The sequence below is a fragment of the Anastrepha obliqua genome, unplaced genomic scaffold (assembly GCF_027943255.1).
Source record: "Anastrepha obliqua isolate idAnaObli1 unplaced genomic scaffold, idAnaObli1_1.0 ptg000012l, whole genome shotgun sequence".
Classification (NCBI taxonomy): Eukaryota; Metazoa; Arthropoda; class Insecta; order Diptera; family Tephritidae; genus Anastrepha; species Anastrepha obliqua.
In genome coordinates this window covers 6,986,502-7,058,590 of record NW_026562179.1, presented here as the reverse complement: position 1 = coordinate 7,058,590, position 72,089 = coordinate 6,986,502, and the positions used below count along the sequence as shown (strand labels likewise).

General features: G+C 37.8%; 4 protein-coding genes and 1 long non-coding RNA gene across 5 annotated transcripts in view; all 5 read right to left on the bottom strand.

Moving 5' to 3' along the window:
* Positions 1–19,974: 19,974 nt before the first annotated feature.
* LOC129251364 (uncharacterized) lies at positions 19,975–20,438 on the bottom strand. The gene is made up of 2 exons (XM_054890763.1): positions 20,138–20,438; positions 19,975–20,078 (listed from the first exon to the last, which is right to left on the bottom strand). Exons 1-2 carry the CDS (start codon positions 20,436–20,438, stop codon positions 19,975–19,977), a joined length of 405 nt encoding a protein of 134 aa, XP_054746738.1.
* Positions 20,439–28,400: 7,962 nt separating this feature from the next.
* On the bottom strand, positions 28,401–30,236 carry LOC129251363 (uncharacterized). Its single transcript, XM_054890762.1, has one exon. It carries the CDS (start codon positions 30,234–30,236, stop codon positions 28,401–28,403), a length of 1,836 nt encoding a protein of 611 aa, XP_054746737.1.
* Positions 30,237–36,863: 6,627 nt separating this feature from the next.
* On the bottom strand, positions 36,864–38,699 carry LOC129251362 (uncharacterized). The gene has a single exon (XM_054890761.1). The coding sequence runs from the start codon at positions 38,697–38,699 to the stop codon at positions 36,864–36,866; it is 1,836 nt and encodes a 611-aa protein (XP_054746736.1).
* A 225-nt stretch (positions 38,700–38,924) lies between these two features.
* LOC129251361 (uncharacterized) lies at positions 38,925–39,527 on the bottom strand. The gene has a single exon (XM_054890760.1). It carries the CDS (start codon positions 39,525–39,527, stop codon positions 38,925–38,927), a length of 603 nt encoding a protein of 200 aa, XP_054746735.1.
* An 18,859-nt stretch (positions 39,528–58,386) lies between these two features.
* LOC129251299 (uncharacterized) overlaps positions 58,387–72,089 on the bottom strand; it is a 14,623-nt gene continuing 920 nt past the window's right edge. Inside the window, exons 2-3 of the long non-coding RNA XR_008582946.1 lie at positions 58,606–58,663; positions 58,387–58,537 (exon numbers count right to left, since the gene is read on the bottom strand). This is a non-coding gene — a long non-coding RNA (uncharacterized LOC129251299). The remainder of the gene's footprint in view (positions 58,538–58,605; positions 58,664–72,089) is intronic.

Below are 72,089 nucleotides of genomic sequence, written 5' to 3'. Positions count from 1 at the left end.
TTGGTTTAATGTCGAGGTGAGAAATGTGTTGTGTGTTGAGGTGAAAGATGTGTGGTGTGTCTAATTTTTGTGTGGGCAAAAGTCAGTGAGGTGTCTATAAACTCGGTGTGCTAAATGACCTTATTACAAATCTTTCAAATCTCAATTGTACTAAAAAAAGCTCACAGTAACATTTGCACCTTCTCATTGCATTAACATTCTCTGCTGAAAGATTGTCAATTGTTGGAGAGCCTAGAAGAGCGAGTCGACTTCTGGCTAGACTGGGACAACTGCACAGCAAATGCCTGCTCGATACTTCCTCATCGTCGTCCTCGCAGTATCTGCACAGGTCGTTTTGAGGAACCCCGAGCCGACGTGCGTGAGTGCCCAAAAAGCAGTGGCCGGTGACAAGAGATATTATATGCCTTAGTTCGTGTTTCGAAAGACTTATAAGGGTTTTTGTCTGTTTCAGATTGTAGGATGGCCAGATTTGTCTAGTCGTAACGCAAGTAGTTTCCACTCGCCACCTCCGATCAGCAATGCTGTGAGATTCTCGATCAATGAGCATTTTACATGTTGAGAGCGGAATGTGGATTGTGGGTAAGTTACTAACATTTGATTGCGCAGCTCCAGCTCTTGCGAGCTCATCAGCTTTGCAGTTACCTTCGAATCCACTGTGACCCGGTATCCAGATAACTTGGACAGAATTCTGAACACTTATTTCGTTAAGAGATAAGAGACAGGATCGAACCACATCTGAGTGGGTATAAGAGGAGCTGAGTGCTCGAACGGCCGCTTGACTGTCGGTGAAAAAGCGGATATCCTCAAGTGATATTCTATTTTTTAAGAGAGTTTTCGCAGCATACCAGATAGCGCATACTTCCGCTTGGAATACACTCCAGTAGTCGGGTAATCTAAATGATAGATTGATGTGAGGGGAATTGGAAAAGATTCCAAATCCCACTTTACCGTCTTGTTTTGAACCATCTGTATATATAATAAGAGGGCCATCGATTTCGGCAAGATTTTTCTTCCATTCTTCCCTAGTTGGGAGTGAACAGGAGAAAAGCAAGGGTGGTGATGGAAGACTTACATGATAGTCTATGTCGGAAGAGATAACAGTGTTCCTGTTCAGTACGGCCGAATGGCCAAGATACTTATTCCATTTCGATATAGCCATTCATGCGTGTCGCTGCTTTCGCTGCAATCGCTTTGCCAGCCAGATCGATAGGAAACAAGTGAAGCAACGTATTTAGAGCCTTAGTAGGTGTTGTACTTAAGCATCCTGTTATCAGGAGGCAGGCTGTTCTTTGGACTCGATCAATTGTGGCTACTCTACACCGTTTTTCGAGTGCTGTCCACCATACAACCACACCGTAGAAGAGTATCGGTTTGATGATTGAGGTATATATCCAATAAATGATCCGAGGTGAAAAACCCCAGGTTTTGCCTATAGCTTTCTTACAAGTATAAAGAGCTATGAAAGCTTTTTTACATCTGTTTTAGATGTTCAATTTCCAAACTCAACTTCCTATCTAGAATAACTCCTAGATATTTAGCTGAATCAGATAGGAGTAATGATTCCCCTTTTAAAGTTATTGTTTGCAGTGGAGGAGATTGTTGTTTCCTAATGAAGAGAACAAGATCTGTCTTTGCTGGATTCGCATTTAGTCCGCATTCGGTGCACCATTTTGACAGAATATTGATTGAGCGTTGCATGAGCTCAGTGAGGGTATTCAGATGTTTGCCTGACACGCAGAGAGCAATGTCATCTGCATAGGCTACAATCTTGCAGCCTGCTTTTTCGAGATTTCGAAGCAAACTGTTTATAGCGAGATTCCAGAGAAGGGGCGTACATTCTCATGCGGCTTAACCCAAGCTCTGAAGTGATTATTCTATTTTCGAGCATTTGTTCGATCATCTTTCGGATGGAGTAATTAATACCCAATTTGGCAATTTCAGACAAAATAGTGTTGGGTTCAATATTATTAAAAGCGTCTTCTAGGTCCATAAATGCGACAAGAGAGTACTCCTTATTGTGAAGGGAAGTTTCCACTGTTTGCAACAGTGAATGAAGTGCCATTTCAGTCGATTTCCCTTTAGTGTAGACATGTTGTGCCTCAGAGATCGACTTAGTATCAAGTTGAGTTTTGATTTGCTCATCTAAGACTTTTTCAAAAGCCTTTAAGCAAAAAGAAGTTAGGCTAATGGGCCTGAAGTCTTTTGGTTTGCAGTGTGAAGGCTTCCCCGTTTTCGGAATGAATACTACCTTCAATTTCTTCCAAATTGTCGGAAGGTAAGAGAGATTTAAACACTTGTTAAAGATCCTTGTTAACCAAGGCAGTAGAATTTCCAGTCCTTCTTGAAGTTCTGCTGGAATGATGTTGTCAGGACCTGGTGATTTAAATTTTTAAAACTTAATATTGGATGGCTCTACAGGTATTCTTGCTCTGCCGCGTGGCTTGTTGGGAATTTCGCTCTTTTTGATGAGCTGAAGATTCGCCCCGGGCCATACCTCGCCGAGTCGGTCGAGGGCCTTGCCGTACAGGCTGACAGAATGTTGATTTTAACACGCGATCAACTTGACCCTTGCTTGGAACCATCCCGCGGCAGAACAGAAAGAAGGGGCCCTGGGTTCTGCTTCAGAACGTCCAGCTATCCCAACTGAAGTTTTCTCTCCACAATCTTCCAGTTTGATGGAGAGATGAAACCGTCAGGGTGGCTCTTATCCACCATCGCCATGACCAGACTATCTCTGGCAACTTCGCAGAACTTGCGTAATTTGACCTCAGAGGAAGCTTTATGCTTCTTGGGGTCGTTGGAGCTAGGATGATCCTCTGAAGACGGCTACCGCTTAGCTGCACTCGGTTTCTCTTTGGACGCCTCATACTTCCGAAGGAATTCCCGGGCCCAATCGAGAGTTGACTTTTGTTGGTCGCACAGCTCCTCCTCAGGGGTTTTGCCGAGCTTTTCCATAAGGAAAGTGGTGCGTCTTCGATCTCTGTATCGACGGAGATGAGGAGGTATGGGTTTTCTGGAGACTTCTGTCCGACTTGTTTCCCAGTTTCTGGCAAAACAGATTTGGTGATCAATTGGTTCTCCACAGCCGAGTCGGTTTTGGGGGAAGTAGAAGCCAGAAGGGAATGCGGTGGTGTCTCCTTGACGGTATTGCTCTTAGTGAGCACTTCAGCCCCCGAAGGGGTGGTTTCTGACCCCGCCATGCGTTTGGTGGAGCCAAGAGGTCTTCCGCGTCAGGAAGGAATTTGTTGTTTCTGTTGTGTTGTTTGTTTGTTGTTTTATACATTATTTAGCGGTGCGGTCACTCAGCTGACGTGTCAGCAGTCGTGACCTGGGATTTAGATAGGAAAATAATGGGGTTCGCCACGCCAGAGCCCTATGCCGTGGAAAGTCAAATTGAAACTGGGGTGCGACAGGTGCCCCAGAGTGCGCATACTAGCGACTTAGCTCACCCTAAGCCATGCATCCCTCGGCGTGTGCTGTTCCACCTTGGATTGGTAGCCTTTGATATAAGGAAGTGGTCTTCTCCCCGTGAGTCCATGTTTATTCCATTCGTATTAGCAGAGACATGACCTACTACTACGAGTGGCTTCTCGCCATCCACCGAAGTGGATATGGGTCACTGCCAGCAATTATGGCAGTTACGGCACGCGTGCAGTAACACTGCACAGCATGTTGTTCCCCCTACCATAGTTGTTGGTTGACGAGAACTAGGCTGGGGTCGAGTAGGCTTTTACCAAGGCTATGACCTACTTAACCACAGAAGATAGTTGTGGCGTACCCTATCCACCGCCTGGGACGCGCCGCAATAGGTGCCCAACCAAAAATTGAATCATAATTATAAAAATATTTGAATAATTAATAATTAAAAGGCCTATCCTGGCTGTTTTGTTACTTAATTGAATAACATAGAGACCGTTTAGGCGTTATTACTTGTAATTTCCCACATATCGTAGGTAGGTAGGTGAAAGGGTTGAAGTACCACTCTGGCACTCCCCAAATAGCACTAAAGCGCCGTTTTGATACCGGTATGAGATCTCCAACAGCAGATATCTACAGCCAGCCAGTGCTGTTGATCTAATGGAGCAGATTGATGGGATTTCAGTTAGCGCACTGCTCCCGGCTGTCGAAGATAGGATCACCCAATGATCAACAGTCTCCTTCTCTGAAGGATCCCTCAGCTTCTGCAATGTGTGTGAAATTTTAAACCTGACTTTTCTGTGTATGTGCCGATTGTCCAATGACTGGTAAAGCTACGAGTTTGAAAATTGAATGGCGCGGTGTCTCCAAGACTTCCTACGTCCTGTGTGTGTTGTACTGGGAACATAATGTTTTCGAAATATCACATGAAGAAATGGAGCTCCTTCTTTTCTGCGCTTTCCTCGAAAATCATTTGCATGCCTGCAGGATCGCAAAGACTCCTGGCTGAAGAACACTAGCATCATCGGCATATGCTCCTACCCGAGCTCCACCCTTATTTAACGTTATCAGAGCTTCGTCAATAGCAACTAGTTAAAAGAAGAGGACCCTGCGCGTCCCCCTGTGCACAAAGTGACTTTACCCCTCCTACCACCGCATTAACTTTCCTGCAGCCAAGCGGGGACGAGATAGAGAGACAAGTAGGTATTTCCACCTATAGTCTATCTAACGCAGTGGCAATTGACTACTCCAACGTTATTAAAAGCACCCTCCTTATCTATGAAAGCCGCGTGAATTTTTTGCCCTCCAGAGATTCGTCCACAGTCCCTACAACCTCGTATAAGGCTATTTCCGTGGATTTCCCCTTCAGGTAAGCATGCTGCGCTGGAGATAATTTTGATTCGAGGTGCTCTTGGGTATGTTAATCAATAAATCTTCCAAACACCTTTAGGATAAATGAGTTAAGACTTATAGGCCTGAAGCCCTTGACGAAATCTTGACCCCTCCTCTCTTGTGGATCTTGGTCCCTTGAAAGGATTTTGCTTAGTCTGGAAAAATCCTTCACTGATTCATGGGTTCAGAGTACTCTTTCCAAGAGTTACGTTTTACATTTTTAATGTTTTTTTTTATTATATTTTTCAGCTTGTGAGCTGAATGAGAAATATAAAAGGTTTTACTGGCATTCCTAACGAGAATACTGGAGACCCATGATCTTAGACTGCCGAACCCAGGGTTCTTCGATTAAGGAGATATCAATGTCTTTTCCCTTAAGATGACACGGAGGCTATCGGTGGCTAAGCTAACGTGGCGACGGTTAATCTGAGCTACCTTTAACAATACTTTATTAAAGGATGCTCATCTAAACCGGCTCCATTGTGTAGGCTCCACGGGCTCCGAGGATTTTATGGAGCTCTTCGGCTCTGGAACCGCGTTCGTCGCAGACGAGTTGATTGACTTCTACCACTATTTCGTCGAGGTCACCATCCGGGGCCAAAACGGAATTTGTCTGTTTTTTCTCGAAATAAGCATCTGGACTGTGGAGATACTTTCTGTGGATCCTCCAACTTAATCACATAACCGTCGTCCATAGGAACCTCAGGGTTTTGAAGCTTGAAGCAGTGGAGGATCTTCGGATCTTCCAGATTTAGTTTCGGTAGCCAAATGTGGCTCAGAATCTTCTAGGGATCTCATAAAGCTTAAGTGAGATACTGTCCGAGGTATTGCGAACCTTAGCAACGCACTTCTTTGGAAAACAAAAAATTTTGCGCCTACGAGGGCTATTTGGAGGGGATCCCTGTTCACCTCTCTATAAGCAACCCTCAGAGTCGCAGGATTTTTTTCTTTTCTTGGCAACACGCTCACATCTTGTGATCAGTTGCGCTTAGCCGCTGGTTAATTCTGAGGACTTTTGTGTAACTGAAGCTTGTAATAGCTTTCCGTGCGGCCATGGTTTCGCAGTCCAAAACTACAGCCTTGTCCCCTGGATCGCGTTCTTCTTAGCCATAATGAATTTGGCCCTCAGGTAGCGCGCTTTGGCCAAAGGCCCAGAAGATTTTTTATTATTTTTCATCCTTACCAGAGGTCGGCGGAGAAGAAGATTGCGTGCGTTGAGTTGTCAGCTGGGTTTCAGCGGAGGAGTGCTATGACGTGCACTTGACGTCCGACAACTGTTGCTAGAGGCCAGCAGCTCATCTTCAGAGAGTGTGCCTAGCACAACCTGATCTGTTTGCGGCTGTGGAGTATGTTGTTACTATTACTTGCACCTTTTTCCTGTTTCTTCTCAACCGTTAACAAGCGGGACATTTTTTGTTGTTTGGATCTGTTTCTGTTTGATGGCCCTGAATGTGCCTCTCTTTTTATACATATATGTAGGATCAAACTTTTGGAAATCGACTGCTGAATTGCCGAATATGAATGAGATAGTTTCGAATTATTCTTAATTGGTTTTGACCAGAACAACTTTGGCTTACGACTGTATAGTTCCAGTTGGCACCTGAATAATATCCAGGCGTAAAAAATTGATAAATAGTCGTAAAAATCCTAGCATTTGCATTTACTGCCTGTGGTGGACGGTGAATGCATCCCTACCATCAGTATTTCTGAACTTCGGAATATATCCGGCGCCCCCAGACAATATGTGTCTGTTAGAGCTAGTATTGTTTAGTGTAGCGAAGTATTGTAGTATTGTTAGTGAGCGAAAGGTGTTTGTTTATTTGAGGTGTTTTCAGATTTGATGTCCTTTGACGATCTTCCTTCAACTGCGCTAGTTGTTGGTTTGCTGTTTCCATGACCCTAAAGTTAGCGTATATACACACAAACATGATAATATATAACGGGTTGGTAAGCACAACCTTTGTTGTGTTGTGTTGTTGTGTACTTCGGAGCTCCTTCTGCTAGATATTGTTACGAAAATGAGAATTTTTTCATGACAGAAATACACTTGGAGGTTTGCATTGTCTGCCGAAGAGCGCCCGCTATTGGAATAAGCCTTTTTAGTCTTTAATATGTACTAAATGCTTCCCTCCCAAATTTCGAGCCAGGATTCCACAGAATGGTACACAAGTCCCTTCGACAACGGCGAACGTAAAAATAATCTGCCATTTAAGATAAACACCATAAATTGGAGATGAGGCTCGGCCAAATACCCAAGTCTTAACTAATAGCAAAGAACATATAAAAGCAAGAAGGTCCAGTTGCCGACCCGTTTCGCTAACTATGTTTTCTTTATATATGTATATTATATATAATTAGCGCGTACAACCTTTTTGGGTGTTTGGTCGGGTCCTTCCTCCTATTTGTGGTGTGCGTCTTGATGTTGTTCCACAAATGGAGGGGCCTACAGTTTCAAGCCGACTCCGAACGGCAGATATTTTTATGAGGACCTTTTTCATGGCAGAAATACACTCGGAGGTTTGCCATTGCCTACCGAGGGGCGACCGCTAATAGAAAAATGTTTTTATTAATTTGCTTTCACCGAGATTCGAACCGACGTTCTCTCTGTGAATTCCGAATGGTAATCACGCACCAACCCATTCGGCTACGGCGGCCGCCACGCGTGCTATATTAGCAGCCAAAAATATCGATGTCAATACCATCAACTTCACCATTCAGCATGGAATACCCAGTGAAACGACAACATATAGGTCCATCGATACTGTGGAGAATCAAGACGAGGTTGTCAACTATCCAACTGAATTTTTGAATTCGCTTGATTTGTCAGGCATGCCGCCGCACGTTCTTACATTGAAAATTGGCGTACCCATCGTTCTTCTTCGAAACATAAATCCACCACGACTTTGCAACGGAAATAGACTCTCAGTCAAGAACATGATGAACAATGGTAACGAGACAACAATTTTGACTGGAAATTTGAAATGTGAAGACGTACTGTTGCCACGTATCACAATGATCCCGACATATACGCCATTCAAATTCAAACGTTAACTGTTCCCGCCGCGACTCGCTCTCGCAATGACTATTAACAAAGTACAAGGACAATCGTTACAAGTGTGTGGATTAAATTTGGAGAATCCATGCTTCTCATATGGACAGCTCTATGTGGCTTGCTCACGTGTCGGAAAACTTTCTAATTTATTCGTCTACGCACCAGATAGAAAAACAAGAAATATTGTATATCCCACAGCACTTCAATAAACAGCGAATTGAAACTAAACTTTGTAATGCCACAATTTTTTCGAAATAAATAAAATCAATAAAATGGTTTAAAATGAATTGAATATTTGTGTACTCATTTTTCTTTAAAGTTATTTTTCTTAAATTTATTTTAGTTATTGACGTAGCAACGCGCGCCGGGTACAGCTAGTTTATATTTAAATATAATATAATTTTTATTTGCTTATCATTTTGTTCTTATCATATACAAAGTGTATTAAAAACAAAGAAAGAATATATCACGAATAAACCACGGCAGGACACCACATATAGCCAAGACACGATCCTCCTATGAGGCGAATATTAGAAAAACATTAATATGTACTCACCCCTCGCGGTGAGCATATTAAACACATTAAGAAGCGATTGTGTCAAATTACACATGTACATTTGTTTGGGTGGCAGGACACATTGTCGGGTATCTCATAGAGCTATGAAAGTTATTCATAGCCAAATAATAAAAAAAACTGGAATGCGTAGTGCATATTTCGTTAACACAAAAAATATTTGTTTTTGTTTTTCTTCGCTGTGATCAGCACGGACCAGCCAATGCACCACTACCAATACATTCTTCAGATTCAAGATATCAAAAGCTAATTAGGCAACCGCGTACATACTACACATTTTCGGTTTTAAAAAACTAGCAAATTAAATTCAAAATCAAAACAAAGGGCTAAATCAAGAGCGGAAACGAGGTCTTTCCGCCTCTATGAGGATAGGGGATTGCAGACGAGGCCTCTCCGACCCCAGCTAGAGCACGAAGGCCGGCGCGAGCGTGGATCGGAACCCAGGTCTTTTCGACCACTACGCAAACGACGTTGGTGCGTCAACAATCAAGACGCAGTTCTAGACTGGCGACTAGGCCTTACCAGCTAGCATGACCACCCGCTTGGCTTGCTCGGAAAGCGGACACCAGGCCTTTCCGCCTGAACAAGCGGAGTGGAAGCAATGTCTTTCCGCCTCAATGAAAATAGGGTATTGGAGACGAGGCCTCTCCGACCCCCAGCTGCAGCATAAAAAGACGGGCGATTAGGCCTCGCCAGTTAACACGGCCATAATATAATTTGTACATGACTTATCACAAATTTAAATATATAAATTTTACTCTTTCTTTGTGTGCAATAAATATATCCACGTACTTAATATCAACATATCTCTTTGCAGCAACTTTTGAGACGACACCGGTGGCGTCAGGTGTCTCACAATAAACAAAGCCGAACGTTTGCTGACACTATCGTCCTACGATACTTATTGCTTGTCGCAAGGGGACCGGAATGTTTAGGACACACCCTAAATTCTAATAAATGTTTAGCCACCCTAATGTTAATTGTTCCGTTCCGACTGTTGCAAGCCACCGGTTCCAGTTGCTGCAACGTCAAGGCCGTTAACCTCGGCATTTTCCCGCCGAACAGTTAAAACGTTTACTGTGTTCGACGAGGTTACTTTCGTTTTAACTTTAAAATTTATTTTCACTGCAAAATGAGAAAACCAAGGATCAGGACGTGTCAGCCATTGGGAGGTAAGAGTAATTCTGTATTATTATATCATATGTCATATACACATACATATATTGTATGATATTATATAATATACATATCCATACACACATACATGTAAATATCAATAAAATATGATAGCAAGTAGGCACTTACGCTTTTTTCTTTCTATAAAAAATATCATCGGAGCGAACGTGGAGGAACCACATTTTAAACCTTCTACTGCGTCGCCATGTAGTGATTACCTACATGGACTTTCGAGCCGGATTTGTTTTACATTAACAAGAATTTTTAAACCAGCACCTACACCATCAACAAGCACCAACCAGCATCAAAGCGACTCAACTAAGGCAGCGAAATTGACTATATCGAACACCAGGTACGAGGACTTTATTGCCACACTGTTTTTTGGTGAACAAAAAAATAATACCTTAATAATAATAATAAAAAGTCCAACGGTTCCGTTTGTCCGCAAACAGACAATAAAAATATAAATGCGCGCGGCAGTAATTTCAAACTAAATAAACGCTTTGTTGGGAGTTTCTTCAATTTTCTTACTCCGTTTATTTTTATTTCTTTTCTATTTCCACGTTCCCGTTGTGAAGTTGAATACACAACTACACAAACAACGCTGCATTAATATAAAATTGATCCCAGCGCAATTTTGATACGGTATTCATACATATACACCTTTTTTTGTTTGGGTGGCGAAACTCATTGATATCAACGTGATGAATTATTAAAAAATAATAATAATAAATATACTATATTTAAATATATAAAACAAAATATTGGTATTTTAGTCTCGGTGGTGCCTTTGGGCTTGGTTCTCGAAATCTCGTTTTAAATTCGTCTCCATTTCGTGAAGGAGCAATTTCTTTAATACCGCGCATATTTTCTAATCGCATCCCATACGTACAATATGGATACATACCTATATTCGTATAGTTGACGCCGTGACGGGATTCGAGTCCAATTTCAATGCCACACCGTCAAGTGACCATTTACATATTTCACTAAAGATTCAACAGTAGGAGTTAAAAGCAATGTGGGAAAAAGCCAAATTGGCTTACGATAACTTGCTTTCAACTGAAACTCTTACTTACTCCAAAGGATCTTGCCGCTATAAAAAGAAAAACAAAATGTGTTACCACACATATTTGCGCGGCATGTCGACTATGGCTGATCTCTGCGAAATTTGGAAAAAGCAGACCAGGAAGGCGAACATTTAGCAGTGCGTGAACACAACACGTGTGATACAGACGTATTCAAAGGTGACTTCGTATCTTGGCCCATATTGCGCGATATTTTTACGGCCATTTACATTTTAAATAAGCGCCTTACCACGGGCGAAAAGCTATTCCACCTCAACCAGAAAACGCAGGGTGAAACCAGAGACATAGTGAGGAAGGGTCCGCTCACTAACGATGGCTTTATGACGGCATGGAGAAGTCTTTGCGACAGGTACGAAAATAAACGGATCCTAGTTAATACGCAGCTGAAGATCCTTTTCAACCTAGAGGCAATCGAAACTGAATGTGGCAGTTCGATTAAAAAGTTGCAGAGAGATATAAATAATTGCATCTCATCCCCACAAAATCACCAAATTGATATATCAAACTGTTATGCAATTATTACGTACTTATGCTCCACGAAATTGCCAGAAAGGACTTTATCGCTATGGGGACAAACGTTAGAAAATAAAGCTGAAATTTCAAAGTGGACGGTCATGGACAGATATCCTTCCAATAGATTTCAAACACTTGAAACCGTGTCAGGCTTAAAAGGGATTAAAGCCTATAAAGCGCCCGAAGCGCAAAGTTTACAACGGTCAGGTGAAACTACACCGAAAACTTTTAATTAAGTGTCGCCAAACATATGTATGTGCAAAATATGTGTAAATGCAAATTGCAAAGTTGTCCAAAGCTCCGCAAATTAACGGTGACCGATAGAATCGCGTGAGTTACATATACTTTCTCTTTTATTTTTGTTTTACATTAATAATATGTTACTGTTACAATATACTCTCACTCTCCCCAACTTCCACATTCCCAACCTCTTACACTTCCACACTTATTACTCCTCACTTAACTTAAGCATTATTACAGATTTGATATTTGAATAAAACAAACCTGTTCTAAACGAATCATTATACATACATATGTATATATAGGGTCATTCAATAGGTGCGCTTCAACTTTTTTCCGATAGGGAGGGCGAACGACGCAATATTTTTTATTTTTCGCTTGTCATTTGTAAACTCCATTAGTATACATTTCATCATGAAACGCTACACACTTGAGCAACGATTGCAAATCGTGCAAATTTTTTATCAAAATAATCGTTCTGTTGCTGCTACTTTAAGAGTATTACGGCCATTTTACGGTCCATTTAACAAGCCGTCCCGTTTTGGGGTTATGTGAAGTCATTGGTCTACAGTAACAAGCCGGCGACGATTTGTGAGCTCAGAGCCAATACTGAACGCGAAATTGCTGGAATTTCGGCCGATTTATGCAAAAGAGTGATCGAAAATTGGGTTCAACGATTGGACTTCGTAAAACGTGCACGCGATGGTCATGCAAAAGAAATCGAATTTCATACTTAAATGTATATGTTCAAACTCGATAATAAAAAAAAAAATTAGTTAAAAAAGTCAAACCGTTTGTGTTTTATTCAAAAAAGTTCAAAAGTTGAAGCGCTCTTACTGAAAAACCCTTTACATATAACTGGCGCAGTCAACGACGAACCGCAATAAATAAAAAAGTTATACTGAAAGATTTTCCGCTATAATAGCATAGATTGCAAAATAAAAAGAAAACATACCGATAACTAGTTAACACTAAAGTCAACTTTTAAAAGTGTATTTATTGAGAGAGTAAGCTATAAAAATACACGGCACATACAGATATATTCATATATATATATATATTGAAATACGTACTTTATTACTTTACTATATTACAAAACAGTTAAAAAAAATATTTTAAGAATTCCAAATATTCTATATTTAATAACCGTTCGAGAGAGTTCTTCATTGCACAGAAAAAGTTACACCTGGAATCATAACCACAATTAGAAGCAAAAATGCTTAAAGAGATTTAACGAAAAAAATTAAATGCAATAAGTACTTAACTGAAACCGGGAATATAGTTGTACCAATACAACAACAATATATAACGAATAAAACTACGTTTGAGAGACAGAAAAATAAATTGAGAGTTTATAAAATAAAGAAAAAGTGTAACAATTTCACAAGAATATATATCGAAAGGAAAATATACATGCAAAAAAACCGATATAGCATTGAAAATAAAGAAAATTAAGAACGGTAAATTTAAAGTGATCAAACTTTGAAAATAAATCAAACACAAACGATTTGGTTATCATAACTGTGTAATATAGATATAACTATTTTAAAAAAAATAAAAACATGGCTATGGCACTACAATTACACAGTCCTGCGAGGGTGAGTTTCTAGAATGGCTGTACTTGTTTCTTGTAGTTTTTTATGCGCTGAAAACGAATCTGACCTTCAAAATGCTCCATCACGTCAGGATTTTTGGTAAATCAAGCCTAAAAGGTCAAAAAATGGCCATTTTAGCCATTTTTGATAATTTTTTTTGGGATAGAAATTTTTTTTTTTTAATTTTCGACGAAAAGGTCGCATAGTACAACTCTTTAGCTTTAAAACCCATTTTTTAAAATTATTGTACGATTTTTTAAAAAAAAGTTATGACATTTTGAAATTAACAGTTTCAGTTACGTATACGTTGGGTATAACGTCTATTCAAAATTTGAACCAGATCGGACCATTGGTTCAGGAGCTACAGCCTTCCAAACACATTATATACGTAAACACACACCCGGGATACGTTTGTACCCCAATATTAAAAATCCTCATAATAATCAAAAAAAAACATTTTTTAATATATATTATTTTTTTATTTGAAAAATTAAAAATATTCATTTCACACATTATATTATTGACCTTTATTATAAAAATTATAAAAATGCATCTTATATCTAAGGAAAATCATGGCAAATAGAGCAATTTGTTGATGTAACCGAATGTTCAAGACACATTGGCTTCTTACATTTGGCGCACAGCTTTCTGGTTTTTCTACGGCGTTTTTCCTCTTGTGCGTAACATAAATAGCAAGATCCGGACACAGGTTTTGGCGTGCGCGCTGCGGCAGATGTTGTTGCTGCTGTTGACACCATTGATTCCAGCGGTCGGTTGAAATATGCTTCAATAGCAATTTTAGTCGAAAAATGTCGCGTCACTTGACGATTTACGGGTCTGGCTTCAATAATGGGCATACACAATGCTTCAGCCAAGCTGCGCAGGATCTGCTTACGCTTGTTATTTGTTCTCCAAGGCAACATAGGGTTATTCAAATCGTAGACAATGTAGGCTGCAAGAGCTGTAATGTCCAACATGTTGAAGAACATCGCTAGTGGCCATCGTTTTGTTTGTCTTTGTGCTGGATATTCCGCAAACATTTGGTCCATTCGATCAACACTACCTTTGGTACGATTATAATATTCAATTATTTCAAGTTTCCCACTGTCAGCTATTTCAGCATCATTATGCATGGTCGAAAGCAAAATTAGTGCTTTATTTTTTTGGGAACATAAGAGCACATTGTCACATTATTTTTGAAGCCAAATGTCGTTGAACCAATTGTCCTGTTTTTGTTCTGCTTCATTTCTTGAGAAATATATGATTTGTTTTTGCGCAAAGTTTCAACGATCGTGAGTTTCCAGGTGAGAAGCAGTTCTGCAACTGGCAAGGTCGTAAAAATATTGTCCATTGTAATGTTTCGGCCACTTCCTTGGTATTTGGCAGACAAATCCTTCACCACTCGTTCGCCTTGGTTCGTTTACCTACCAGTTTCTGCTTGGCCAGTATATATTTGTCCATGCAGTGGATATGCATTTGTGGCATCCCAAATCCACCACACCTTGACACCATATTTAGCAGGTTTTGACGGTATGTACTGAGTAAACCGTGTGCGTCCACGGTAAGGAAATAATTGTTCATCAATCGTCAAGCATGAGCTGGGCTTGTAACGTGCAGCAAGATTATTGTTCATCATCGTCCACAACTCATTGATCGGTGCTGCTTTATCAGTTAGTAAGCGTGTTGCACGAGTGTTTTTATCGTCAAATCTTAGGAACCGCAATATCAAAGAAACGGTTGACTCCCATTGTGGCGCGATATAAAGGATAGTTTTTGACGCTCCATAAATCTCGAACATGTTCTCCATTGCTATGGTTCGCACCAGTCATAATAAGTATGCCAAAAAATGCATACAGCTCTGTTATTGACACAGGCGTCCATGACTTAGGAGTTGTGTTTGGATGCGCATTGTTGTAAGCATTATAAGTTTCTTTTGCTAACTTATTTGTGTGGCGCAGCCATTTCAACGTTCATGAAACATTTGAATGTTTGCTCTATTGACAACATTTCAGTGCATCTAGCTGGTCCAGAACGTTCTCTTATAATATTTTGTCTGAGTACCTGACGACTTACATTTGGTTCTTTCATCCACTCAGTACCATCACGTGCAACAAATTTTTCGCCACTAGCAGGTAATTCATTATTTTCTTCTACTTCTTCTTCTTCATCGTCTTCTTCATCATCCTCACAGTCCGCATAATCAGGTAATACTTCTGCGGCACTTTGCGAAACTTCAGCATCGTCATCAGCAATTTCAATGTCATTGAATTGAATTTCTTCTTCATCTTCTGAGTCAAAGTCATAGGGAGCGTCATCGTCACAAATTTCATCAAATAAAGATTGTATATATGATTCTCGCTGTTCCTCAGTTAGCCTGCATAATAAAAAAAATTAGTATATGTTTACATTGTTGCTTATTTTACATTTTTTACCTTCTATATGCTGCACTTGATAAATATTCGTTTCTTCTTGAAGTCATTTCGTATCCAGTTATTTATAGTTTCAGTTATATTTATTTTCACTTATATTTTCACTTCTTACACTTTTGAGCACCAAAACAATAATGAAAATATCATTTATAACAACACCTCGTGTGAAAACAACCCTTGCAGCTGCATATAAAATACAAAAACCAGTTATACCAGTGTATTTGCTACCTACGTACCCATACCCATGTAGAATATTTCAATGAAATAAAAACCAAAATGTGTATTCGTTGTTACTCTACAAGTATATTATTATAAATTATATTATTTTGTTTTGCATTTATCAGGACAACAACAAAAACAAAAATCCACTGTTGCATGTCCTGACTTTATTTGCCCATATCGCTGGAACCAGTAGGAATATTCGAATGAAACAAAAGACAAAATACTTGTTATATGTTAAAATATACATTTCAAAAAAACAAAAATCATAGAAATCGGTTGAATAAGCATTAAAAAAACCGCCAAATAAGGTCCCGGGTACAAACGTATCCCGGGTGTGTGTTTACGTGGTATTTTCTGGGTGTGTGTTCTAGGGTTAAATAATATTGATATAAATCGGGCTTCTGTTATTATAAATGCTAAATCGACAAATATCAGAGAAGCATATAATATATTAGGAAAATATGGATTAATCATTAAAACTAAAACCTTGAAACAAAAAAGCTTCAACATAATAGTTATCAAGTTAATAGTAACCAACGTTTTGATAATAAGTAATATCCAAGTTCAACATTTCAACAAAATAGTTCAAATTTTGCTTTTCCATCTATTCAATCGAAATCACAAAGATTTAATCAACAAAACCCCCACTTTTCTAATAATCAAAATAGATATTCGAATTCCTATAGATTTCCAAGTCAAACCTTCAAAACGAAATCAATTTACTCCATATCATAATAATAATAATGATTCTTCTCCTATTGAAGTTACTGGTTGATCATCAAGATAATAATGAAGACTATAGTGAAAAGTTTGACATAAATTTTCTTTTAATAGGCTCCGGAAATCATTACCACTGATTGAGTTAACAATTCCAAATGAAAAGCTCGTAGCTCTCATAGATACAGGCTCCACTACTTTGCTACTCCATGTTAACAAATTACCACAATACAAAAGATTTCCACTCAAGGAAAATATTTATTTTAAATCCTTAAATAATAATACGTTCACATATAAGTAGATGATCTAGTTTTTCACGCTTTACTCAAAATCCGTGATTAAAAAGCACGATTTCCCTTATAAAATTTTTGCCACATAATCTGAGTTTATAAAATAATCCTAGAGAATACTTTTCGAGATACAACCCTATATTATGTGTGTTATCGATAATTGTTATTATGAATGTAAGGAGAAACATCAAAATAAAAATTAAATTAAATGGATGCTGGCAAAGAAAACAGGTCTGTAAACATAATTCTAATAAAATTTTTGTTAAATATTATTAGTTATGGATTCATTTTATAGAAAAAAACGATCACATTGGTATAGAGAGGCGGTCGAGTTTCTTTTGGATTTGTAGGAGGAGAAGCTGCTGCAACTACGAGGCTGCAAAAGAAATTCGCATGTATATGCAGACATGGCCGTCTAAATGGTGACAAAAGGCTTTGTGTTCTCGTCAAGAGAAATAAAGGTTAAACTACACAATTTAACAAATAAATATAGGTAATTTTGTTCAATAGCAATTGTTAGTATGTAATTTTAAAAATAATGTTCTTGTTTTACAAAGATGAGAAGAAAGTTTTTGGGCCTTCGGGCGGTACCCCATCTGCGTGGGAGTACTACGATAAAGTGCACCGTATCCTTGGCGGATACAAGTACTTTAACATAGAAGCCATTGTAGAAGTGAGTGTAAGTTAACACGGTGAAGCTTTATAATATTTATAATATAATATATGCCTATATTAATGGACTATGTTTAAGTTCGTGCGGTTTTTTTTCGAAATTTGAAACTTTATTGACGTAAAATGGTTACAAATTTAATATTCAAAGTATTGTCCATCGCTTACTACTACTTTTTCCCATCTTTCTGGCAATTCACGGATTCCCTTTGTGAAAAATTCGGTCGGTTTTGCCGCAATCCACGAATCGATCCATTTTTTGACTTCATCGTAATTACGGAAGTGCTGGTCAGCCAGGCCATGTTGCATCGATCGGAAGAGATAGTAATCGGATGGCGCAAGGTCTGGACTATACAGCGGGTGGGGTAGGACATCCCATTTGAGCGTTTCTAAGTATGTTTTGACCACTTGTGCAACATGTGGCCGAGCATTGTCATGTTGCAAAATAACTTTGTCGTGTCTATCGGCGTATTGCGGCCGTTTTTCTCGCAGTGCTCGGCTCAAACGCATCAATTGTCGTCGGTAGACATCCCCCGTAATCGTTTCATTCGGTTTCAGTAGCTCATAATACACAACACCCAGCTGGTCCCACCAGATACACAGCATAACCTTCAGGCCATGAATATTCTGCGCCGACGTCGATGTTGAAGCATGGCCAGGGTATCCATACGTTGCCCGACGTTTTGGATTGTCGTAATGGACCCACTTTTCATCGCCAGTCACAATTCGATGCAAAAAACCCTTTCTTTTGTGCCGTTGAAGCAGTTGTTCGCATGCCATAAAACGGCGTTCAACGTCTCTTGGCTTCAATTCATACGGCACCCAATGGCCTACCTTTCGGATCATTCCCATGGCTTTTAAACGTTTGGAAATGGTTGATTGATCAACTCCCAAAGTTTTTGCAACCTCTTCTTGCGTTTGAGCCGGATCTTGATCGAGCAATTCCTCCAATTCGGTATCCATGAACTTTGGCGGCGCACCCTCGCGTTCTTCGTCTTCCAAGCCAAAATCACCACTTTTAAAGCGTGCAAACCACTTCTGGCACGTTCGCTCAGCTAGAGCATGCTCACCATAAACTTCCACCAAGATACGATGACTTTCGGCTGCTTTTTTCTTCATATTAAAATAATGAAGAAGAATTCCCCGCAAAAACACATTATTTGGCACGAAACTCGACATTTTCAAGTATGGTAAAAATATTGTTGTTTACGCTTCAAATAAAAAACTTATACTGACGTTTGTGCCTTACGACAGTAGCTCTCCAATGAATGTTTGGAAATGTGGATCGATGGAATAATAATCAAGTTACGCCATCTGTTGTAAAACCACACGAACTTATCGATAGACCTATTAATTGTTTCTTTATGTATTATTTAATAATGTGGAGACCCTTCAAATTGAGGCAAAGGAAGAATGCAGCAGCTTTTCTCAAGTGCAAGCACCTTCGGTGGAATTTGCATTGGAATTGTCTTCACAACCTCCAAAAAAACGGAGAAAGGATAACGGAAATTTCCAATATGCATTTTTGGAAGAATTCCGTGCGGCCAACCAAACGATTGCCCGAGAAATCCAAGAACTGAAGGAAGATAGTAGAGAAGCCCTGCAAATTGAGAGCGAACGCAATGGTATTCTCGAAAAAATTTCAAGAGGCCTTCAAGCAAAATAGGTGGTGGAATTTTCTATCGCTACCCAAATGAATACAAATTTATGAAAACCACACAGAATAAAAAAACTAAAGATTAAAAAAAAAAATTTTTTAAATGTGATAAATGAATTATTTTCATTTTAAGTTTACAGAATACGAATTTCAAGTTTACAGAAGGAATTTTTAGTACTTCAAGTAGGTTTTATTAATTTAATAGTAAAAAAATGAATTTAAAAAGAAAATTAAAAAAATGTGATAAATGAAATATTTTTATTTTAAGTTTACAGAAGGAGTTGTTAGTACTTTAAGTAGGTTTTATTAATTTAATAGTAAAAAAATGAATTAAAAAAAAAGTGAAATAAATGAAATTTAAAAGAAAGATAAAAACGAAGCAATTGATTCTCGAATTTGTTCTGCGCTTGTGGTCTTGAGTATAGTACGTAGGTTCTGGTTGCTCTCGTTGATTTACGAATGCGAAATTTGTTTGGCTTTGGATCCATTTGTTGTTAATGGTATCATTACGTTCATTTACAAAATTGTGCAAAATACAGCAACATTTTATTATTGACGATGCATTTTTGATGTCATTATCAATGCCTTTACCAATTCTTCTAAACCTTGCTTTCAAGTGACCGAAAGCATTCTCTACTACTCTTCTAGACTTGGAAAGTTGGTAATTAAAAATCTTTTCTCTGTATCCGGCCGTTGAGTTGTAAGGGTAAGGCTTCATTGAAAACTGTAAAGCGAAACGTTGAATCTCCTAGCACAACGACTGGAACATTTGTACCAAAAATTGGTTTCGTATTCTCGCTGAGAAGAGGGCTTTGATGAATTTTCTTTAATAACGACTGCTCGAAAATTTGAGAATCATTGCAGTGGCCGGGTGCCCAAACATTTATATACATAATTAATTAAGGTCAGTATTTTCAACGAACTTATATACAATATAAACAGTTCACCTGTAGTCAACGAGGGCAAATAAAACCATTGAGTACCAACTCTTATAGTTATAATAGTCTACAGCATCGCTGGAAAGTCTTATTTCAATATGGCATCCATCTGAAGTTAATTAAACTTATATGAGGTCTTTGAGCATTAAGTAAAATATACACACTTACCGACAGCAGCCAAACATTGTGGAAATCCAATTTTCTCAAATCCCTCAACACACTCTTCAACTTTCTCTTGGGTAGGAAATCTGCTGGGTAAATACTTAGGAGCGAGCTTATCCCAAACCCATACGCTTCCTTTTGATACTCCGAGCAGTCTGCCGATTGTCCTGTGTTCAGCTGAAGAAGCAAGCGCATATAAAGCAATCGCGACACGTTTGTCTAAAGGGATGCATTTCCTATACGTTGTATCAGTTTTTGCAATGGACATGACTTCGTTACATAAAAAGGCAAAGGAATCCCGGCTCATCCTAAAGCACTCTTTAAAAAACTGGTCGGTGCTGCAAGGAATGTCTTGCTCCCAGAACTTGCCATGCCTCACCTAGAACACACAGACACGCGTTACTTATTATATTCACTAGTAAAAACAAAAACAAAGACAATTACTTACGTGTGTCCATAAATGCTTTGGCCTGTTCCTTCTTATTATACAATGCAATATCGAATTTCGCATGCGTATTGCTGCCATAATTTTTTGCAACCTCAGTAAACGTCGCGTACGGATTTCCTTCAACTGCTTATTATTAGCAGCCAATTGCGCAATTAAATTAGCTATTCCTTCTCCTTGTATTTTCTTCATATCGTTAATAATAATTAAAGAAGCCAAAGAAAAACCTCTCAAAGCAGTATTGACAGCTGATTGTCAATTTTGCAGGTAATATACCATATGTGAACGGGTAGATTAATTTGGTGGATTTATAAGTGATTAATGCATATGTGAGTGATGCAGTCAATAATACTACCGGTGCTATCCTACGGCTGCGAGTGCTGGACATTGACAAGCAAAGACGAAAGTAGCTTAAGAATTTTTCGAACGGAAAGTATTCCGAAGAGTGTTTGGCCCCATACGCTGCAACGATGGAACGTACCGAATACGCTACAACGATGAGTTGCTAAACTTATGCCAGGGAGAAGACGTCATGAAACACATTAAATCCCAAAGGCTTCGATGGTTAGGGCACACTGTGCGCATGGAAGACAGCCGCCCCCAAAAATCTTTTTTATCAACGAATTGTCTAATGACCCGAGCCCGAGGACGTCCAAGGTTAACCTGGCTTGACCAAGCCATAGCCGACCTGAAAAAGCTACGAGTTAGGAGCTGGAGATATGTTGCTATGAACCGTGCAGATTGGAAGAGGATTGTGGATGAAGCTAAAGCTTACCCTGAGCTGTAATCGCTACCTCCTGATGATGATGAATGCATATGTGAACGTTTTATAACACTACTACAATAATACGTGTATATGAGATAACTGCAGATGTCCCCTTAGAGTTTAAGGAGAAAGCGGCAATGTCTTGGAAGCTTGCAGATTTCTAAGGAAAATATTTCGACGCAATCATAGGTCAAAATATTCTCCCATCGATGAAAAGTATTATTGACATGCATAGGCAAACCATTACATTCAACGGCGTACCAATATACTTCTTAAAACCTAGTCCATATTCATATAATCAAATACACACTTTAGAAAAAACAAAATTTGACAAGCGTATTTTAAATCGTATATATATTGGATTAAACATACAAGAACAGAAATCAGTACAAAAAATTCTTCATTCATTCAGAGATTTAATTTCTATTGAAGGACAAACACTTACTAATACTGACATCATACAACATGAAATATAAACTATAATTAACAGGCCGGTGTATTCCAGGATGTATCGCTACCCCCAATTACACGAAAAAGAAATTTGTAAACCAATTGATGATATGCTTAAGCAAGGAATCATAGAGGAAAGTAATTCGCCATACAATATTCCGCTTTGGATAGTCCCGAAGAAAGTCGATAGCTCTGGAGAAAAATCTTGGAGAGTTGTAGTTGATTACAGAGCCTTAAATAGCATCACAGTAGACGATAAGTTCCCCATCCCAAATATAGAGGGTATATTAGACAAATTAGGCCGGGCTCTATATTTTAGTACTATCGATTTAGCGAAAGGGTTTGACCAAATTCTTGTAAGACAAGAAGACCGGCTGAAAACTGCTTTTTCCATACCTTAAGGACACTACGAATTCGTTCGCATGCCATTTGGCCTCAAAAATGCACCTGCCACGTTTCAAAGGCTTATTAATAGAATATTATGTGACCTAATTAATTAATAGAATATGTGTTTTGTATCTGGACGACACATTAATTTTCTCAACAAGTCTGCAAGAGCACGTTAATGACATAACCAAGTTTTGACGAAGCTTTAAGTGCAAATTTTTCTCTAAAGAGACTCTGTATTTAGGTAATATTTTGACTCTAGATGGTGTTAAACCTAATACAGAAAAAGTTGCACAAATTTTAAAATTAAAGTTGCCAAAGACAGTCAAGCAAATTAAGTCTTTTCTGAGCGTAACTGGGTATTATCGTAAATTTGTGAAGGATTACTCGAAAGTAGCATATTAGATATTAATAACCCAAATTATATAAATTCATTTGAAAAGCTGAAGAAAATTATTACTGACTCCCCGGTTCTTAAGTATCCTAATTTCAATAGGTAATTCCAGTTGGTCACAGATTCAATTGCTGAAGCTCTCTTGGTGCTGTTTTACAGCAAGATTGTTATCCAATTTGTTTTCAAAGCAGAACCCTGAACGACCACGAGAAGAATTTTTCGGCCACAGAAAAATAATTGCTTGCTATTGGGCTACTAGTTATTTTCGGCCATATTTATATGATACAAAATTTGCAATTCTCTCTGATCACCAACCATTGAGATGGCTTTTTGTCAAATCCCAGGGTAAGATGAGCCCTAGATTGCACCGCTGGCTAATTAAGCTCGGCGAATTTAATATCACATTGATTATAAAAAAGGAAAAGATAACCAAGTTGCAGACTTTCTCAGTAGAATCAATGTGAGTACAAACGAAATTAATATTAATATATAATTATGTCACCGATAATTTAGATACGACTCACCCACAAAACGAAGATATTCACAATCATATTCCTATTTTGGGTACCGTGGTGAACAGATTCAAAACGCAAATAATTTTAACAGATAACGAAACCAAAAACATTGATATAAAGCATTAAAATAAGAAAATATTTATTAACTCGCTGGAAAACAGTTTAAATACAATTTTAAAGCAACAATTTCATAGCAAACAAAGGGAGAGCTGGTATATATACAGATCTAGTCGATACTAAATATGCTGTTTTACAAAGCAAATTGATTGAGTTTTTCGGTGGGGATAACCGCGTTAAATTTGTGAGGTGTTCTTATCATGCCAAAGACGCCAAATCGGAAGAGGAGGCCTCAAAATATTATACATTCAGAATTATCATAAGAACGAAACTGGGCATACTGGTATAAATGAGAACTATATGGGTTTGGAACGGTTGATTTATGTTCCCAACTTAAAATACCTAATTCATAAATTTGGTAACAATTGTTCTATATGCAATAAGTGTAAATATGATCGGAAAACTGTTAAAGCGAAATTCAAATTAACTGAAACTCCCACTGACATAAATCAAATAGCACATGTGGACATAAATACAAACTCAAAGTGTAATTTCCTAACATTTATTGATAGGTTTTCGAAATTCGCTTCAGCCTATTACTCGTACTTGGAAGACAGGAACAATCAAACGATTTTTGAAAAAATTAGACAATATAAATCTCAGAAAGCAAATTTCAAAAAATTAATTTGCGACAACGAATTTAAAAACATTAATATAAAAGATTATTTAAAAAACAGACATATAGACTTACCTTTAGTTAAACCTACCAATAACACCGGAAACTTCGATATAGAACGGTTCCATAATACTATATGTGAAAAAATAAAAATACTTACATAGAAAATAAAAGTTTGAATATTAAAGATAAAGTAAAAGTTAACACAGCGGTACTGGCATGGTGTTCGAGTCGACAAACATATAATACATGTGTGTGATACATACATACATATATGTACGTTTGTACGGCGATGGCTGGCCGTCAGCATAGGTCAAGTCACTTTTGGTTATTGCCGCTGTGACTATCCCACACCTTGCTTAAGTACTTTTTCTGTATGCCGACGTTTCGCATTTTGCCGAAACGAATCGTGCGCATGATACAGCCGAAAGAGTCGTCACTAAAAAAGCACTTAAGCGCGGTTAGTTTTTAGGATAATTAGACAGTGTAAGTCACAGTGTAAGTGACAGTGTAAGTGTAAGTGAAGTGAAGTGTGAATAAAGTGAGAATAAAAATGAAAATTAAAAGTGTTTCATTTAACTTAAATAAAGCCATAGAATATTATAATAATACTTATCATTCAACTACGAAAGAAAAACCTTTAAATGTTCAAATTGGAAATTGCAATAAGGAAAGAATTTATAAAAATATGTTGGTTTTAAAACAAAATTATATTAGTAAACGGAATAAAATAAGAGAAGATGGTGTTGATGAAAGAAATGAAGGATATATCAAAAATTATAAAGCCTTGAGACACAAAGAGCAAACAAAATATAAAAAGAGTAGGTTAGAAAATATCCATACCTCGAATATAAAGAGAAAATTGAAATTTGAAAATATCATAGCATTATAGAAATAAGAAGCTTGAATTCGAGAATTATTGTTACAAGTAGGTAATAATAACAAAATAAGATATGTTGATTTGAATTGTAAAATTTGATACTGTAAAAATGTTTGTTAATCATAAATGAAATTACAAATATATATTTAAAGACTTCAGCAATATATTAGAATTTAAGATGTATCTTCAATAATTCTAGCGGTGGAGAAGTTACATATACTTTCTCTTTTCCTTTTTTTACTTTAATAATATGGTACTGTTACAATATACTCTCACTCTCCCCAACTTCCACATTCCCAACCTCTCACACTTCCACACTTTCCCACTACCACTCCTACTTCCAACAATTCCAAACTCTCTCATTATTACTCCTCAATTAACTTAAACATTGTTACAGATTTGATATTTGAATAAATCAGACCTGTTCTAAACGAATCATTACATATATACATAAACTCGTGCGTCAAGAGCAACAACTGTGGCTTGAATTACTTATCGTCAGGACATACGGTGTCAAGATGCACGAGCTCATACAATTGAAGCACGTGGCACTCAAGACACAACACGCTCCTTCGCATTCCGGCAGTTCAACCAAAAGCAGAAACCACAGATCCCGCTGATAACCTACCCTCAACATCCAAGGAGGCCCTAAAACGACACGATTCCAATAAGCCAAAGCATAGCAGAATACATAATGTTGCGGAATTGACTGATCCGGCTCGAAGGACCAAAATGTTGCGGCAAAAGTCTTATGACAAAAATGATGCGGGAATGTTGCGTGAAGAATCCTAAATATGTTGCGGGAATGTTGCGTGGAGAATACTGAATATGTTGCGGGAAGGATCCTAAATATGTTGCGGGAAGGTTGCGGGAAAAATCCTAAATATGTTGCGGGAATGTTGCATGAAGAATACTAAATATGTTGCGGGAATGTTGCGGGAAGAATCCTAAATATGTTGCGAGAATGTTGCTTGTAGAATCCTTGATTATTGCGGGAAAGTTGCTTGGAGAGTCCTTGATTATTGCGGGAAAGCGGCCAAAAATCCTATTCTCCAGAGCAAAATGAAATTCTGATGCTTCAGCTTTGAAGCTACAATTTTTACTGAATTTTATTACAAAACTATTCCCTTTATATACACAATTATTTCACAAAACCTACTTATGTCAACAGAAAATTATATTGAATAATATGAGTTGAAAAAACATAAAGTATTTTTAAACTAATCCTCAACATACCGCCGCCCTTGAACTATCTCAATAAGTTCAATATAGAAATTTACAAATTATAGCAAAGAAGTGAGAACAAGTGAAACAAGTCTCCTTTCGTTGGTAAAGGGCAGAGCTTTACTATGGGCCGAACTAATTCGCCATGCGGTGTTTTCAGCGTAACCACTCTCACGCGTCCATCGGCGCCAGGGTGGCATTTAATAACACGTGCTAGCGTCCACTTCGTCGGAGGGGTAGGCTCGTTGAAGACTGCAACTACACCACCTTCTTCGATGTTGCGTGAAGGGCGAAGCCACTTGGTACGACGTTGCAAGCTGACGAGATATTCGTCTCTCCAACGGCGCCAGAAATGCTGTCTCACGGCAGAGATCGCTTGCCACCGCTGACGCAGATTTCCACGGAGCCCTTGACCCTCAGGCTCCGGGATAGATTTAAGCGGTTCACCGACAATGAAGTGACCAGGCGTAAGTACCTCTACATCACCAGCGGCTGCAGAATTGTCACAGAGTGGGCGGGAGTTGACGCAGGCTTCTACTTCTGTCAGCAGCGTATTGAACTGTTCCTAGGACAGAAGAATTTCGCTCATAACACGTTTCAGATGATATTTGACTCTTTTTATGCCAATCTCCCAGTACCCCCCCATATGAGGAGCGGACGGAGGGTTGAAACGCCATTCGATGTTAGAGTCTACAAAAAACGAATGGAGTTTGATATCAGCCATACACCTTTCAAACGCAATTCGAAGCTCCTTCTCGGCCCCGACGAAATTCGTCCCATTGTCAGAAGAAATGACCTTGCAAAAACCTCTGCGGCTTACAAATCTTTTAAAGGCATTGAGGAAGCTCGATGTTGATAGATCTCCGACAAACTCTAAATGCATCGCCCCGGTGCACATGCAAATAAAAACGCAAATATAACCCTTGGTGGCCTTCGCTCCTCTCCCATGAGTGAACTTGTAAGAGTATGGTCCAGCAAAATCGACAGCAGCGTGGATGAAACAGCGTGCGTAGGTGGTTCGGATGGTTTGCATGATGCGAGGTCCAGCGTGTAACGTGAATTCGTGAATATCGTGAATGATCAATTTCGCAAGTGGGCAGTTTTTTGGCAGGATAATCGGATGTCTTACGTCAACAGCTATTTCAGCGTTCTTGATCCTACCTCCAACTTGCAAGACGTTTTTCTCATCGAGATATGGCTGCAATGTCAAAATACTACTCCGAAGCGGAATCGGCTTTCTTTTGCTACACAGAGAAATTTCATTAGAAAAATACAGGAATTGTGTATACCTGATCAAGCGCAGTACAGCTTCGGATATCTCTTGACAGCAGGGAGGACCGACCCGTTTAGCAGCGTTGATTCGTGTCTTAACTCGAGCGTTGACAAAAAAACTTAACACGTAAGCAATGATGCGGCGCAGCTTGGAATACGATGAATATCTCATCAATACAGGCCAGTGGTCATCTGATCTCGTAACATGGGTGACGACCTTGCTACGAACGCCCAACTGAGTTGTGTGTTGCGAAGGTGATAACTTCCAGAAATGGTCAGGACCTTTTAAGAATTCAGGACCAGACCACCATAGTTTTTGATGCAGTAGTTCAGGCGGTGTTACACCTCTAGAAGCGCAATCTGCTGGATTCAGTTCAGAGCGGATATGGTTCCAACATTCAGGCGGTAAAACTTCTTGTATGTCAGCAACGCGATTGGCAACGAAAGTTATCCACTTACAAGGATGCGCCTGAAGCCATGCCAATGTAATAGTTGAGTCAGTCCAAGCATAGATCGGATAGCGGAGATCATCCCAGCTATGTAACACGCTTCGCGCCAATTTAGCAGCAAGATGTGCAGCGCACAATTCTAAGCGCGGCAGGGTTGTTGTTTTAAGTGGTGCTACCTTAGTCTTCGACGAGATCAGCACGACAGTAATACTGCCGTCGTTGTGTAATGTGCGCGCGTACATTGCGGCAGCGTAAGCGCGCTCGGAAGCGTCAGCGAAAATATGTAGCTCAGTGAACGACTCACCTGCTCCTGTGCCAAACCAGCGACTTATCTTTAAACTTGATAGCAGTAGCAATTCCGAGCGATATTGTCGCCACTGTGCTGCGATGCAGTCTGGAATAACGTCATCCCAACCGACACTCATACGCCAGATCTCCTGAAGCCACATCTTTGATCTTATGGTCGCTGGAGCGAGCAGACCCAGTGGGTCGAAAAGCGTGCTAGCATCAGACAAGAAATTTCTCTTCGTTAAAATAGTGGGTGGTTGATTCAGATTAACTGAGAACGTGAAGTAGTCCTCCTCTGTATTCCATATAAGGCCCAAGGCATGGACATCTTTACTATCGACTAGGTAGTGTGATATATTTTCTGATGCATTCGAAACATTTTCAAAAAGCTCCGCACAATTAGACGCCCATTTTCGAAGTTCAAAACCCCCTTCTTTCAGTATTTCGGAGACGTTTCGTTGTAAACCTAGCAGCTCTTCTTTAGAAGACGCACCAGTGAGGAGATCATCATGTAAAAGTCCTTATGGATGACGGCAGCAGCCTTCTCACAAATGTGTGACGAATATTTTGCGGTTTGTTGCAGCGATTTAACGGCTAAGTTGGACGCAGCGGCAACGCCATAAGTAACGCGCAACATGCGATAATCCTTTATGGGTAACGTCGGGTCACGACGCCAGACAATGCGTTGTAGATCGAGGTTTTTCGTGGACATGCATATTTGGCGGTACATTTTCGCGATGTCCGCTGTTACTGCGTAGCGATGCGTTCTGAAACGTGTTAAAATAGAATATAAATCAGGTTGCAATTGGGGACCAACAAATAATACATCGTTCGACGAATTCCCGGTGGTGGTTTTGGCGGACGCATTGAACACGACTCTCAATTTAGTCGTGACACTTGACTCTTTTATAACGGGGTGATGCGGCATATAGAACGTTTGATCCGTTGGCGGTGGTGCAAGTTCCATGTGCTTCATGTCGATGAGTTCTTGCATGAACTCATTGTAGCGTTGGCGTAGGTCGTCATCTCGCGCAAGTCTTTTTTCGATGCTTAGTAGACTTCGAACAGCATAACTTCGTGATGCTCCCAAGGGTACGTCAGATCTCAGCGGCAGCTCTACTATAAATCGACCGTCAGGTGACCTTCTGTGCGTTTTTTCGAAAAACTCTTCACAATAGCGTTCTTCGTAAGTGAGGTGGGCCTTTTTCGGTGCTTCTTCTAACTCCCAAAGTCTAGTGAGCGCTCGATCTAAATGAACTTCACAATACAAAGACTGTAAGCCGAGCGAAGCGGATTCGGACCCATCGACATTTCCAAACAACGTCCAACCGAAAACCGTTCGTTGAGCCATGGGCGTACCGGGTGGACCCTTAAGAATCTCCGAGCAGAGGAGCTGTCCCATGACGTCCATTCCGACCAAGATATCGATACGCCCGGGTTTCATGAAGTGCTGATCGGCTAAAAATAGATCTTGTAGGTGCGGCCACGCCGAAACCTTCAAGGGCTGTGTTGGCAAATCGCTTGTGATTTTAGGCAGAATCAATGCGTCAACAGTAAAGCATATATCTGAAAAATGAGATAATAATGAAAGTAATACTTCACCTTTAGAGCGTATCCCTTGGGAGGAACCAATTCCAGAAATTAATATTGCGGACCCTCTTCGCGGTAATCCCAAGCGTTGTACACATGACTCGGTTACGAAGGAAGCATGCGAACCAGAATCAAACAACAAGCGAGCGGGTTGCCAATGACCAGAGCAATCGCGTACCTTGACTAAGGCGGTCGCCAACAGCACAGTTCTTTCTCTTGGACGAGGCTGGTTGGGATTGGCATTCAAATGTGAAGACGTACAGGCAGCAGCGGTGTCTGTGGAAGGACCGTTAGCGGATGAAACGGTTACGTTCGTTTGATGCATGACGTCTGCGGCGGGGGAGAAAGGCCTAAGAGAGGCGCTGTTGACGAAATGAGTAACGGTTGTAGCGTTAGTTGTAGCGGCAGCATTATGCAACAGCGTATGATGGCGTTGATGGCAAATCCTGCATGCAGATGTGCTGTTACACTTTGCCTTGTAATGGCCTGAACTTAAGCAGTTCATGCACACGCGCGATTCTCTCACAAATTTCGACTTACCGTTTGCGTCAAGGTCCCGAAATTTTTCACAACTGTATATTTTGTGTGGCCCGTTATAAAATGTACAGCCCGTGCTGTCCTGATCTTGCACTGCGTGAAACACATTCGTAGACTTACACACCGACGCGGTTTTACCCTTAGCTGGCAATAATACCGTTGACGATGATAGCATTGATAGAGAACGACATCTAACTTCTAAAAACGTGGCCAGCTGTTCGAATGTCGGAGGCTCATCAGTGACAAGTGATAGCTCCCATTGCTTTCGTGTCTCGAAGCCTAATTTATTGACTAGTTCGTACACTAGCCAATCGTCCCAAAGCCTTAAGCTCGCGTATATGTTGCTGGAAAGCGTCGATCACTCCCTTAATTGCGTCAGCGGTATCACTAGCTGCTCTCTTTACGTTGGCCATAGCTCTAAATGTCCTTCAACTATAACGCGCATGACCTTATAACGCGATTTTAGTAGGTCCCAAGCTTCTTCATAATTAACATCACATATTTTAAACCCACTTATGATTTTTAACGCGTCACCCCTTAAACAACTACGAAGATAGTGGAGTTTTTGACCATTCGACAATGCGGATTACAGTCGACCAAAGCAGAAAATGTGTCAAAAAAACCGATCCACTCAGTGGAATCCCCAGAGAATTTAGGCAGCTCCATCTTTGGCAGCCGTATTGCTGCAGACACAGGCGTTGACACGGAAGCGGGTTGCGCTTCGGCACGACACTTCTGTACGCGATTGAAATTTGCTAAAGCCGTAGAGTACCACGTCTCAGCTTGAATTCGCACACTTTCTTCAATATCTACATTTTCACTTCCACACGAAATTTCGACCGTATCTTGAGCGCTATTAAAGCGAGTCCACTGTTCACTGAGCAGTTGCATATAACTCTTTATGCTTTCTGCATCCATTGTAAAGGCATCGTCCACACTCTTAGCCATATACCCCTTAATGGCGTTAAGTGCAGAGTCGCGTGTTTTTACCGAGCTCGACATTTTTTTTTCTTGTCCTTGTAGATTTGAAGAACGATATTTGCACTGCTATCACACACAAATCAACGCACCGAAATCGATTGGTAGAAAGACCCAAAAAATGCTAATTAATTGAGATATGTATATAGTATCTGTTTGCACCTTAGCAAAAATCTATTGGCTAAACTCAAAATGCTTGCGGAAATGAACTTATCCGGCTCGAAGGACCAAAATGTTGCGGAATTGACTGATCCGGCTCGAAGGACCAAAATGTTGCGGAAATGTTGTGGCAAAAGTCTTATGACAAAAATGATGCGGGAATGTTGCGTGAAGAATCCTAAATATGTTGCGGGAATGTTGCGTGGAGAATACTGAATATGTTGCGGGAAGGATCCTAAATATGTTGCGGGAAGGTTGCGGGAAAAATCCTAAATATGTTGCGGGAATGTTGCATGAAGAATACTGAATATGTTGCGGGAATGTTGCGGGAAGAATCCTAAATATGTTGCGAGAATGTTGCTTGTAGAATCCTTGATTATTGCGGGAAAGTTGCTTGAAGAGTCCTTGATTATTGCGGGAAAGTTGCTTGGAGAGTCCTTGATTATTGCGGGAAAGCGGCCAAAAATCCTATTCTCCAGAGCAAAATGAAATTCTGATGCTTCAGCTTTGAAGCTACAATTTTTACTGATTTTATTACAAAACTATTCCCTTTATATACACAATTATTTCACAAAACCTACTTATGTCAACAGAAAATTATATTGAATAATATGAGTTGAAAAAACATAAAGTATTTTTAAACTAATCTTCAACACATAATTTTAAATCGTAGTAGTATATATAGTATATCATAATAATAAAAATTTTGCAGCACGAGCATTTATCGATTCTGGGTCTGAGTGTTCGTTCATCACTGAACGACTCAAGCGTAGAATCAACCTGCCATCTAAACGCTTTCATGCCCAAGTCTCGGGCATCAACAATACAAAGGGAATTCCTAATCGAAATGCAAAACCCTCAAAGTGGAGACAGCAAAAGCCTAATATTAAAGTAGGTGACCTTGTGGTCATTAAAGAGGACAACCTACCACCAAACGAATAGAGAATGGGACGAGTGGTAAAACTACATCCTGGATCCGACAACCAAGTACGCGTAGTGGACATCACAAAACGGTCAGGTGACCAGACCACTAGTCAACCTGGTTCTACTTCCACCCTACTCAAAAGGAGCAAAAAAATCCATACCTACGATCTTAACATAATAGCCTAATTTAGCCAATACCTCTCTAGTAGAAGCAAATCTCACCTCGCGATTCACCCTCTATTAGCAGGTGATTTCCAGCACCACTCTTTTGTAACCAAGCAAATCTAAGAAGCTACAACAGGCCCTACAACCTACGAACGATGCAAGTAAGTATGTGAATACCATTAAATGTACCTACATATGATATGTGTGCAAATGAGGTGACTTTCATAAGTTACACATATGCATATGCTATTGTGCACTTTGCATAAAATGTATTTATATGTGTACACATATGCATATATATCTATATATATTATATATAGATTGCTCTTATACGAGGTGTGTTCAAAAAGTATCGCGAATTTCGAATTTTCGCAGGATACGTTATTCGAATTTGGATTTTTGTGTGGCGATATGATGGTACTCATGTCTCTCACTCATGCCGATGAGTTCGGCCATTTTGAATGTTCATTTAATTGTTGACAGCTGCTTTGCTTGCTCGTGTTTCGGCTTGTCTTCAATTTTTTCCTATTCAAAGAGATGGATCAAAGAACCTGTATCAAATTTTGTGTGAAAAACGAAATCGAGTGCGCGAATGCATTCCAATTGTTGACTATGTCATACGGAGAAGCTACTTTGTACCAAAGCAACGTTTATCGGTGGTACAAAATGTTCTCAGAAAGCCGAGAAGATGTGAAAAACGAAAAGCGTGCCGGACGCCCGAGCACTTCAACAACAGACAAAAAATTTATGAAGTGAAGGAAATGGTACTCCTCAATCGTCGAATCACCGTTAGAGAAGTTGCTAAGGACCTAGACACATGGATTGGCTCGTGCCATTCGATTTTTTTCGATGATTTGGGCATGAGACAGGTAGCCGCAAAACTCGTACCAAAACTGTTAAATTTCGAACAAAAGCAGCATCGCATGAACGTTGCTAATGAGATGTTGGACTCTGTCCGCGACGACCCAAATTTGCTCCAGAGGGTCATAACTGGTGACGAACCGTAGGTTTATGGTTGTGACGTGGAAAGCAAAGCTCAATCATCTCAATGGAAGCTGCCGCACGAACCAAGACCGAAAAAAGCGCGCCAATTTCGGTCGAATGTAAAAGTTTTGCTTACCGTTTTCTTCGATTGCAGGGGCGTTGTGCATCATGAGTTCTTGCTACAGGGTAAAACGCTCAATAAGGAATATTGCCTGCAAGTTATGCACAATTTGCGCTAAGCAATCTGCCAGAAACGCCCGGATTTGTGGAAGAACAGAAATTGGCTCTTGCATTACCATAACGCCCCTACTCACACATCGTTGCTTGTGCACGACTGTTTGGCCAAAAACAACACACTAATGACTTTTTCTTTTCTTGTTCCCGAAACTGAAGAGGCCCATGAAAGGACGACGCTACGCTATGATTGACGAGATAAAGACGGCATCGAAGGAGGAGCTGAACAAGATAAAAAAATGATTTTTTTGAAGTGTTTCGAAGATTGGAAAAAATGTTTGCTCAAATGCATAATATCTCATGAGGATTACTTTGAAAGAGACAAAAGAGATATTAATGAATAAATAAATAAATTTAGAAAAAAAACCCAAATTCCCGATACTTTTTGAACATACCTCGTATGTAATAATTTGCCTTGTTATGGCAAAAAAATTAGCAGCCACTTCATTTAGTATTTTTACAAAATTTTTGCTTTGGATTTTTTTCCGTTTGGGGGGAAAAAATAAAAATAGAAAAATTCAGTATTTGGTCTTACCCTAGTTTGATGGTTGGCACGGTGGCACTATTGCTTTTTAATATTGTTTTTCTTGCTGTTGCTGTCGAATGTTGTTGTTCACTTAGCGACATCGCTCCATCTCGGAAGTGATTCTATCTAGAATATTGATTATATTCACTCATTTATTTCATAGAAAGAATTTTCTTAAGAAATAAGCGTTAATAATTTCACTCTATTTCACGATTTTTCGAATTTGCTCGACCAAATCTTGTCATCGCCATATGTCTATCCTTTTTCTTTATTTTTAAAGTATTTTTTATCTTATTTTTATATTGAAAGCCAAACGTTTAGTGGACAACACCAAAAATTGATACCGATCCGACGTCTACACGTGTCAAAAGGAAACTGGCCGAGGTCAGCCATTAAGAAAATTAGGTTCTAAAAACAAAAATAAAAATACCCTACGGAAATGATATAAAAGGATTCCACATTCCATGAATACTTTGCGTAAAGTAACGCAAACTATGTATTAGTCTTTCAAACATCATGCACTCATGTATGCAAACGGTACACGAATTATATTTATATATACATACATATAGTTTTTTTTTTTTGCTTATCATTTTGTTCTTATTATAGACAAAATATAATAAGAACAAAGAAAAATAATATATCACGTACACCACGGCGGGAAACCTTGTACTGGGTTACGATCCACATATAGCCAAGACACGATTCTCCTATGCGGCGAATATTAGAAAAATATTAGTATGTACCCAAATATGTATGCAAATTAAATTCAAAATCGTTTTTTTTTTGTAAAAAACAAAACAAAGGCCTGAGTCTAGAGCGGAAGCTAGGCCTTTCCGCCTAAACAAGCGGAGCGGAAACAAGGTATTTCCGCCTTAATGAAGATAGGATATTGGAGACGAGGCCTCTCCGACCCCAGCTGCAGCATAAACGGCGGCGTGCGATTTACGTTTTTGCCGTTAACTCGAGTTATAAAGAAAACTAAATTTGTTTCCTTTTTTATTTTGTTTATCTATTAAACTCAGCAACTACTTCGATGAACGGGAGGAACAAGACTGACTAAAACTAATTTTACAATTCTTTTTATCAACTACCCATATGTTTTTATAAGTGCGTTATTTATTGAATATTTAGTATTGCATTTTCGGCATGGGAGCGGAAGTGCAACATATACAGATTTTGACCAAGTTAGATTGGAACGGTTGCAATTCTAAGAAAAATAATAAATTAATTTTAATATTGCACTTTCCTTTCCGTGTGGGAATGGAAATTTTGACAAAGTTTTGTTAAATTTTATTATTATTAATATTTTTTTATGTTAAATTAGAACGGTTGCAATTCTTAGAATTGCGACCGAAAAATAATGGATTTTAATATTTACTTTATATTTGCAATGAACTCATCAATTGGATCATTTTTAATATATGTGTGTGTGTTTGTACGAGGGGTGTCGAGATTTGGCCACCCTGGTGTTGCAATCTGGCAACTGACAGCTGTATCGCAAAGTTTGACATTTTTTGGCTTTTACGTACTCAGAACGTTTTGAAATACCAGCACTATTTATGTTGTTTACAGTAACTTAACATCTCATCTCGGTCCAAAAATGGAATTAAATCGTGAACATTTTCGTGCGATTATTTTTTACAACTTTCGACTTGGATTAACTCAGCGACAATGCATGGATGAACTTAATTCATTTTTTGGCGATGAAGCCCCATCAAGGACCAGTGTTTATCGATGGTATGGTGAATTCAATCGTGGTCGTAGTTCACTGCAGCTTGGAATACGATGAATATCTCATCAATACAGGCCAGTGGTCATCTGATCTCGTAACATGGGTGACGACCTTGCTACGAACGCCCAACTGAGTTGTGTGTTGCGAAGGTGATAACTTCCAGAAATGGTCAGGACCTTTTAAGAATTCAGGACCAGACCACCATAGTTTTTGATGCAGTAGTTCAGGCGGTGTTACACCTCTAGAAGCGCAATCTGCTGGATTCAGTTCAGAGCGGATATGGTTCCAACATTCAGGCGGTAAAACTTCTTGTATGTCAGCAACGCGATTGGCAACGAAAGTTATCCACTTACAAGGATGCGCCTGAAGCCATGCCAATGTAATAGTTGAGTCAGTCCAAGCATAGATCGGATAGCGGAGATCATCCCAGCTATGTAACACGCTTCGCGCCAATTTAGCAGCAAGATGTGCAGCGCACAATTCTAAGCGCGGCAGGGTTGTTGTTTTAAGTGGTGCTACCTTAGTCTTCGACGAGATCAGCACGACAGTAATACTGCCGTCGTTGTGTAATGTGCGCGCGTACATTGCGGCAGCGTAAGCGCGCTCGGAAGCGTCAGCGAAAATATGTAGCTCAGTGAACGACTCACCTGCTCCTGTGCCAAACCAGCGACTTATCTTTAAACTTGATAGCAGTAGCAATTCCGAGCGATATTGTCGCCACTGTGCTGCGATGCAGTCTGGAATAACGTCATCCCAACCGACACTCATACGCCAGATCTCCTGAAGCCACATCTTTGATCTTATGGTCGCTGGAGCGAGCAGACCCAGTGGGTCGAAAAGCGTGCTAGCATCAGACAAGAAATTTCTCTTCGTTAAAATAGTGGGTGGTTGATTCAGATTAACTGAGAACGTGAAGTAGTCCTCCTCTGTATTCCATATAAGGCCCAAGGCATGGACATCTTTACTATCGACTAGGTAGTGTGATATATTTTCTGATGCATTCGAAACATTTTCAAAAAGCTCCGCACAATTAGACGCCCATTTTCGAAGTTCAAAACCCCCTTCTTTCAGTATTTCGGAGACGTTTCGTTGTAAACCTAGCAGCTCTTCTTTAGAAGACGCACCAGTGAGGAGATCATCATGTAAAAGTCCTTATGGATGACGGCAGCAGCCTTCTCACAAATGTGTGACGAATATTTTGCGGTTTGTTGCAGCGATTTAACGGCTAAGTTGGACGCAGCGGCAACGCCATAAGTAACGCGCAACATGCGATAATCCTTTATGGGTAACGTCGGGTCACGACGCCAGACAATGCGTTGTAGATCGAGGTTTTTCGTGGACATGCATATTTGGCGGTACATTTTCGCGATGTCCGCTGTTACTGCGTAGCGATGCGTTCTGAAACGTGTTAAAATAGAATATAAATCAGGTTGCAATTGGGGACCAACAAATAATACATCGTTCGACGAATTCCCGGTGGTGGTTTTGGCGGACGCATTGAACACGACTCTCAATTTAGTCGTGACACTTGACTCTTTTATAACGGGGTGATGCGGCATATAGAACGTTTGATCCGTTGGCGGTGGTGCAAGTTCCATGTGCTTCATGTCGATGAGTTCTTGCATGAACTCATTGTAGCGTTGGCGTAGGTCGTCATCTCGCGCAAGTCTTTTTTCGATGCTTAGTAGACTTCGAACAGCATAACTTCGTGATGCTCCCAAGGGTACGTCAGATCTCAGCGGCAGCTCTACTATAAATCGACCGTCAGGTGACCTTCTGTGCGTTTTTTCGAAAAACTCTTCACAATAGCGTTCTTCGTAAGTGAGGTGGGCCTTTTTCGGTGCTTCTTCTAACTCCCAAAGTCTAGTGAGCGCTCGATCTAAATGAACTTCACAATACAAAGACTGTAAGCCGAGCGAAGCGGATTCGGACCCATCGACATTTCCAAACAACGTCCAACCGAAAACCGTTCGTTGAGCCATGGGCGTACCGGGTGGACCCTTAAGAATCTCCGAGCAGAGGAGCTGTCCCATGACGTCCATTCCGACCAAGATATCGATACGCCCGGGTTTCATGAAGTGCTGATCGGCTAAAAATAGATCTTGTAGGTGCGGCCACGCCGAAACCTTCAAGGGCTGTGTTGGCAAATCGCTTGTGATTTTAGGCAGAATCAATGCGTCAACAGTAAAGCATATATCTGAAAAATGAGATAATAATGAAAGTAATACTTCACCTTTAGAGCGTATCCCTTGGGAGGAACCAATTCCAGAAATTAATATTGCGGACCCTCTTCGCGGTAATCCCAAGCGTTGTACACATGACTCGGTTACGAAGGAAGCATGCGAACCAGAATCAAACAACAAGCGAGCGGGTTGCCAATGACCAGAGCAATCGCGTACCTTGACTAAGGCGGTCGCCAACAGCACAGTTCTTTCTCTTGGACGAGGCTGGTTGGGATTGGCATTCAAATGTGAAGACGTACAGGCAGCAGCGGTGTCTGTGGAAGGACCGTTAGCGGATGAAACGGTTACGTTCGTTTGATGCATGACGTCTGCGGCGGGGGAGAAAGGCCTAAGAGAGGCGCTGTTGACGAAATGAGTAACGGTTGTAGCGTTAGTTGTAGCGGCAGCATTATGCAACAGCGTATGATGGCGTTGATGGCAAATCCTGCATGCAGATGTGCTGTTACACTTTGCCTTGTAATGGCCTGAACTTAAGCAGTTCATGCACACGCGCGATTCTCTCACAAATTTCGACTTACCGTTTGCGTCAAGGTCCCGAAATTTTTCACAACTGTATATTTTGTGTGGCCCGTTATAAAATGTACAGCCCGTGCTGTCCTGATCTTGCACTGCGTGAAACACATTCGTAGACTTACACACCGACGCGGTTTTACCCTTAGCTGGCAATAATACCGTTGACGATGATAGCATTGATAGAGAACGACATCTAACTTCTAAAAACGTGGCCAGCTGTTCGAATGTCGGAGGCTCATCAGTGACAAGTGATAGCTCCCATTGCTTTCGTGTCTCGAAGCCTAATTTATTGACTAGTTCGTACACTAGCCAATCGTCCCAAAGCCTTAAGCTCGCGTATATGTTGCTGGAAAGCGTCGGTCACTCCCTTAATTGCGTCAGCGGTATCACTAGCTGCTCTCTTTACGTTGGCCATAGCTCTAAATGTCCTTCAACTATAACGCGCATGACCTTATAACGCGATTTTAGTAGGTCCCAAGCTTCTTCATAATTAACATCACATATTTTAAACCCACTTATGATTTTTAACGCGTCACCCCTTAAACAACTACGAAGATAGTGGAGTTTTTGACCATTCGACAATGCGGCATTACAGTCGACCAAAGCAGAAAATGTGTCAAAAAAACCGATCCACTCAGTGGAATCCCCAGAGAATTTAGGCAGCTCCATCTTTGGCAGCCGTATTGCTGCAGACACAGGCGTTGACACGGAAGCGGGTTGCGCTTCGGCACGACACTTCTGTACGCGATTGAAATTTGCTAAAGCCGTAGAGTACCACGTCTCAGCTTGAATTCGCACACTTTCTTCAATATCTACATTTTCACTTCCACACGAAATTTCGACCGTATCTTGAGCGCTATTAAAGCGAGTCCACTGTTCACTGAGCAGTTGCATATAACTCTTTATGCTTTCTGCATCCATTGTAAAGGCATCGTCCACACTCTTAGCCATATACCCCTTAATGGCGTTAAGTGCAGAGTCGCGTGTTTTTACCGAGCTCGACATTTTTTTTTCTTGTCCTTGTAGATTTGAAGAACGATATTTGCACTGCTATCACACACAAATCAACGCACCGAAATCGATTGGTAGAAAGACCCAAAAAATGCTAATTAATTGAGATATGTATATAGTATCTGTTTGCACCTTAGCAAAAATCTATTGGCTAAACTCAAAATGCTTGCGGAAATGAACTTATCCGGCTCGAAGGACCAAAATGTTGCGGAATTGACTGATCCGGCTCGAAGGACCAAAATGTTGCGGAAATGTTGTGGCAAAAGTCTTATGACAAAAATGATGCGGGAATGTTGCGTGAAGAATCCTAAATATGTTGCGGGAATGTTGCGTGGAGAATACTGAATATGTTGCGGGAATGTTGCGGGAAGGTTGCGGGAAAAATCCTAAATATGTTGCGGGAATGTTGCATGAAGAATACTGAATATGTTGCGGGAATGTTGCGGGAAGAATCCTAAATATGTTGCGAGAATGTTGCTTGTAGAATCCTTGATTATTGCGGGAAAGTTGCTTGAAGAGTCCTTGATTATTGCGGGAAAGTTGCTTGGAGAGTCCTTGATTATTGCGGGAAAGCGGCCAAAAATCCTATTCTCCAGAGCAAAATGAAATTCTGATGCTTCAGCTTTGAAGCTACAATTTTTACTGATTTTATTACAAAACTATTCCCTTTATATACACAATTATTTCACAAAACCTACTTATGTCAACAGAAAATTATATTGAATAATATGAGTTGAAAAAACATAAAGTATTTTTAAACTAATCTTCAACACATAATTTTAAATCGTAGTAGTATATATAGTATATCATAATAATAAAAATTTTGCAGCACGAGCATTTATCGATTCTGGGTCTGAGTGTTCGTTCATCACTGAACGACTCAAGCGTAGAATCAACCTGCCATCTAAACGCTTTCATGCCCAAGTCTCGGGCATCAACAATACAAAGGGAATTCCTAATCGAAATGCAAAACCCTCAAAGTGGAGACAGCAAAAGCCTAATATTAAAGTAGGTGACCTTGTGGTCATTAAAGAGGACAACCTACCACCAAACGAATAGAGAATGGGACGAGTGGTAAAACTACATCCTGGATCCGACAACCAAGTACGCGTAGTGGACATCACAAAACGGTCAGGTGACCAGACCACTAGTCAACCTGGTTCTACTTCCACCCTACTCAAAAGGAGCAAAAAAATCCATACCTACGATCTTAACATAATAGCCTAATTTAGCCAATACCTCTCTAGTAGAAGCAAATCTCACCTCGCGATTCACCCTCTATTAGCAGGTGATTTCCAGCACCACTCTTTTGTAACCAAGCAAATCTAAGAAGCTACAACAGGCCCTACAACCTACGAACGATGCAAGTAAGTATGTGAATACCATTAAATGTACCTACATATGATATGTGTGCAAATGAGGTGACTTTCATAAGTTACACATATGCATATGCTATTGTGCACTTTGCATAAAATGTATTTATATGTGTACACATATGCATATATATCTATATATATTATATATAGATTGCTCTTATACGAGGTGTGTTCAAAAAGTATCGCGAATTTCGAATTTTCGCAGGATACGTTATTCGAATTTGGATTTTTGTGTGGCGATATGATGGTACTCATGTCTCTCACTCATGCCGATGAGTTCGGCCATTTTGAATGTTCATTTAATTGTTGACAGCTGCTTTGCTTGCTCGTGTTTCGGCTTGTCTTCAATTTTTTCCTATTCAAAGAGATGGATCAAAGAACCTGTATCAAATTTTGTGTGAAAAACGAAATCGAGTGCGCGAATGCATTCCAATTGTTGACTATGTCATACGGAGAAGCTACTTTGTACCAAAGCAACGTTTATCGGTGGTACAAAATGTTCTCAGAAAGCCGAGAAGATGTGAAAAACGAAAAGCGTGCCGGACGCCCGAGCACTTCAACAACAGACAAAAAATTTATGAAGTGAAGGAAATGGTACTCCTCAATCGTCGAATCACCGTTAGAGAAGTTGCTAAGGACCTAGACACATGGATTGGCTCGTGCCATTCGATTTTTTTCGATGATTTGGGCATGAGACAGGTAGCCGCAAAACTCGTACCAAAACTGTTAAATTTCGAACAAAAGCAGCATCGCATGAACGTTGCTAATGAGATGTTGGACTCTGTCCGCGACGACCCAAATTTGCTCCAGAGGGTCATAACTGGTGACGAACCGTAGGTTTATGGTTGTGACGTGGAAAGCAAAGCTCAATCATCTCAATGGAAGCTGCCGCACGAACCAAGACCGAAAAAAGCGCGCCAATTTCGGTCGAATGTAAAAGTTTTGCTTACCGTTTTCTTCGATTGCAGGGGCGTTGTGCATCATGAGTTCTTGCTACAGGGTAAAACGCTCAATAAGGAATATTGCCTGCAAGTTATGCACAATTTGCGCTAAGCAATCTGCCAGAAACGCCCGGATTTGTGGAAGAACAGAAATTGGCTCTTGCATTACCATAACGCCCCTACTCACACATCGTTGCTTGTGCACGACTGTTTGGCCAAAAACAACACACTAATGACTTTTTCTTTTCTTGTTCCCGAAACTGAAGAGGCCCATGAAAGGACGACGCTACGCTATGATTGACGAGATAAAGACGGCATCGAAGGAGGAGCTGAACAAGATAAAAAAATGATTTTTTTGAAGTGTTTCGAAGATTGGAAAAAATGTTTGCTCAAATGCATAATATCTCATGAGGATTACTTTGAAAGAGACAAAAGAGATATTAATGAATAAATAAATAAATTTAGAAAAAAAACCCAAATTCCCGATACTTTTTGAACATACCTCGTATGTAATAATTTGCCTTGTTATGGCAAAAAAATTAGCAGCCACTTCATTTAGTATTTTTACAAAATTTTTGCTTTGGATTTTTTTCCGTTTGGGGGGAAAAAATAAAAATAGAAAAATTCAGTATTTGGTCTTACCCTAGTTTGATGGTTGGCACGGTGGCACTATTGCTTTTTAATATTGTTTTTCTTGCTGTTGCTGTCGAATGTTGTTGTTCACTTAGCGACATCGCTCCATCTCGGAAGTGATTCTATCTAGAATATTGATTATATTCACTCATTTATTTCATAGAAAGAATTTTCTTAAGAAATAAGCGTTAATAATTTCACTCTATTTCACGATTTTTCGAATTTGCTCGACCAAATCTTGTCATCGCCATATGTCTATCCTTTTTCTTTATTTTTAAAGTATTTTTTATCTTATTTTTATATTGAAAGCCAAACGTTTAGTGGACAACACCAAAAATTGATACCGATCCGACGTCTACACGTGTCAAAAGGAAACTGGCCGAGGTCAGCCATTAAGAAAATTAGGTTCTAAAAACAAAAATAAAAATACCCTACGGAAATGATATAAAAGGATTCCACATTCCATGAATACTTTGCGTAAAGTAACGCAAACTATGTATTAGTCTTTCAAACATCATGCACTCATGTATGCAAACGGTACACGAATTATATTTATATATACATACATATAGTTTTTTTTTTTTGCTTATCATTTTGTTCTTATTATAGACAAAATATAATAAGAACAAAGAAAAATAATATATCACGTACACCACGGCGGGAAACCTTGTACTGGGTTACGATCCACATATAGCCAAGACACGATTCTCCTATGCGGCGAATATTAGAAAAATATTAGTATGTACCCAAATATGTATGCAAATTAAATTCAAAATCGTTTTTTTTTTGTACAAAACAAAACAAAGGCCTGAGTCTAGAGCGGAAGCTAGGCCTTTCCGCCTAAACAAGCGGAGCGGAAACAAGGTATTTCCGCCTTAATGAAGATAGGATATTGGAGACGAGGCCTCTCCGACCCCAGCTGCAGCATAAACGGCGGCGTGCGATTTACGTTTTTGCCGTTAACTCGAGTTATAAAGAAAACTAAATTTGTTTCCTTTTTTATTTTGTTTATCTATTAAACTCAGCAACTACTTCGATGAACGGGAGGAACAAGACTGACTAAAACTAATTTTACAATTCTTTTTATCAACTACCCATATGTTTTTATAAGTGCGTTATTTATTGAATATTTAGTATTGCATTTTCGGCATGGGAGCGGAAGTGCAACATATACAGATTTTGACCAAGTTAGATTGGAACGGTTGCAATTCTAAGAAAAATAATAAATTAATTTTAATATTGCACTTTCCTTTCCGTGTGGGAATGGAAATTTTGACAAAGTTTTGTTAAATTTTATTATTATTAATATTTTTTTATGTTAAATTAGAACGGTTGCAATTCTTAGAATTGCGACCGAAAAATAATGGATTTTAATATTTACTTTATATTTGCAATGAACTCATCAATTGGATCATTTTTAATATATGTGTGTGTGTTTGTACGAGGGGTGTCGAGATTTGGCCACCCTGGTGTTGCAATCTGGCAACTGACAGCTGTATCGCAAAGTTTGACATTTTTTGGCTTTTACGTACTCAGAACGTTTTGAAATACCAGCACTATTTATGTTGTTTACAGTAACTTAACATCTCATCTCGGTCCAAAAATGGAATTAAATCGTGAACATTTTCGTGCGATTATTTTTTACAACTTTCGACTTGGATTAACTCAGCGACAATGCATGGATGAACTTAATTCATTTTTTGGCGATGAAGCCCCATCAAGGACCAGTGTTTATCGATGGTATGGTGAATTCAATCGTGGTCGTAGTTCACTGCAAGACGAATTTCGTGAAGGTCGTCCAAAATCAGTTGTTGTTCCGAAAACCATTGATGCTGTGCGCGAACTGATATTGCAAGATCGTCATGTGACCTATCGTGAGATTGAGACAATCTTAGGCATTAGTGGGACTAGCATACATTCAATATTGCATAAACATTTGACTGTCAAAAAAAATTGTTCGCGTTGGATCCCACACAATTTGTCAATCGCTCAAAAAAAGGCTCGTGTCGATTGGTCGAAGGAAATGCTCAAAAAATACGATCGCGGGGCTTCGAAACACGTCTATGACATCGTGACAGGTGATGAATCATGGATTTACGCGTATGAGCCCGAAAGTAAACAGCAGTCGACTGTATGGGTGTTTCAATATAAGCCAAATCCAACAAAAGTTGTTCGCGCACGAAGCACTTCCAAGCAAATGGTCGCCTGTTTTTCGGAAAAACTGGACATGTCGCAACCGTACTCGTACCACTAGAACAATGCAGAACAGTAAATTCTGAGTGGTACACAACCATTTGTTTGCCAGTTGTCTTCCAAGAAATTAGGAAAACCAATCGCCAAAGACGGATCACTCTTCACCAGGACAATGCGAGCTCTCACACATCGGCTCAAACAACTGCATTTTTGAGCACCCAAAACATCGAATTAATGGGTCATCCGCCGTATAGTCGTGACTTGGCACCGAATGACTTATTTTTATTCCCGTACGTAAAAAAAAAACTGAGCGGTCAACGTTTTTCGACACCTGAAGAAGCGGTTTCGACATTCAGAATGCATGTTTTGGAGGTACCTTATTCAGAGTGGCAAAAGTGATTCGACAATTGGTTCAAACGCATGCAAAAGTGTATAGATCTTCATGGAGAGTATTTTGAAAAACAATAAAGTGATTTTCGATGATTAAAATTTGTTTTTGTTCTCTAATCCCGACATATAAAAGGCGCCCCTCGTATATGTAACTTCTCCCTCCTTTAGATTAGAATTCTCCATGAATTCTTTTATTTAATATTACTTTAATATACCTTTGCTTCATAATTAAAAAAATTAGGGTAATAATAATTATTGTTGTTAATACAAAATTAAATCCATAAGATATATTACTATGATATTTTAGTGTTTCAATATTTCTAGAATTATATTTATTTTCTGCTTTAATTTCTTGAAATGTTATTTTATGTGAAAAGTTTTTTTTTCGTATATATATTTCCAATTGCATATTCTTCACCTTTGTTTTCAATTATATTTGAAAAATAATAATCTTTCATTCTGACTGAACAATTATTGAGTTTTCTTACAATATATAATTTCCGTTTAAATTAATTTTCTCAAAATCACTATTTTGGTTGATACTAATATTTATTGCATTCTTAATTATAATTGTATCTATGTCTAATTGTATAATTTCTAAATCTTTATTCTTTATTAGTTGACAATTTTTTTTTATTACACAGTGGCTACTTAATTTTAAATTCTTTATATGTTTGTTTTCTTCAAACTTATATGTATATTTTATTTTCAAAATCAATTGTTTGCTCTATTACAGAAACTATTTCATCGATGTGATCATTTGCTGGTGGAACAGTTATGAATGTTTTGGGTGTTTTTATCCCAAAAATTAAACATGAATTATTAAAGAATGACGTTCCTGTCTGAATATATCTTCTGCTCAAATATGAACGAGACGGTATCAATAAAACGGTCCGCGGATGACATATGACAAAAATAAATTTTTTGTTTTTTCGTAGGACTGTTATAAGCTTACATGGCAAATTTCAGCGTGATATGTCACATAGTTTGTTTTCTGTGCTACTGTAAACAAGTCAAGCTCGAGTGTGTTCTTCGAATTATCTTTTATGACTTCAATTGTCTCAAAATGATTTCCACGGAGTGGCAACTTGAGCTTAGGAAACAGGAAAAAGTCACATGGAGCCATATCAGGCGAACACGGTGCTTGCGGAACGATATTAATATTATTTTTGTTCAAATAATCGCGAACAAGACGTGATGTGTGAGCTGGTGCATTATCGTGATGCAAGAACCATGACTTGTTGTCCCACAATTCCTTCCTTTTAAGACAAATGTTCTCGCGCAAACGCTTTAAAACGTCTAAATAATATTCACCGTTAACCGATTTTGCGATTTGTGCGATTTTCAAGCACAATTTGCTTTACTTTTCCAATGTTTTCGTCGTTTACTGATGTTGCTGGACGACGTTCATGAGGCAAGTTTTCAACCGATGTACGGCCCTCTTTGAACGATTTGTACCACTGGAAAACACGTGCACGCGATAGAGCAGAGTCTCCATAGGTTGTCTGCAATATTTTTAAGGCATCTGAAGCCGAAATTTTGTTGGAATAACAAAATTTCAAACAAATTCTTTGTTCAACTTGAATTTCCATCGTTAAATTCGAAGAACACACTCGAGCTTGACTTGTTTACAGTAGCACAGAAAACAAACTATGTGACACATCACGCTGAAATTTGCCATGTAAGCTTGTAACAGTCCTACCAAAAAACAAAAAAATTATTTTGGCCATATGTCATCCGCGGACCGTTTTATTGATACCGTCTCGTTCATATTTGAGCAGAAGTTATTTTAGCTTATTATAATCTATCGCATATTTTTTTATTTCATTATAAGGTAATATACTTGGATGTGCAAATTACATTATCCTGCAAGAGTTCAATTTTATGTTTAATTAATTGTATATTTGATAATTGTTCTAAATATATATGTTTATCATTTTCCGTTTCTACAAAATTATTGATAGCATTTAATTCTGTTTCTATTATTTTTCTGTCGTTTTTAACAATCATTTTTAAATGGTTTATACTCTCATTAAAATAATCATTAATTAGAATTTGTTGCCCGTTATTTTCTTTAATTTCGTCAATACTAAAAAGATGTTTCTGAATGTTCTGTCTGTCTTCGTCGTCCATAGTCCCGAACAACCATTTCGAAGCACTACATATTCCGTTAATTAGTCGTCACCGCTGTCTGTTCTGTTTTGGTATTAAAGTAACTAATTTATTTCTAGCGTCTAACAATTCTAATTCAAGTAAGTGTTTGTTTTTTGTTTTCATTAGATTGATATTTTCAGCCATCAGGTTTAAAATGTTTTCTATTTCATTCATTTCATTTCTCACATTCTTCTAAATTTTTCTTGATTTTTTCTAAATCTATACGTCCTTCCTGTATTTCTTTTGGTGTGTGTTTTATGCTGGAATGAAACCTTTCGTTGTAATTTCTTATTGTTCGTTGAATTAATTGCTGTATAGGCAAGTCTTTGTTTATTTGGTATAAAATTCTAAATTTTTCTACTATCGTGTTATGGAATCTTTCTATGTCTGAGTTTCCTGTATGACTATTTGGTTTTGTTAAATGTAATTCTATTCCTTGTTCTGTTAAAAATTCTTTTATTCTTATTGCTTTAAATTCATTATCTGTAACAATTTTCTTAAGTTTCCCTATTTTAGTGAAATGATCTTCCAGTTGTGCAATAATGGTGATATGGTTTCTATCTTTCAATGCATAAGCTGCTGCGAACTTTGAAAACTTATCTCTGATTGTTAAAAAGTGGTATCCTTTCATGGCATATGTATCTACGTGTATAATTTCATTTTTATTTGTTGGCGTTTCTTTAAAACTCAATTTTGGTTTAACTGGTTTCCTATCATACTTCACTTCCTGACAAACCTCACACTGATTGATAACTATTTGAATCAATTCCATTAACTTTGGATACTATATGATGTTTTTTATTTGGTTATATGTTTCTAGAATCCCTGAGTGTAAACTTTCTCTCACATGGTATAATGATATTTGTTTTACTGCTTCAACCTCAGGTTCGATATCTTGTGCTCTTCTTGTACATTTAATAAATTTTACCTGACTGTCGTTCGAATAGGTTTCAATAAGCTTCTCCTTTACTTTATTATAGCTGAATACTTCCACATAGATCCCTATTGTTCCTTTTGTAATATTATATATTTCTTAAATATTTCTCCCATTTCATTGAAATCTGCTTCAGCTATAAAAATGATTCTTTTATTATGTATAATCTTCATTTCTTCCACTTTGTTATTTGTTATTATGATCTGTGTACTATATTTATTGACGATTTCTTCCTTAATGCTAAAATGATCCTGTAACTCTTCCTCTGCTGAATGGCTGTTGCATTAGATATATTGTCATCTTCTATATTGTTTATTGTTTTAACACTTTTTGTATTGTCCAAGTCTTCCTGTTCGTCTACCTCATTAAGTCTGTCTAACCTACTCAAAAAATCCGCAACCCTATTATCTTTTCCTTTTATGTATTCTATGTCAAAGTCGTATTCACCTAGTTTCAAGAGCTAGCGTTGATGTCTCGGAGACCTTTATATTTTGAGTGAAGGAATTTAATTGGTTGATGGTCCGTACAAATTTTGAATTTTCTGCCATAAAGATAGGGTCTTAGGTACTTGACGCTCCATACTACGGCCAGAAATTCTTTGTCTGTGGCAGAATAATTACGTTCGTGATTGTTTAGGGTTCTGGATATAAAACAGGTTGGATGTCCTTCTTGAGAAAGGACGGCTCCAATGGCATAATATGATGCGTCTGTTGTCAAAATAATTTTTTTTCGAAATTTGGGTATCTTAAAACCGGATATGAAATAATCAAAAGTTTGACTCCTTTTTTTCAAATATTTTGACATGGGCTGTGCTACTTTGACATAATCCTTTACAAATTTTCTATAATATCCCGTGAGTCCGAGGAACCCTTTTATTTGTCTTTTAGTTTTTGGTAGTGTTAGTTCCTGAATAATCTTAATTTTGTTAGGATTTGGTTTTATTCCTTCATTAGTTAATACATGGCCTAAAAAATCGGTTTCATTTTTTTTTTAATTACATTTATCTACCTATATTTTTAAATTAGCTTTATCTTACGCCGTAAAAATATCCTTGATTGCCTTAATGTGTTCTTTTAGTGACATACTGAATATTAATATATCATATCATATATAAGCACTACATAGACAGGAGTTCAAGGTAAGGGAATTAGTGAAAAAATCAAATGTTTTTTTTTTTGGGAAATTTCAACCAGTTTTAATTTTTGATGGTAAAGAACATTCTCGCCCTGAAAAATATTTTTTTTTTTATTTTAATCTCGCAATTAATATTTGAAGCTTGCTTAATTCGTTTTCCTACAAAATTGTTTGTGATGAGCAAACCCTCTTCAATAATTGTTTTGAATACTGACTCTAGACTCATAATTCTACTTGAAATAGATAAACCTACCGCACTTAGATGATTTGTGCCGGGGCGAACAAAGAAACAATTTTTTTTGTTCAAAATTATGTGTATTCATCAACGTAATTTCCATCAAGAGCAACGCAATCATTCCAGCACCGCTCCAACATTTCAATAACACTTTTGTAGAACGATTTATCTTTTGTCTCATTATAAACCATAGTTTCAGAGATAACCTCTTCATTCAAGCGAATTTTCTTACCAGTAGTCGCTTTGGACGTCGTTCACCAGTTGCTGTCTACTCATAGTCCGTAAGCCAGCGACAGATTTTCACGACCAAGTTCGTCTCAGTCGATAATTCGTAAAATGCCTCAGATAGTTGCATTATGAAGCTTTGTAAACGTCAGCTGCGGCTCCGAGGGTGGGTTGAGCAGTGGTAGCCGCCCACTCACGTAAAAAAAAAAATATTTTTAGTCATTTCCTCCCGATTAAAACATTGATCAAATTAAAGTTAGACTAATATTTTGAAGAAATAAAATTGTCAGCTAATTATAAAGTGGTGGATTATACGTTAGCTGGTCACAAAAATATGAAAAAAATATTTTTTTTCAGTGATTTCCTCCCAAAGGAAAATTTATCAGATGATAGTTTATGTGTTGTTTTTAATAAATAAATAAGTCAGCTGGCTATATGTAGGTGGAATATGTGTCAGCTGATGCCCTGAAGGTGTAACGTAGGAGCTAGTCGGAAGCATTTATAGCCTGAGTAAATGTATCAGCTGACGAGTTTTCCCCCAACATACTGCCAGCTGATTTGTTTTATTATTTAAAGGATCATTTCAACAATCCGCACAAACATTTTTTTTTCGGGAGGAAATGACGTACTTGAAGTTATTCAACAATACATTTAATGTGCAAACTGAAATGTATAATTTTATGGCAATGTTTCGATTAAATCAAATTTTGTATGGGAAGTTTCCGATTCTTAAGAATAGAAATAAATAAATTTTTTTTTAAGTAAATCAACTAATTTGTAATTTTTCAGAACTTAAATTTATAATGTTTAAGATTTAATACAAAAAGTTATTTAATTATGTTTGGTAATTTTATCATTTTATTTTTCGCTTCTGCTCATCTCACTTTCTTCTCTTTCTGGCTCACTGTCAGAGCTGTTTTCCACCATGTCTTCATTATCGTCATCTGTTTAAAAATACAAAAAATAATTTAGTGTAAAAAATAATTTAGTCATACAAATTTGGATATCTTCTGCAATATTACCCATATTGGCTAACATAATTATTAATACGTCAGTATCCGAACAACGAATCGTTACATTTGCATTAAAATCTAACTGGCAAACATGGAAAATTATTTTTGTGTCGGCTTCTTCGTGAGCTGGACACGAAAGTGTTTTTTCTACCGTTTTTACCACTTTAGAATCTGCAACTACGTACTTAAAACAATCGTCAGCATTGACATACATTATTTTATTATTAATATATGATGCCATATAATTTTCTTCCCAATTTTCAATAAAAAACTGTTCCATACCTCGGAGTTTATGCTCAGTGTCTTTAATTTTTTTTTTTTATTATTTCCCTTTTTAAATTACAATCTGTTAAATTTAAACAATAAGTAATTATTTGTAAAGTACTATTGGAATTCTTTGTTCTCTAACCAATGCTAGATAAACATTAAATTTTGCTTCAGATTATGCTACATTATATTATTTTCTAAGTGTTATAATAATTATTATTATTAATTTTTTTTTTCTTTATTGTTTTGTTAAATTGTGAGGCCTGTTGGAGTTAATCGTTTTAATCTTCGTTTTCCCGCTTTCTCCGATTGTAGTAATATAGTTTGCGCATTTGTTCATTTTGATGATTTGTTAGTCGTTGTACCTAACATGTACCTATGCTTGATGCTGTATTTTCTAATTGTGTCATCTATTGGGTCGATATTGAGGTAGCTGTGGATCACGTCGTTTGGTATATACCAGCCTGCTTTTGTTATTGTTCGAAGTATTTTAGATTGGGTCCTTTGAATTATTATGATATTGGATTTTTTTGCTGTGCCCCAGATTTCTATCCCATATTTCCAAATGGGTGAGATTATAGATTTATATATCACCACTTTGTTGTTAAGACTTAGTTTTGAATTTTTAGTCAACAGCCAGTACAGTTGTCTGAATTTGTTTTTGATTTCATTTCGCTTGTTTTCTATATGTCGTTTCCAATTTAATTTTTCATCTATAGTTATGCCAAGGTACTTTGCACTCGGGTGGATTTTTATTTCATTGCTTTTTATAGTTAGTTTGTGTTTCTTAGGCTTTCTATTTGTATAAATTACTTGTACCGTTTTATCTTTGTTGACCTCTATTCCCCATTTATCGAGCCATGATACAGTGTCATTTATTGTTTGTTGAAGAATGTCAGTAACTTTTTTTTCTATTTTGTCTGATGCCATTAAAACCGTGTCATCCGCGAATGTGGCTATCATGCAATTTTTTGTTGTTGATATCGGTATATCTGCTGTAAATATCAGGTACAATAGAGGGCCTAGGACACTACCTTGGGGCACACCTGCTGTCATTTGCATCATGCTTGAGCATTCGTCTTCAAACTTTATAAAAAAATGTCGGTTTTCCAGATAACTTTTGAGAATTGTGAAGTGATTCCGTGGCAATATTTCGCTTTGCTTGTGCATTAGTCCTTTATGCCACACCCTGTCAAAAGCTTTTGCAATATCTAGGGAGACAGCTATGCAGGACCCTTTATTATCCATATCATCTAGTATTTTGTTTATAACTCTGTGGACTCGTTGCACAGTTGAATGCTGTCGTCTAAATCCAAATTGATGGCTTGGTATTATATTTTTTTCTATCAGAATTTCGTCTAATCTGGCAAAGAATATTTTTTCAAATACTTTTGAAAGAATGGGCAAGAGACTGATGGGGCGATATGATGTCGTGTCTGATGCATTTTTACCTGGTTTGGGGATGGCCGTTATTTGTGCAACTTTCCAGAGGCGTGGGAAGCATTGTGTCCTTAATATGCTGTTGAATATTTGTCGTATATATGTGATTGCTACATCAGGTAGTTCTTTTAGTATTTTACCATTTATTAGATCGTAGCCCGGTGCTTTTTTACTTTTCAGATTTTTCAAATGATATTATATTTGATTTCTCCTGAGGTTGTCATTTTCATTTTCTTTTCTAGGTTACTCGTATTTACATTTTGTTCAATGTGCTGATTGTCTTTTTCGTTTGAGAATATTGTTTTAAAGTGTTCAGCTAGTGTGTTTGTCTTCTCTTTATTGGTCTTTGCCCAAGTTCCGTGTTGTGTTTTGATGGGAGGTTTATGTGGAACTGCTTAATCAATGGGAAAATGTATCTATCAAAGGCAATGATATTGACTTTTGCTCTGTTTGCACAAATCATTTGCAATACTTTTTTTGAAATGTTTCCAAAGCTAAGCGGTACATCTTTCATCTGATGTAACATGAAATATCCATCGTATATAATAACGTCTGTATCTTGAGCATGTTCAGATTGATTATATTTTTCTAATAAAGTCATCAAAGCCGACTTTTGTGTTTTGCAAATGGTGCCGTCAAGGTGGCACAGAGACAGTAGCACTGGTGTTAATGGGTAAGTAAGTACTTTATCCAAATCAAGTTCTTTTTTTAGAGAAATTTGAAGCAGTTGTCCGAATAAGTCACGTTGCATTCGCAGTTCCATCTTTCCTCGGGCAACTGTATTTTCTTTTTTTTAATCATGTCTGTGAAAGTATTACCCTTCAACTTAGAAATACTCAGCTCAAACTTGTTCGGGTCGTTTACGCAAATTTGAATGAAATCTTCTCGTTTTTTATTACCCTCCTCCTCAACGTTGAGCAAGAAATTTTCAATATTTTCGGGTGCTGCTTCACCAGTTGAAATGTTGTACAAACATTTTTTACCTAAATTTTCATCAAATGGATTGATATTACGCTTAATACCATCAATAAATCTGAGAAGAGACTTGACTTTTTTGACAAAATACAAGAGTTTGTATGTAATGTATATGGTTTGAAACAATTAAAATTTATAAATGAGGCGAGAGTAGCATTGTTTCAAAACACATACAAATTTCTTGATAATGACAATTCGTTTCGATTACACTGGTTTACAGCCAAAATGCACCAGAGACGCCGTTATGAAATTCCTATGTAAAATCACCGTCTGATTCCGAAAATCAAGGTTATTTTTTATTCTATGGTAACGTTTTTGAGATATTTACGAATTACCGTTATTTCAAAAAAACAAAAAATTGGGCCCACTTAATCATATATATCTCGAAAACGAATTGAGCGATTCCAAAACCGTTTAAAGCTTTTAAAAGGTAATAAAATTTCCTATAAACTGTGTGTAAAACACTTTTTGCTAGGCCCTGCAGATTCAAAGATAACGAACTATCATAACGGATTTTTTAAATTTTTTTAGTAAAAATATAAAAAAAATTGTACTTTGAGAGAAAGGATCTCGAAAACTTTTTACTTTTTCGTGTATTTTTTGTTTTCACTCTAAGCTCTGTTTTATTACAAAAAAAATAAACTTTGATTAAACAAAATCGATGAACTAATACAAAAGTTACAAGCATTCAAGTAAATATATCCATATAGTAAAACTTAAGTATCCTACAAATAATAGCATATGTACTGTATGTATTCTGTCTTAACTCTATGATCTTATTTTATAATTGAAAAAGTTATGTGTCTTGTTTTGACGCTTATTTATATAAGGATCGGTTTCTCTTATGAGAAACCAACAGTAGTCACCCATCATAGCGACATCCCAGAATCCTTGATACCGACTTTCAATCATTTTCATTTGCTGGTGAAACCTTTCGCCATGCTCGTCACTTTCGTCGCCAAGATTTTGCGGGAAAAAATTTAAATGGGAGTGCATAAAATGAATTTTTAAAGACATATTTACTGCTGAAAGAAAATTAAAAAAGGAATTAGATAAATACGTAAGTGACACATTAGCATATAATTTTCTTAGGCTGGGTTAATCTTCCAATTCAGAACAAATTTTGGTCGTTCTTGTTTGTTCGGAGCAGGGCAATAAATTTAGATTAAGAGCTATATATTCTCATGTAAATTTAAAAATTTGCTTTAAAATTTTTTGTTTAGTTTTAAAGTTAACTGAGAAAACGGTCTTATATACATATATATATATATTGTATATATAACGGTCTTATATGTGTTTTTTATTTACCCATTTCCGCATTGTTTTTGATTAAATCGTTCTCTATCAGCTCGAAGGACTTTTGTGTTTGCCTAAAAAAGAAGTAACGACCTTTTCAAAAGAGTCCCACGCCGCTGCCTCCACTGGTGACAATAGTTCTTTGAAATGGGTATTGACCATTATTTTCCTTATTTGCGGCCCCACAAAAATCCCTTCCTTTATTTTTGCTTCTGAAATCTGTGGAAAGATTGTTTTCAAATAATGAAAAGCTTCGCCTTCTTTGTCCAAAGCCTTGACAAAGTTTTTGATAAGGCCGATCTTGATGTGGAGCGGAGTATGAGTATTTTATGTTATCCACCTCAACTTGAAACGCGATTCGTTCTGGCCAATCCTTTATGATGTAGTGGTCTTGACGTGCTCGGCTATCTCATTTGCATAGAAAGCAACAGTATTTTGTGTTTCCAGGTTGTAGACCACATAGCTTTCCAACGACTTTTAGATCGGTACATATTTTTCAATCATGTTCTTCGTATTTAATTAATTCAAGCAATTTTTGCATTGTCTCATATGTTTCCTTCGCATTTACTGCATGCGCGATCGGGATAGATGGCTTTTGGTTGCCAATATGCAATAATACGGCCTTTAAACTTAATTAATTGCCGTCTATGAACAATCGCCACTCTTTTGAATCATATGGTTCACCAAACTGTTTAAATAGACCAGCAATGTTTTTGCAATAACAAACACTGTTCTTCTTCGTATAGTGCTGGGAGAATTGTTCGTGACGAGTCCTATAATATGTTACCTTAACATCGGATGAAACAAATTTAAATTGTTGCATACGAGGGGCATGTAGTTCGGCCTTTTCTTTTGACAATTCCAAATCCCTTATCCAATCAGTGAGTTGTGCTTGTGACAAAGGGTTTCTTTCGTTTTCCGTTTGCAATTCAGTACAACATGATGCCGCGTAATCAGATACTGCTGTTGACAATGAAACTGGAGCCGAAACTAAAGTTAAATTTGATTCTGGCAATGTAGCTTCCGTTGAATTTAGTTCTGGTAATGACACTGTAGATACGCTCGCATAGGTTACTTTTCTTGACTTTCCAACCCCAAATACTTTTGTAGTACAAATATAGCAGTCCGTTGAATGGCAAGTTGGTTCCCTCCTCTTCATTGGTGTAATAAATTTCATATGTCGCCTAAATAGATAGTTTAAGAATCATATGTACATATGACAGAATCATATGTACATATGCTACTATTTGTAGGGTACTTAAGTTTTACTATATGGATATATTTACTTGAATGCTTGTAACTTTTGTATTAGTTCATCGAATTTGTTTAATCAAAGTTTATTTTGTTTGTAATAAAACAGAGCTTAGAGTGAAAACAAAAAATACACGAAAAAGTAAAAACTTTTCGAGATCCTTTCTCTCAAAGTACAAATTTTTTTATATTTTTACTAAAAAAATTTAAAAAATCCGTTATGATAGTTCGTTATCTTTGAATCTGCAGGGCCTAGCAAAAAGTGTTTTACACACAGTTTATAGGAAATTTTATTACCTTTTAAAAGCTTTAAACGGTTTTGGAATCGCTCAATTCGTTTTCGAGATATATATGATTAAGTGGGCCCAATTTTTTGTTTTTTTGAAATAACGGTAATTCGTAAATATCTCAAAAACGTTACCATAGAATAAAAAATAACCTTGATTTTCGGAATCAGACGGTGATTTTACATAGGAATTTCATAACGGCGTCTCTGGTGCAGAAAAAAAGTTGAAATTTGTGATCCAGTGTTACCTAAGAAAGGTATTGATGGCTCATCTCTTCCGCCGTGCAAAACGGAATTATATAATCATTTTCTAAGGACATGTTATATTTTGGAAATTTGGTCTCAAGCACACCTGAAAGTACCAACTGTCAATGAGACTTTTGACTATGGCTGGGTAGAAATAGATAACAGATATGAATTCATGTGGTTTTCTGGTACTCAGTTACCAGCATCCATTGATCAAATAACTCAATCAGAAGAAGGTAAGAATTTTTTTTAAATTTTATTCGTGTAACGTTAAACATGTACACTAAATTATTTTTTGTATTTTTAAACAGATGACGATAATGAAGATATGGTGGAAAACAGCTCTGACAGTGAGTCAGAAAGAGAAGGAAGTGAGATGAGCAGAAGCGAAAAATAAAATGATAAAATTACCAAACATAATTAAATAACTTTTTGTATTAAATCTTAAACATTATTAATTTAAGTTCTGAAAAATTACAAATTAGTTGATTTACTTAAAAAAAAATTTATTTATTTCTATTCTTAAGAATCGGAAACTTCCCATACAAAATTTGATTTAATCGAAACATTGCCATAAAATTATACATTTCAGTTTGCACCTTAAGTATATTGTTGAATAACTTCAAGTACGTCATTTCCTCCCGAAAAAAAATGTTTGTGCGGATTGTTGAAATGATCCTTTAAATAATTAAACAAATAAGCTGGCAGTATGTTGGGGGACAACTCGTCAGCTGATACATTTACTTAGGCTATAAATGCTTCCGACTGGCTCCTACGTTACACCTTCAGGGCATCAGCTGACACACATTCCAACTACGTATAGCTAGCTGACTTATTTATTTATTAAAAACAACACATAAACTATCATCTGATAAATTTTCCTTTGGAAGGAAATCACTGAAAAAAAAAATATTTTTTTCATATTTGTGTGACCAGCTGACGTATAATCCACCACTTTATAATTAGCTGACAATTTTATTTCTTCAAAATATTAGTCTAACTTTAATTTGATCAATGTATTAATCGGGAGGAAATGACTAAAAATAATTTTTTTTTACGTGAGTGGGCGGCTACCACTGCTCAACCCACCCGCGGAGCCGCAGCTGACGTTTACAACGCTTCATAATGCAACTATCTGAGGCATTTTACGAATTATCGACTGAGAGGAAATAACTGATAAAAATTAGCGCCTGGCTCACGGACTATCAGATGACGATCGCTTTGATTCTGAAGTAAAGTAATGCATCCATGTTCCATCCATTGTCATATATCGACGCAAAACTTTCAGTTTATTACATTTAAACACTGCTTAGAATCATTAACACGTTCTAGTTTTTGGTAAACATTGAGCAAAGGCGGTCCATACTTTGAAGAGAGCTTTCTCATAGTCAAATGCTTATGCAATATAAAACCAACACGTTATTTATATATATATCTACGATGTCCAACATATCGCACTTGTTACGTTAAAGCGTAACAACTCAAAATCTGAACATTTTCAGTAGAGACGAAAAACTGTTTCCGTAAATATTAATAATATAGGTATTACAAGGGAAAAAATATGTAATTGCACGAAAATATCATTAAAAACAATATAACGGTTGTTTCATTCTGATTTGTTTAGTAGTTGCGCTAAAATAACAAATTTTTGAGTGGTTACTCTTTTCCTTTTCTTTTTGAGTTGTTACGCTTTAACGTAACAAGTGCGATATGTAAATAGTTATTCGACTGTATGATTCCTGAAAGCAAACGCTTATGGTTTAAATAATTTAGCATAACATGTTTCAAAATAGTGTAAACCATTAGTGTATCTGAAGTATATGGTATATATCTATGATTATATAATACTTTTGTTACCTTTTTGGGACGGCAGTAAATTGAGTTTCCTGATCAGGCCTATGGTTCTGTCTGATTATTTCATCTTGTTCCTCACGAGCTAAGCCGTAAGCCTGATATCTTTTACTTGTGTCAGCATATGGTACTCTGAAGTTAAGTACCTCGTAGCAATCATTTGTCTGAAAAGATAAACATTTATGTTGCTGCCAGTGTCCTAAACTTGCACCACGAAACGCTCATGATGTACCTGTATATGACAACAACCAAATCATAAAATTCCGGCTACTTCCACTCAGACATAAGGCCTATTGAAGAAAATTAGAATAAAAAATATAGAACATATTTATGTACACATAATATTTATAAAATATTGCTTTTAACTATTTACCTCTGAGCATTGTTACTTGCACATAATTTACAGTACGACTGCCTTATTTTCATTTCGCGGAAACTTAAAGCTCACAGAGTTTGAATTGATTCCATTTGCGTGAAAGCTGCAAGTAATTAAAACGCACGTTAATTACACTCTATTAAGCCTTTTTCATATCTAATTTTTTCACCCACCTATTGAGGGTGCGAACTTCATACAAACTGGTTGGGCAATGCCCTCATCAGACCACTTTGTTAATTTTCACCCATTTTAAGCCTACGTACCTGACCTTCTGCAAAAATCAAGCGCAATATCCATTATATGCTCCCAATTTCTGCTTTACTCACAGAAATGCGGTTTTCGAGAAATTCTGTCCCGCAAGCATGCTTCTTTTGGTGGAATGCGTACTTTCGTTGAAAAGCCACAAGGTCGCTGCTTTTCTTTCTATTCTCTTTAACATAGAAGTAACTTAAACTTTCGATTTCAATTCCTCCACTTTCCGCAAGTTGCTGTCGTAATAAAAACACTCCCGCCACGATGATGTCGAGGCGTCAATTTATTTGCGAGACTCCTCCGCCTGTTGCTGAGTGAAAATGAGCTTGCCTTAGTGGAACCAATGAAAGCTATGAAAGTGCAGGAACGCCTGCTAATCCTGTAGCTGATCTTGAGAAGGCTGGACAAGTTCGTTTACCTCTCAGCGCTCTGACGCTTTCTTTTACTTACGGACGTAATATGGTTGATTGGGATGCAAATCTGAAAAGTACCATAGCTCTAACGTCTAGCTTATGGCGCAGGTAGCCCTTGCTTGTTATGTCACCGCATCCGAGAAAACCAAATTGGTTCCTGTGCTGGCAACAGTTTCGGAGACTGTTGGGGCTATGGTTAATCCGAGTTCGCGCTCAGAAAGTAATAGTGTACCAATGGACACTGAACAGGTGTCAGCTACAGTATTAAATATGTCTTACAGAGAGAGAAGGCGGCAAGACGCGAAGACGGTGAGAGAAGTAAAAGTTATGGCTGCGTCAAACCAAGCTATGCCGACTGCGACTCAAACTGGATTTGTGGCTCTTCTGCTTTCGCCTACCCATGTAACCGAAGCTGGTTAGAGAAAAAGATCTGGTGATGACCCATCTGGTCAACTTGGCAGATGAGGCGAAGGGGAGCGCACCGGTTTGTAAAAGGAAGAAGAAAAGGAGGAAGGGTAACAAACCTGAATCCAATGTAAGCAACCTTGGACAACAGGCTGCAGTAACTAGCCTCTTGCGACAATCAAGTACCGGGTAGTAAAGGGTCCGCCATATAACTTTACGGAATTAAAAAATGCTGTAAAAAAGAAACTACTCAATATTTCTCCAAACTGCGATACGATCGGTCCAATTTTTCAACACATTGTCATCTCAGTTATGACATCGCGTATGTTGGTCTTCAGTGCATAAATTGTTGCTGGTTTGTTGGCATAACACTGTACTTTGACGGCACCCCAAAGATAATAATCCAACGGCGTCAAATCGCAGCTCCGAGGCGGCCAAACGATATCAGAATTTCGGCTGATAATGCGATCTTCGAAGACAGTGCGCAAAAGATTGCTCGTAGCATTCGCTGTGTGGCAAGTAGCGCCATCTTGTTGAAACCAAACGCCACCAATATCGTCCTCTTCAATTTCTCGGAACAAACATTCGTTCAACATGGCCCGGTAACGCTCATTGACGGTTACGGCCCCTCCTCGCTCATTTTCGAAGAAAAATGGACCAATGATGCCTCTCGACCAAAATCCGCACCAAACAGTGACTCGTTGTGAATGCATCGGCTTTTTTTTGAGTGCGTGCGGGTTTTCTGAGCCCCAAATGCGGCAATTTTGCTTGTTAACATACCCGCCGAGATGGAAATGAGCTTCATCCGAAAAGATGATTTTTCGGTAAAAGTCTTCATCTTCTTCAAGTCGATCCCAAGCCCATGAAGCGAAGCGAAAACGCATTGGGTGGTCGGTTTGCTTCAGCTGCCGAACCAATTGGACTTTGTACGGCGTCATACCAAGGTCTTTACGCAAAATTCATCTCAATGATGTCTCCGAAATGTCCAATTGTTGTGAACGACGGTAAACTGATGTTCCTGGTGATTCACGAACACTCTCGGCCACAGCAGCAATATTTTCGGGTGTACGCACGGTTTTTGGTCGGTCACGCGTTGGTTTGTCAATAAGCAACCCAGTTTCTCTTACTTTTTTCGCAAAGTAACGCACATACGCTTCATTCGGTGCTTTTCTTCTTCCCATTGCCGTACGTAATTTTCGTACACATTCTGCAACATTACCATGATTTTCAAAGTAATGTCGCAATATTTCCCAGCGTTCGTTGAGCGTATACACAACCATTTTCGTTCAGCGAAAGAATAAAACCAATTTTCTGTCAAATCAGATGACAGCTAAGTGTTACCATTCTTCAAATAATACCTAGTTCAAATCCGTAACGATAGATGGCGGGCCCTGTAGTACCAAGATACCCAGAGAAAGGAGTGCTGTGGGGGAAGTGTAGGAGCGAGGGCAAATTCAAAACCGCCTAGTGATTCACTACCGTCTGTCGGAGGCGCATATGCTACAGCAGTGGCTAGCGGTATGATGGTGCAGATCTGTGGCGATAGACAGGTCCAATTGTCCTAAAAGCAATTGGTCTTTGTCGAGAGCAAAGTTTCGGAAAATCGAAAAATGTACCTAGATTCGAGTGAATGAAAGTTGAGCACGGCATCTTGAAGATACAATGCCCAAACTCTCAATCGCTCGAATTTCCGACCACAACTAATGCTGCGATGGAAATTTTTGAAAAATGTAAGTTTGTGATTCAGCAAACGAACAAAATTCAGAAACTTGGGAGGGAAAGCATTCCGATTACTGGACCTCCAAGGGAGCCGAATGCGTTTTTTTCCAGGATCCATGCCTTAAATAAGCACTTGTTACGACGCACTGGGGGTCATACCACCATACCAAAGCGGGGACGGATCCTGAGTATGGAAACGCCTCCCACCTTGTTCTTGGTGTGGACCCAGACTCGCTGAAAGCCATACGATCTAGGAATGGAATGCGTCTATATATTTGCATCTGAGACGGATACTTGTTACTGTTTTCGATTCAGTTATGGGCAAGGTGTAACGTAAAAATCTGATTGTCCATATGAATTCAACATTTCATTTACACAGATTAACTTGCAACATAACATATCGGCTACTGGTATTTTATGCCGCAGTCCGTGGATGTCTAAACGACAAATACAGGGCTTGGGAGATATATGTATGTAAAGCGGGTACGTGTATTGTTGTGCCAAAAGCGGTTGATTGCATTTTGTTAAGACACTTCTGTGTTACAGACTTAGTTGCAGTCAAGATAAGGTATCGATGGGGTAAATCGATAGAGACAATCGTTGTCTCGGCCTATTTTCGCTGTGAATCTATTCTCCTTCCTCCTAAGAGGGTGTTTATGGAAGTCGCAAGATACACTGAATCTATGGTATTAGGTCTTATTATGGGATGTGACTCGAATTCACAGAACACAGTCAAAAGTTGCACGAATTGTAACTTCAGGCGGCGTAAACTCATGGCTTTCATGATAATCTCTCTTAGTTGTACAGAACGTTGGCATTCGACCGATTTTCATAACCAGCAGAAGTCCGGAAGGGATTGATATGGCATTATTTAACTATAAAATATCAGATTGTGCGATTGGTTGGAAAGATTCCCTGTCGGACCATCGTTATATAGAGTTACGGCTTGCGACCAAGGAAACTTCGACGCCAGCGAGTCGGAATCCTCGAAAAGCGGATTGAACACAATATTATGATCTCATTAAAGGGAATTTTTCGAGGTTCGACAGTCGAATTCTTGATTTTATTTTCGAATCGAAAAAGGGTTGGAAGCAAGGGAATACACTTCTGGTGTGTATGTGGACATTGAAGGCACTTTTGACAATGCTGCTTTGACTATATATGTATGCTCTTCTATCAGAAGACATGGAATAGAAGAAATCATTGTTAGATGGATCCACTCTATGATATCCAAGAGATTGGTTATCACAGATATAGAAAACGATTAAGGAGTCAAGGTTGAAGTTAAGAAAGGCTGCCCAACCGTAGGGGAGATGACCTGGAAGACTCGTAGAAGGTGACCTGGAAGACGCACCTCGAGCAGAAGGTCTCTCGAACACTAAAAGTCTTCCGGTAGTGTAAGAGAACCTTTGGCAAGATGTGGGGTCCAAGTTTTGCGTTACTACACTTGTTGTACAACACCCTGATTAGACCCACTATTGCATACGCCTCTGTAGTTCGGTGGAAGATTACTATGGTTAATTCCAGAATAGACCCCTGAATAGACTTCAGAGAAGTGTGTTATGAACACGACATCTTAATATGCCCTTAATGACATCCTGAACTTGCTATCTCTACATCTTTAAATCCGAAAGGAAACGTTGAAGGCGGCATAAATGTTGAAGTTAAACGAAGTCTGTGGAAACGAAGAAAACACTGGATAATGTCAGATATGCCACCAGTTCTCGGTGCAGTGAACACTGTTCTTGATGACAGCAGGCAATCGGTTGCCGTACGTTATCTTCAAGATTTTAGTACAATTTCTACACCGACGGATCCAAAACCAGCCATGGCAGCGGATCTGGATGGTACTTAGACGAATACACTAAGTTTTCTGACACTACAGAACAGATGGCTACGGTATTCGAAACGGAAGTCGGTGCCATCTTAAAAGTAGCATACTTGTTAATTAAGAAAAATGGTGGGGTAGTATGTAGATAGTATTGGAACTTTTAGTTACTTGCCAAGCTGCAATAAGAGCCCTTGCTGGCATGGGTTAACATCATCGAAATTAGTCGGGGAATGTAAGAAAAAACTGAAAATTGTTGCAAAACACAACAAAGTTTAACTTATTTAGGTGCCTGAACATTGTGGAATTACAGGGAACGAGTTTGCTCATAAACAGGTTAACGAAAGTTCTGCGAGCTTACGCAGGTGTCAATTCTGCATCATTTCTATTATATATTGACGACGTCCTAAGGTCTACCCAAGGAATACGTTGGTCTGAGTTCAGCTTTTGCAGAGTAGCCAAGTGCTTTGTGAAAGAACTAAACAGGAAATTAGCGACCTTTCTCCTGAAACTTAGTAGGAAGGACCTGATCATACTGGTGGGTTATAATCACAAGAAACAACGCCTGTGGTCAGCATGTGGCTACCAATGGAATCATTGGCGGTCTAATATGCCTTTTCTGTCTTGGGAATGTGGACCATGTAGAGGATTTTCTCTGTAGCTGTTCGGTGTTTTCTAGCATCAGGCTTAGGCTTTGGGAGTGTGATGTACTGAGTATGGATAAAGCCACGATATGAAATAGAAGCACCCTTTGTACTAATTGGAGATGAAGCTTATACTCTTAAAAACTATTTGTTGCGATCATTCCTAAAAATTAATTTAACTGACGATAAAACAAAAGCTAATGCGAAATTAATAAAAGCAAGGATGACTACAGAGTACATGTTTCTTTCATAGTATTATTATTGGCAAAGAGGGTAGCGACACACTTTATTGGAAGCTATACGCTCGTTATCGATCAATATGGGAATAAGAGAACAAAGAGCGAACAGGAGCCGAGCTTCTTTAAGTGCTATGAAAGTACGTGACTTGTATAAATCTTATTTTGTTCAAAACGTAATCTTATGTGCCTATGTATTTATGTAAATGCATTTTGTAAACAAATATCTATGTGTGTACAATAACTTTTATTATACAAAAATACACTCACTTTGATATTTTTGCAATAGTCCTTTCTTCCCATATCCCATAACTCGGGACGTTTTCTCACTTCATCTTCTAACTTTTCCGTGTCCATTAGCACTCATAATCCAAACAATACTAAGTACAAACTCTAAGACGAATCGAATACCTACGGTGGCGCCCTTCGAAAGCCGAAAATATAGACAAATAAACACAAGGAAGAGAAATTACATGTTTGCAAAAATTCATTGAATGGCTTGGTAATATTGTGATTTTGGACACTTAAACTAAACAAACTAATGAAAAGGAAGTGCCGCGTTTTTATGGGGATGACACCGTGACAAGAAAGTGTGGATGTGTATTATTTCTTGTGTTTGGTAGTTCCTATCGCCCGATCGCCCCGATCGCCGCTGAAAGAGAGCTGTCCAAGTAGAGCTGGACATGAAGAAGGTTTTCGATACAGTCAGCCACTCCACGCTCTTAGATGATACTCTATTCGCCCGCCAGAACTACTCCTGGAATTATTTGAGTGGTCGGCATTCGTCAGTCACCTTTTGAGATCAAAACTCAAAGGTTCTCTGATCGCTACCCGGTAGCACTTGCGACAAAGACAAAGAAATGTTGATGAGCAATCTCCCAGGCAAATCAGCAGGCATCTCTTCAACTACACTGACGAGATCCAGAACAAAACCCAATCCCAACTACTGGAGCGGACAGTATATAGACAGATAATAAGAGATATCTGTCGGGAGATTCTTACCACCTTCCTAAATTCCCGACCTCCGAATGCCGTTATCGGAATGCCACCACAACCTATTGCTGACGAAAAGCTTCAGCTGCCTCTCAAGACCCGCATAACTTTTGTCCAGGACGTTCTGGATATTGTAATACGTTAAACTCCTACCTATTCCCAACAGACCGCGACACATCCAATATATGTCCAGCATGTGAAGGCACACCACAGGACACTAAGCACCTATTTCATCTAACCTATGCGCCATCAAATCTACTCAGCTAACACCCCTCTCTCTCCAGACGTTTCCTAGGCCTAGAGTTAGATGAGTTAGACGAAAACGATCGGTGACTACACGGTACTGGCAGGATTTAGTAAACTGCTGCAACAACAACGACAAAATACAAGGAGACACACACACGCACTTACTTGTCACGGGGTCATCCGCATAAAAAAGCAAAAAAACTGCATTTGATGGTATTTTCACAATTCAATACGCATCACTTCCTTTTCATTAGTTTGTTTAGTTAAATCTCTCATACCACAATATTACCAAGCCATTTACTGAATATTCACACACATGAAATATCTCCTAACAAAAGGAAGGGGAATTACAGTTTTTGAATAAGAAGAGTAGACGAAAGCAATGAAAACAACACAAGAAACTGTATACACACACGCATACTTTCTAGCCGCGACGTCTTCCGCATAAAAACGCAAAAAACTGCATTTGGAGGCTTTATATTCTGAAAAGTCTTTATTATCGGGTAAGAGCTTTAGAGCAAACCTGTCGACTAAAAGTTCCTTTTAAATAAAATATTTTTTTTTATTTAGTTAGGGCAAATGACTGCCTTCAACTACCAGGCTAAGACTTGAATTGCCCGCCATCTGATAGAATGACTTTATTTTATACTTTCTTTTTGTCTTCTCATCAATAAAATATATAATTACAACTAAACATTGTTACAAGTAAAAATCAGTAACAAAATTATAAATTCAAAAAAAATACTATACAATAAAATTTTGCTTAGGCTGGCTTAAATTTAAATGGGTCTTTGAACTTGACAGTAAACTATGGTTTTGCTTTGGAGTGAGGTATCATATGACAGAAAAAATGTATTTGGTGTGTGCCATGTCTTTACTTATGTTTTGGGTTTCAAAAAAAAAGGAAAAAGAATTTTGTCATTGAAATTAAAGTGTTTATTTGACAACAATAGCATTGACATTGAAATGGTTTAAATAATTTAAGTTTGAGTTCATTTACCTATTAAAAATATATTTAAAGAATTCGAAAGAAGTTTGAAAGTGAAGTGAAGGTACTCTACACCCCTATGGTTAAGATTGAAAATTACTGTGCTAAAAAATTTGATTAAACTTTGCAAGTTCAGTAGTTTTCAATATAAATAATTTTATGACTTTAAAAGTTTCTTAGTATATTTAAATTTATTTTTAATTGAATGTTTTATAATAAATTTTTCTTTATTTTATTATATGATAATATCTAAGGTGATTTTGTATTTCTTAAGGGTATTATTATGATATTTCTTAAGCTTATTGTTAATTCGTTTTCTTCTAGTTTCTAGTTTTACAAATACCCAGTCACCTACTTTTAATTCTGATGTGTTACAGCTCTTGTCACATAGTTATTTTCTCTTTTGTTTTGTTAGTTTTATCAGCTCTTGTGCCCTAAGAAGTGACTCTTTTAGTCTAAGTTTCATCTCATTTGCGTAATTGTTTAAGTTATATACTGGTTGATTGTCCTCGATTGTGTCAGTTGGTAAGCGTGGTAGTTTTCCGTATATTAACTCGTACGGTAAAAATTCCGTCTCTATGTTCGGTGTGGTATTAAAAGCAAATGCAAAATAAGGTAGCCATTGGTCTCATTCGTGATTTTCTACTAAATGTCGAAATTCATTTAGGACTCTGTGACTCCTTTCAACTATTATTGTCTGATGGTGATAGGGTGCTGAAAAGGTCTGCTTTATATTTAGTATTTCGCATATATTTTTCATTAATTCATTTGCAAACTCTGTACCTCGATCAGATTTTAATGTATTAAAAAGTCCGTATTTTAGTATTAACTGTTCTACTAGTGTCTTTGCGATAGAAATTGCTTCTTTAGATTTCATTGGGAATAAGATTATGTATTTTGTCAGTTCGCATTGTACCGTTAAAATATATCGGAAACCATTTGATATAATCAATGGTCCTACTGTATCTATGCTTAATTTTCAAAGCTTGTACTAGGTGTGTCCGTTATTGTCATTTTTTCTTTTATGTACTTTGTCTGTTTGTTTCGAGTACATTCTTTACAACTGTTTATATATTGTTTTATTATTTTTCTCATGTTCTTCCATATGTATTTTTGTTTTAATTTTAAGATAATTTTTCTACCCAGGTGTCCTCCTAGTGCTGAATGATACTCAAATATTAAAGTTTTTTATAATTTCTTCGTCATTAATTTGTTTTGGGGCTTTATATAAAATTATTCTTAAGGGTCTTAAATTTTGTGCTAATCTTTCAGTTTGCAACTTGTTGAATGCTTTCTTAAAATTTTCAATATTCATTTCTCTTAATAAATTATCTTTTTCTAGCGCTAGCTTTTCTATATTTCTTTTAGTCGCTATTGATGATAGTTTCGCCATGATTGAAACGTATTTCAGAGGCTCCTCACTATATCGGATTATTATATCCCCATTTTTATTTATCTGTATTTTGGATCCTTTCATTTTTTCTTCGTATACGAATTTTAATCTTTTTATATTTCTTATATTGGCAGTGGACGTACAATCCCAAATGTGAAGTTGGCCTGATTTCCTGGTGTTATTTTTGGCAGACATTCCCCTTGTTATTACAAACATTTTATTATTGTCATCACAATCCGTTGGTATCATTTTTTTTTTAGTATGTCTGAGTCTATCTTTATTCGTGATAATGCATCGGCATTTGTGTTCATTTTGCCTTGCTTCTAGGCTATTTCGAAATCATAGTCTGACAAATCAAGTCTAATCCTTGTCATCTTGGACGAAGGATTTTTGTGTGAAAATAAGGAGATAAGAGGTCTGTGGTCCGTTACCACGGTGAATTTTCTACCCATTAGGTATGGACGGAAGAAATGTATTCCCCAGTGAATCGCGAGTAGTTCTTTTTCTATGACCGATTTATTTATATCATGTTTTACTAAAGTTTTGCTTGCATATGATGTAGGCAAATCTTTCCCTATTCCTCCTTGACTAAGTACTGCACCGAGTGCGAAATTAGATGCGTCTGTTGTCAACACAAATGGTTGCTCGAAATTTGGATATTGTAAGATACGTGGATTGATTAGTTTTCCTTTTAGTGATTCGAATGCTTTCTGACATTCGTCAGTCCAATCAAATACTTGTCCCTTCTTTACAAGATTATTTAGGCACTTGGTTATTTGAGCAAAATTGTGTACAAAACGTCTATAATAATTGTAAAAAGCTACAAATCTCCTACCCTCGTCACTACTTTTTGGTACGGGGTATTTTTTTATCACTTCAAATTTTGATGGGTCTGTTTTTATGCCATCTTGCGTGATCAGATGCCCTAGGTACACGACTTCGGATTTAAAAAATACGCACTTTCTCGCATTTAGTTTTAAGTTATATTTTCGTAGTCTTTCAAAAACTGCAATTAAATTACTGTTGTGGTGTTTTAGACTACAGCCAAACACTATAATATAGTCTACGTATAAAAATGCATTGCTATCTAAACCACTCAAAGCTATTGTGAGCATTCTTTGAAAGCTATTGCTAGATATTTTGAGTCCTTGTCTTGTGGAGAATGCAGTCAAGTGTCTTGAGTGTTTGTCTAGCGTTATCTGGTGAAAAGAGCTTGTCATGTCGAGCGTTGAAAAATATTTTGCGCGAACCAGTTTGTCTAGTATGTCTTCTATTCTCGTCAACGGAAATTTATCATTAATTATCTTATTGTTTAGTTGTCTATAGTCTATTACAAGCCTCCATTTTTTTTTGTCTCCGCTACTTTCTTTGGTACAATCAAAAGTGGTGAATTATAGGCGCTCACTGATGGTTCCACTATGTCGGTTTGCAATAAATTTTCTACTTGTTCCTCTATTTCTTCAAGCTGAGTCTGAGGTAATCTGTAATTTTTTATGTATACAGGTGTTTTATCGTTCATACTCAAATGTTGGGTATAAAAATTATTAGTGCTCAAAGTTTCTCCTTCTATATGAAAAATGTCTGGGAATTGCTCGAAAATTTTATATAATGAATCCCTTGCAATTTTGTCGTCTGAATCAAAATTTAAAATTTTCATTAATTTTTGAAAACGTGTTTTGTCAAAATTATCTTTATTTTTCTGGTTAATTATGTAATAGTTATTTAAGGGTTCTGTTTCAAGATTTAGATTTTTTATACGAATTTCACTGTCGTTAACTTTAAGTAGTCTTATGTGAGCAAATCCTTCCTTGGGTACTATGGAGTTTCCTAGAAATACGCCTTTTTGAATTTCTTTATTGAACACGACGCTGTCTTTAGTTAGATCTAATTTTACTCGATGAATTATTTCCGATCTTGCAGGAATAATTATATCCGAAACTTCAGATAAATCTGAATGAATGGGTAAAATGATCTCTTTATCATCAACAACGAGTGTTATAGTATATGTTTCTAAATCGATTTTGCAAAGGCAATCTTTCAGAAAATCCTGTCCCAATATTCCGTCAGTTTTTAAAGGAAATTTGTCGTCTACTATATTGAATTTGTGGATATGCGGTTTCTCTCCAAAATCTAATTTTATGTCTCCTTTTGAGTAAATAATTTCGTTTGATATCCCTGTTAATTTACATTTACCTTGGTAATTGAAAAATAAGTCGCCATATAGATTTTTTGGCTTTATCTATACTAATATTATAAAGAGGAAAAATTTGTTTGTTTGTTTGTTTGTAATGAATAGGCTCAAAAACTACTGGACCGATTTTAAAAATTCTTTCACCACTCGAAAGCTACATCATCCACGAGTAACATGGATTATATTTTATTTTGGAAATAGAGCTCGAGATATAGGTCAAAACGTGGACCCGGGTAACCTTCGGATGTGTATGTACAATATGGGTATCAAATGGAAACTGTTGGTGAATGCTTTAGTCCAGAGTATTTTTCATGCCGCTCCGTGACTAGGGTTTCGAGATATAGGTCAAAACGTGGACCCGGGTAACCTTTGGTTGTTTATGTACAATATGGATATCAAATGAAAGCTGTTGGTGAATGCTTTAGTACAGAGTATTTTTCATGCCGCTCCGTGACTGGGGTCTCGAGATATAGGTCAAAACGTGGACCCGAGTAACCTTTGGTTTTGTATGTACAATATGGGTATCAAATACCTATTGATGACTAGGGTCTCGAAATATATGCCAAAACGTGGACCCGCCGTGTCTTTGCACCGAATTAAACCAAACTTACACACATTGTTAAGTAAGTATTGAAAATGGGTTTCGTAAAGTTTGGTTGTAATTCGGAGCACTGGCAACGGGTACAGCGTTCTTTTGAACCAGCCATAATGTCGCTTACTTTTTTAACGCTTGGGGCGGAACTGAACTGTCAAATTGACAGTGTGAGTTACAATGTGTCAATATTTCTTTCTGATTTGGATGCCGTAAGGAAAAAACGTAAGTGCAACATGTAAAAATTGTTTGTGAATTTTTTTGGAGTGGATTTTGGAACAGTGAATAATTTCTTATGAAATTTGAGAATTTAATGTGAAATCCGAATGAAATTAATATATGTGTTCGTGGAAAAAAAATTTTTTTTCGTTTTTTTTTTTTTGATAAATATAAATGGATAATGGTTAAAAAAGCTCCAATGCTTAATAAAACATATAAATTGAAACGAAAAATTCATGGATGATCAGGAAAAAATACGATTGTTTATTCATATGCGTTGATTTGAAATTTAAAAACAATCTTCTTTTTTCCTGATTTTCAATTTATATTTTATATTTACTCAAAAACAAATAGAAAAACAAAAAATATTGTTTATGCCAAAGCGCTTGAATAAAGAATAAAGAAATAAATAATATGAAAATCATATATTTTCTGTTCTAAACCATATCTATTCTATTTTAGTGTGCCCAACGAAGGGGGCCGGGTTTGCTAGTGACAGATACGTCTGCTCCCGTATCTATTATGAAAGTTAGATTTGTATTTGAGTCTGCACATCTTAATGAAATTATATTCGTAGCATTATTTGAAATTCTAAAAATATTTAATTTTGGGTACCCGGGGATTGACTCTCGTTCGTTTGTCCTTCCTCCGGGGCAAACTCGTTTCCCTGTTGCATTACTCTAATTCTGTTATTATTATTATTAAAGTTTCCGCGGTTGTAAGTGTTTCCACGGCTATTGTTTTGTCCCCTGTTGTACCCACGATTGTACTGATTTCCAAAATTATTATTGTATCTAAAATTATTGTTATAATTATTTCTATTATAATTGTTATTATTAGCCCCAAAATAGGTATTTGCATTATGATTTTGTCCACGGTGTCCATGATTTCCTCTGTAATTATTTCCACGGTGTGAATTTTGTTCAACATAGTTTTGGTTAAAGGTATTACGTCCTTGTTTATTTGTGTTGTTATGTCCTCTGTAATTGTTTCGTCCTCTGATATTGTTTTGATTAAAAAACATAATTTGTCCAGACGTACTGGTAGTCCTTTCTAGGTCAGATTTTCCTTGGGGATAGCCACACGATGGGTATCTTTGTTATGTTCAAGTCTATTTTTGTATAAAAAGCTTCTTTGGACCTTCCATATAGTTGTTAGAAATTTAAAGTTTAAAGTATTTCAGAATTTAAGGATCGTCCGCAGGATCGCCATGAAAAGTCT

Coding starts and splice junctions, on each gene's coding strand:
- LOC129251364 (XM_054890763.1), bottom strand. CDS start 20,438: ATGAGCCGGGATTCCTTTGCCTTTTTATGTAACGAAGTCATGTCCATT. Junction 20,079..20,137: donor ACAATGTTTGGCTGCTGTCG/GTAAGTGTGTAT, acceptor AATTAACTTCAG/ATGGATGCCATATTGAAATA.
- LOC129251363 (XM_054890762.1), bottom strand. CDS start 30,236: ATGCTATCATCGTCAACGGTATTATTGCCAGCTAAGGGTAAAACCGCG.
- LOC129251362 (XM_054890761.1), bottom strand. CDS start 38,699: ATGCTATCATCGTCAACGGTATTATTGCCAGCTAAGGGTAAAACCGCG.
- LOC129251361 (XM_054890760.1), bottom strand. CDS start 39,527: ATGTCGAGCTCGGTAAAAACACGCGACTCTGCACTTAACGCCATTAAG.